This window comes from Heteronotia binoei, chromosome 2 (assembly GCF_032191835.1).
Source record: "Heteronotia binoei isolate CCM8104 ecotype False Entrance Well chromosome 2, APGP_CSIRO_Hbin_v1, whole genome shotgun sequence".
NCBI classification, from domain to species: domain Eukaryota; kingdom Metazoa; phylum Chordata; class Lepidosauria; order Squamata; family Gekkonidae; genus Heteronotia; species Heteronotia binoei.
Genome location: NC_083224.1, coordinates 195,989,014 through 196,059,740, shown reverse-complemented (window position 1 = coordinate 196,059,740; position 70,727 = coordinate 195,989,014). Strand labels below are relative to the sequence as shown.

Here is a 70,727-nt window from a genome sequence, read left to right as displayed (position 1 = left end):
TTTTTCTTACTCCTCTGCACATAGTTGTGCAGAGCTTAGCCCTGACTCCAGAAGTGCTGCCAGGAGCAAAGATCTGTTGAGGTCTTCTGCTTCCTCTGGAACCCACTGGCAGCTCAGGTTCTGCAAAGTTCATCCTAATTAATTACGTACTTACAAAAACCGGGTTCGGGGAGGGAAATGTCTGCTGGGCACTCCATTATTTCCCATGGAGACTGATTCCCATAGGGTATAATGGAGAATTGATCCACAGGTATCTGGGGGGAGGCTATTTTTTGAGGTAGAGGCACCATTTTTTCAGCATGGCATCTGGTTCCACTCCTCCAAACACCCTCCAGGTTTCAAAAGGATTGGACGAAGGGATCCAATTCTATGAGCCCCAAAAGAAGGTGTCTCTATCCATTATTTCCAATAGAGAGAAGGCATTTAAAAGGTGTGCAGTCCCATTAAATGTGGTGGCCAGAACTCCCTTTCGAGTTCAATTATGCTTGTCATAACCTTGCTCCTGGCTCCACCCTCATTGTCTCCTGGCTCCACCCCCAAAGTCCCCAGATATTTCTTGAATTGGACCTGGCAACTCTACTGAAAGATCATATGTACGTGTGTGTGTGTCTGCTTAAAGGAAGCAACTTCTTCTTCAGCCCTACGCCACCTGCCTGAGTAGATATAAATTACCTGCCTACCATCTTCTTCTCAATTTGACCGAGAGAACACCAGTTTTCTGGGTTACACCTCTGAGGATGCCAGTCACAGTTGTTGGCGAGATGTCAGGTCTCGCAATGCCAAGACCACAGCCACATAACCCGGAAAATCTACAACAGCCAATGGACTCCGGCCACGAAAGCCTTCGACAACATCATTTGTTTAAAATCTCTCGGCATATAGAACAACTAAACTTCAGCTTTGCAAACCTGAGCTGTTATACGATTCTGGTCAGCACTGCGTGACTGGGAACCCAGTTCTGCCTGGAGAGAGTCCCTTCCCAATTCCAGCGGTATTACAAATCAATTAGGGATGCCAACCTCCAGGTGAGGCCTGGAGATCCCCTGGAATGACAGCTGATCTTCAGACTACAAAGACCAATTCCCCTGGAGAAAATGCCAGCTTTGGAGGGGGGACTCTACAGCACTGTACCCCACTGAGGTTCCTTGTCCTCCCCAGGTTCCATCCCTAAACGTCCTGGAGTTTCCCAGCCTGGATCCGGCAACCCAACCAGTGGCCAGGGGAGCGCGGACAGCCCTATTAGTAGTGCACACAGAATCATAGAGTTGGAAGGGACCTCTAGGATCATCTAGTCCAGCCGCCTGCGCAATGCAGGAAACTCACAAACACTTCCCCCTAAATTCACAGGATCTTCATTGCTGTCCGATGGCCATCTAGCCTCAGTTTAAAAACCTCCAAGGAAGTAGAGCCCACAACCTCCCAAGGAGGAAGCCTGTTCCACTGAGGAACCGCTCTAATGGTCAGGAAGTTCTTCCTAATGTTGAGCCGGAAAGTCTTTTGATTTAATTTCAACCCCTTGGTTCTGGTCCTGCCTTCTGGGGCCGCAGAAAACAATTCCACACCATCCTCTCTAGGACAGCCCTTCAAGTACCTGAAGATGGTGATCCTATCAGCCGCTTCCTCTCCAGGCTAAACATCCCCAGCTCCTTCAACCTTTCTTCCTAGGACTTGGTCTCCAGACCCTCCCCATCTTCGTCATGCTCAGAGCCATACAGCAGGTCTCTCTGTCTGTTTTCAAAACTCAGTAAAAGACAGGAGAGTTCCATGATTTCCAGGCCTCACTTTGGGCAGGAGCTCACAGAAACAGAGCTCCAAAACCCCGTGACGCAGAGTGGTAAAGCTGCAGTACTGCAGTCAGAGCCCTCTGCTCACGACCTGAGTTCGATCTCGGCGGAAGCTGGTTCAAGTCGCCGGCTCCAGGTTGACTCAGCCTTCCATCCTTCCGAGGTCGGTAAAAGGAGTCCCCAACTTGCTGGGGGGAAAGTGTAGCTCTTCCGGCTGGCCTATGACTAGCTGGTACAAGAAATCCAGGTGTTAGAGGTTGCTGTCCCTAATGTTTTAAATGGTTTAAATGTCTTATAATTTTAAATATTTTATAATTTTAAATATATTAATTAATTTTAACTGTTCTGTGTTTAAATGCTATTATGTGTAATTCTATGCTGTGAGCCGCCCTGAGCCACTTGTTGGGAAGGGCGGGATATAAATTAATAAATAATAATAATAATAATAGATGACCAGGGAAGGCAACGGCAAACCACCCCGTAAAAAGTCTGCCGTGAAAACGTTGTGAAAGCAACGTCACCCCAGAGTCGGAAACGACTGGTGCTTGCACAGGGGGACTACCTTTACCTTTACTAACGTTTCCCGCCCCCCCCCACAAAAAATAGGAAAATAACCCAAACCTATCAAGCAGACAGATGGAAATCTTCCTCATGACACTGGCCACAGAGGAGAAAGTAATTTTTAAAAGTATGACGGGAGTAAGGTTTTATTAGGACCATTATAATCAAAGAAGCATTTGAAGGTAGATGCAGAGTTGATATATGTTGGGTTGAGCTACCTCTCGAGTTCCAGGTGTTGGTGCTTACCTTTAAGGCCCTTTATGGCCAGCAGCCTGCATATCTTTGGGACCGCCTCTCCCCATATGAACACCCACCCACCCCGGGCTCTGAGGTCTGCTTCTCAACATCTCCTCATAGTCCCTGGTCTTAAGGACGCCCGTCTGGCTTCAATGAGGGACAGGGCCTTTTTGGTCCGGGCCCCTACCTAGTGGAATGAGCTCCCGCTGGAGATCCGGGCCCTGCGGGACTTATCCAGGTTTCGCAGGGCCTTTAAGACAGAGCTCTTCCACCAGACTTTAAATTAATCCAGCAGGCGTCCTTTGAAAGTCATTGCTTCCCCCAGCATTTCGCCAGTACGGTGTTATGCTATGCTGTTAGCCGTCAGCCGCATGTCCGTAAGGTTGTTTCTGTGCTGTTTTGTAACGTCTGTTTTTTATGGTATTGTTTTAACTCTGTTGTTTGATTATTGTGAGCCGCCCTGAGCCCGCTTGCGGGATAGGGCGGGGTATAAATTTAAAAATTAAATTAAATTAAAATATAATTTAGTACACGTTCTGGGGATTTCAGGGGTGTGTGGCATTTTCTATGAAATGACCCCTGATGATTTCTAGTCGCAACCATTGTGACTTTGCCCGGTGCTTTTTGCGGATGCCGTTGTGGTTTGCAAGGGGGTGAATCGCTGTCTGGACCTCTCAGATCCTTTGGCCCAGGTTTGTGGCAGGTGATGGCAGTCAAGAAGACCACTCTGCATATGGTCAGAGGCACCCGCTTTTTTCTTACTCCTCTGCACATAGTTGTGCAGAGCTTAGCCCTGACTCCAGAAGTGCTGCCAGAAGCAAAGATCTGTTGAGGTCTTCTGCTTCCTCTGGAACCCACTGGTTCTGCAAAGTTCATCCTAATTAATTACTAATTAACCGCAAAGGGCTGAGAGTTTGGAAGCGGATGTGCTTTGATCAAACTCAGTTTGATCAAACTCAGCTTGCTTTATCTAGCGGCACAATAAGCATGGGGGAAACGGGCTCTAGCTTTACTAACCCATAGGCCTGAGCTATCTCACAGCTCTGGTTTTGCAAAGCTCACCTTAACGTGGAAAGGAGCTGATGTCAGGAAGGCACTTGACTTCAACTGAGCCCTGGGTGGGGAGGGGGCGGTCTTTGTTTGGCAGCCAGGTCTCTTGGAAAGGAGTCAATCCCATCGTCCTGAGCAGGGGTCATTTCGTAGAAAAAAGGAGCCAGAGTGAAGCTCATTGGCACAACCCTTTTGCACAACTCTCTTTCCGCAGTTCCGCAGGGCCTATAAAACCTAGTTATTTAAACTTGCCTTTAGAGGCTGAAGGGAGGTAGCTATTACCCCACAGTACTGATAATCCCCCTGGACCACCATAAGTGAAGTAAGATCATTCAGAGCAATTAGAAAAGCCTATCTTTGTCTTAAATGATTGCAAACTGTATTGGTTGATTTTATTGTGCAATTAGAAACACACACCTTCGTCGTGAATGATTGTAAACTGTATTGGTTGATTTTATTGTGTTAAAGCTGCAGTACTGCAGTCCTAAGCTCTGCTCACGACCTGAGTTCGATCCCCGGCGGAAGCTGGGTTTTCAGGTAGCCGGCTCCAGGTTGACTCAGCCTTCCATCCTTCCGAGGTCAGTAAAAGGAGTCCCCAGCTTGCTGGGAGGAAAGTGTAGAGGACTGGGGAAGGCAATGGCAAAACACCATGTAAAAAAGTCTGCCGTGAAAAAGTTGTGAAAGCAACGTCACCCCAGAGTCGGAAACGACTGGTGCTTGCACAAGGGACCTTTCCTGTTTTTAATGTTTTATGTGGTTAATTTGCTGTTGTTAGCCACCCTGAGCCCGCCAGGGGAGGGCGGAATATAAATTTGATTTAAAAAATAAAATAAAATAAACTCATTTACACATGCCACCCACCCCTGACATCAGTGGAAGGTGTACTAGATCGTGAGATCAGCATCGACCTTAGAATGCTTCTTGAATTAGAATTGTCATAACAAGACTGCAGAGTGTTAAAGCTGCACTACTGCAGTCCTAAGCTGTGCTCACGACCTGAGTTCGATCCCCAGCGGAAGCTGGGTTTTCAGGTAGCCGGCTCGAGGCTGACTCAGCCTTCCATCTTTCCAAAGTCGGGAAAAGGAGTCCCCAGCTTGCTGGGGGGAAAGCGTAGATGACCGGGGAAGGCAATGGCAAACCACACCGTAAAAAGTCTGCCGTGAAAACGTTGTGAAAGCAACGTCACCCCAGAGTCAGAAACGACTGGTGCTTGCACGGGGGACCTTTCCTTTCCTTAGAGGCTGAAGGGAGATAGCTGTTACCCCACAGCACTGATAATCCCACTGAACCACCATAAGTGAAGTAAGATCCTTCAGAGCAATTAGAAACGCATATCTTGGTCTTAAATGATTGCAAACTGTATTGGTTGATTTTGATTGTGCAGTCTGTTTTTAATGTATTATATGGTTAATTTGCTGTTGTTAGCTGCCCGGAGCCCGCCAGGGGAAGGCGGGGTATAAATTTGATTTTAAAATAAATAAAATAAAATAAAATAAACTCATTTGCACATGCCACCCACCCCTGACATCAGCGGAAGGTGTACTAAATCAAATCAGATCAGATCAGCATCGACCTTAGAATGCTTTTGGAATTAGAATTGTCATAATAAGATCTTCCTCCCATCATACTTTTAAAATTATTTTCTCCTACACGGCCACAGTGGCATGATGAAGATTTGAATATATGAACATATGAAGCTGCCTTATACTGAATCAGACCCTTGGTCCATCAAAGTCAGTATTGTCTTCTCAGACTGGCAGCGGCTCTCCAGGGTCTCCAGCTGAGGTTTTCCACACCCATTTGCTTGGACCCTTTTTAGTTGGAGATGCTGGGGATTGAACCTGGGACCTTCTGCCTACCAAGCAGATGCTCTACCACTGAGCCACCGTCCCTCCCCCTAAAGAGAAACAATTTGAACATACGAAGCTGCCCTATACGGAATCAAACCCCCCTGGGTCCATCAAAGTCAGTATTGTCTTCTCAGACTGGCAGCAGCTCTCCAGGGTCTCAAGCTGAGGTTTTTCACACCTATTTGCCTGGACCCTTTTTTGGAGATGCCGGGGATTGAACCTGGGACCTTCTGCTTCCCAAGCAGATGCTCTACCACTGAGCCACCATCCCTCCCCAAACAGATTTCCTTCTGTTTGCTTGATACATCTTGGTTATTTTCCCATTTTTTTGTGCGGGGAAATATTAGAACAGGGGTTTCAAACTCATTTGTCATGAGGGCCGGATCTTACATAAATGACACCTTGTTGGGTTGGGCCATGTTGGGCCGGGCCATGTGTGTACCTATTTAAGATTAGGTAGCAGAGATATAAACTTTATAAAGGATGCAGACAAACACAATTAGTTTTGTTTTTGTTTTTTAAAAATTAAAACATGCTTAAAACATTAGCACTTGTTGGTCTTAAAGGTGCTGTCTTTGTATCTCTCCCATGGGATCCAGGGAATTGGGCAAAGGCAGCTCTGGCTCTTTGCTTGCTTCCCACAAGGGGAACAAGAGAGGGAGGAGCCTCAGCCAATGGAAGGAAGAGAGGCTTTGCTCATTAGCACTGCTGTGGGATTGAGAGAGCCTGGCAAAGCAAGCTCTCCCCCCCCCACTTCCTCCCCAAGGGAGGTGCCTCAGCCAATGAAGAAAATAGAGGCTTTGCTCTGTAGCTCCTGTGCGATTGAGCATGCCTGGCGAAGCAAGCTGTGATGCAGAAGGAAGCAAGAGAGAGGGAGAAGGAAGCAGACGACAGCCAGTTGCTCGGGGGCCTGATTCAGACCCCAGACTACATGTTTGACACCCTGCTCTAGACCCCTGAGCAGACCTGGGTGCAGCGTCTGTTTATAGGCTAGCAAAACCAGATGAGGCTCATCTTTGAAAGCCCTTGACAACAGGCAACGTAGGGGAACCAGCGAACACATGCAGGCCCGGCACTAGGGTTTTCTGTGCCCCAGGTCAAAATCTGCTCTTCTACCCCTCACATCACCGATGACATCATGTCATGCGCCCCCCCCCCCGACTTTGCCGAGATCTCCCGAGCCTTGGGAGGCCTCGGTGAAGTCTGGAAGGTACCGGGCATGGGAGACGGGGCCTAATTGGCCTAGTCCCATGTGCTGGCCCTGCACGCAAGCAGAGGGCTCGCAGCTTTGCCAGGGGAAGTCACCCTGTCGTCCTACCAGTCAAACAAAGTCAGCCGAGATTTGAACCCCAAACCAAAGTCCGGCCACAGTCTGTGACACCTCCACAGCTACTGAGCCGCTTCAGCAGATGTGAAAACTTCCTGAGCTTATGGCAGGTCAATTTTGGGCAGCATAAGAACATCAGAGAAGCCATGTTGAATCAGGCTAATGGCCCACGCAGTCCAACGCTCTGTCACACAGTGGCCAAAACCCAGGTGCCATCAAGAGGTCCATCAGTGGGGCCAGGACACTAGAAGCCCTCCCACTGTGCCCCCCCCAAGCACCAAGAATACAGAGCATCACTGCCCCAGACATAAGAACATAAGAGAAGCCATGTTGGACCAGGCCAATGGCCCATCCAGTCCAACACTCTGTGTCACATAAGAACATAAGAGAAGCCATGTTGGACCAGGCCAATGGCCCATCCAGTCCAACACTCTGTGTCACATAAGAACATAAGAGAAGCCATGTTGGACCAGGCCAGTGGCCCATCCAGTCCAACACTCTGTGTCACATAAGAACATCAGAGAAGCCATGTTGAATCAGGCCAATGGCCCACCCAGTCCAAAGCTCTGTCACACAGTAGCCAAAACCCAGGTGCCATCAGGAGGTCCATCAGTGGGGCCAGGACACTAGAAGCCCTCCCACTGTACCCCCCCCAAGCACCAAGAATACAGAGCATCACTTGCCCCAGACATAAGAACATAAGAGAAGCCATGTTGGATCAGGCCAATGGCCCATCCAGTCCAACACTCTGTCATACAGTGGCCAAAAAACCTCAAGTACCATCAGGAGGTCCATCAGTGGGGCCAGGACACTAGAAGCCCTCCCACTGTTGCCCTTCTCCCAAGCACCAAGAATGCAGAGCACCACTTGCCCCAGACAGAGAGTTCCAACAATATGCTGTGGCTAAGAGGCACTGATGGACCTCTGCCTTGTATGGTATCTAAAGGGCAACCACACACAAAATAAAGAGCGAGGGCTTTTTGAGAGTAGGAATGTGGTTCCGGCTGGCTTAGCATTGGAGGTTGTGGCCTAATATGCTAATGAGTTCCTGCTGTTTTTTTCCCTACAAAAAAAAGCCCTGTGAAGAATTATGGGTGAATGGAACGTGATAGCGAAACGTACGCCTGTGAACGTACACGAGTCTCTTCTCTCTTCTCTTTCTTCCTGAACTTTCATAAACATCCCCTTCAGCTCTTGTCTGCTGGGATATCGAGTGGCCAGCCACGCACCAAACCCACCCAGAGACGAGGCGAGAGACTCGAACCTACATCCAAGCCCGGCTGTGCCCCACGGCCACTGGGCCACACGCATCGATGCCAAAGCATTCTTGCATTTTCTAGAGCAAAGGCAATTAAAACCACCGACCCAACACAATCGAACCAGGGCAGCTGGGGGGTGGGGGGGTGGCGTGGTCACGAAACGTCCACAAACATTCAGCTGGCAGAAGAGGAAGGGTCAGGCAGGGAACGGCGGTACATACAATCACTGCAGCCGCTGGAAAGAAAAAATGCTGGCTGAAATTAAATCCTTCTCGCTGGCGTGCCCCAACAGTTCGGTCGGGGTGCCCTCCCGGGAAGGCTTTCTCTGGCGCCAGCAATTCCTAGCGGAGGTTGCTGGAGAAAACACCGTCCTTGTGCCCTCTTGGCAGCAGTGGGGTAGGGGGGAGGGCTGGCAACCAAGTACCCAGCCCGATGGTAGCATTCCACCCCTTTGCTTTTCTCTAAGGCAGGGGTGTCAAACATGCAGCCCCGGGGCCGAATCAGGCCCCCGGAGGGCTCCTATCAGGCCCCCGAGCAACTGGCTGTCGTCTGCTTCCTTCTGCATCACAGCTTGCTTTGCCAGGCTTGCTCAATCGCACAGGAGCTACAGAGCAAGACCTCTATTTTCTCCACTAGCTGAGGCTCCTCCCTTGGGGAGGAGGGGGGAAGGAATAGCTTGCTTTGCCAGGCTTGTTCAATCGACAGGAGCTGCAGAGCAAGACCACTGTTTTCTCCACTGGCTGAGGCTCCTCCCTTGGGGAGGAGGGGGGAAGGAATAGCTTGCTTTGCCAGGCTTGCTCAATCGCACAGGAGCTACAGAGCAAGAGCTCTATTTTCTCCACTGGCTGAGGCTCCTCCCTTGGGGAGGAAGGGGGGCAGGCAGAGATTGTTTTTCCAGGCTCTCTCAATCACACAGCAGAGCTACTGAGCCAAGCCTTTCTATTGGCCGAAGCTCCTCCCTTTCCTGGTCCCCTGGGGAAGGAAGGAAAGAGCCAGAGCTCCCTTTGCCCAGTTATCTGGATCGCACAGGAGAGATACAAGGAAAGCAGCTTTAAGACCAACGAGCGCTAACGTTTTAAGGATGCTTTAAGGCTTTAAAAAAATCTTTGTGTTTGTCCATGTCCTTCATAAAGTTTGTAACTCTGCTACCTAATCCTAAGTAGGTACACACATGGCCCGGCCAAACGCGACATGGCCCAGCCCGGCCCGACAAGGTCTCATTTATGTCAGATTTGGCCCTCATGACAAAGGGGTTTCACACTCCACACAAGGCTTCAACCCAGACTTTGTCGGCCTGTCCGCCCGGTTGGAACGGCTCTGCTGCAACACTGAAATGGCAGCGACCGTGAAGACCGACCTGGCAGAAATCTAGTCCCCCCCCCACCACCACCTATTTTGCACAGCAACGGAAAGGCAACGATGGGACATAAGCAGGGTCGGCCGTACCACTGGACAAGCTAGGCAATCGCCTAGGGCGCCGGCCTTTTGGGGGTGCAGAATCGGGCGCTTCCCCCCACGTGACTCGGGGACGTTTTCCGTGCAGGAGTGGGGGCAGAAGTTAGCCTTGTCTAGGGTGCCAGCCAGCTAGGGCCAGCCCCGGGGACGAAAACACAGTACAGCTACCTGGGAGATGCCCCCCACCTCTTCGGCGGGCCGCTCCTCCTCCTCCACTTCTCCTAGCTCCACTTCTCCTAGCTGCTCCTTGTTATCCTCCACTTATCCTAGCTCCACTTACCCTAGGAGGCTCTAAGTCTTGAATGGCCTCGGCCAGCCAATTTTGTTTTCGACGCAACAACCCCGACAACAACAACATCCCCCTCCTTTGGGGGGGGGCAAACGTTGCAAGTTAACGACAGCTCAGGGTCGGATGTAGGGGGAGGAGACAGAGGGGGGTGCTCGGGGTATGGAGTCCATTCTATTCTATGGGCCCATAAGGTAGAATGGGCCCACAAAGGGGCGCCATTTTTAAATGTTGCCCCCCCTCCCCCTCAAAAAAACAAGTCGATCCGGTCCTGCAACAGCTCCACCCAGGCCACCTCTGGAGGGGTCCCGGGGGAGGCGCCACGGTGCTGAAAGAGGACCCCCTGCCCCGTCGAGAAGCCCACGATCCCCCCCTCCCTCCCCACTGCCCCCTAGCGCAGAGCCAGGCGCCTCTGGGGCGGCGAGATCGAATCCCCTCTTTGCCTAAAGAGGGGCTGAGTCACTGCAAAAGGGACCCGAGCGAGGAGGGATGCGGGGGGCCGGGGGGGGGGAGAGAGAGACCAGCGCCAGCCAGCAGCCCCCCCAGCCCCCTCTAAGCTGGCGACAACGACGCCAACAGGTCCCAAGCGGCACCCCCCCCCCCCAGTCCCCTAACTCCTGGCACTGCGCCTTGGCTGGAGGGTGGAGGGGGAGCAGAGCCCGCTGGCCCTTGGGGATCCAGCAGCCGTGCCCACAACAAGGCTCCGGGAGTCCTTTGCACAGATGCGCCAGGAGGAGCAGGAGGGGTGGGGGTGGGGGAAGAGGGGTGGGGGGGGAGCAAGACTCACTCCATTTTCCAGGCTCCGCGAGGCCGGCTGGGGCTCCCCCGCTCTTGCGTCTGGCTGGCTCGCAAAGCGCCAGGGAAGGAGGAGCCGGCTCGGCTGCCTTAGGGATCGCCCTCCCGCGTCGGCTCAAGAGCAGGGCTTTGCAGCGGGGGAAGGGGGCGGCGGGGGCCGCCTCAGCCGCCCCTCCGTGCTCGGACTCGCCTCCTCCTCCTCCTCCTCCGGGCTGGGATGAATTGTGCCCCAGCAGCAGCCAGCAGAGGTAGGCGACGGCTGGGTTGTTCGGGGCTGGCGGGCGCGACTCGGTGTTGTTTGCCTGGCTTTTCCCAGCGCCGCAGCAGCGCCTCCTGCCGGCCGCCGGCCGCTAGCGCCAGCCCGGGCTCGCCCAACCCGGCGGCTGCAAGCGCAGCATCTGCGGCAGCTCAGCGCAGCGGCTGGACCGATCGGCCTTCCGCCTGGGCGCACCTGCGCTTGGGAAGACGGCGCGACGCTGGCACGGCTGTCACAGGCAGTCCCGGGGCGGCTTACAACATTGCAAAAACCAAAACCTTACAGCAGCGCAGAATGACAGAGTTGGAAGGGACCTCCGGGGTTATCTAGTCCAGGGGGTCCCCAACTCCCGGTTCGTGGACCGGGATTGGACCATGGTCTGTTTGCAACACAGCCGTGAGTGTGGCCAACGGTAGCTCTCCAGATGTTTTTTTTTTGCCTACAACTCCCATCATCCCCGGCCATTGGCCATGCTGGCTGGGGCTGATGGGAGTTGTAGGCAAAGAAAAAACATCTGGAGAGCTACCGTTGGCCACCCCTGGCACTATAATGAATATTCTTTCATTTCACTACATTTTACAATGCAGTAGCCCCGTGGCGCCGAGTGGGAAAGCTGCAGTGCTGCAGTCGGAGCCCTCTGCTCACGACCTGATGTTCGATCCCGGCGGAAGCTGGTTCAAGTCACTGGCTCCAGGTTGACTCCGCCTTCCATCCTTCCGAGGTCAGTCAAAGGAGTCCTCAGCTTGCTGGGGGGGGGGAGTGTAGAGGACTGGGGAAGGCAATGGCAAACCACCCCGTAAAAAGTCTGCCGAGAAAACGTTGTGAAAGCAACATCACCCCAGAGTCGGAAACGACTGGTGCTTGCACAGGGGACTACCTTTACCATTTTAGTAGTAGCAGTAGTAGTAGTAGTAGTAGTAGTAGTAGTAGTAGGAAGAAGAAGAGGAAGAAGAAGAAGAAGAAGAAGAAGAAGAAGAAGAAGAAGAAGAAGAAGAAGAAGAAGAAGGACGATGACAACGACGAGGAGGAGATTGGATTTATATCCTGCCCTCCATTCCGAATCTCAGAGCGGCCTACAATCTCCTTTCCCTTCCTCCCCCACAACAGACACCCTGTGAGCTGGGTGGGGCTGAGAGAGCTCTCCCAGAAGCTGCCCTTTCAAGGACAGAGTCTCAGAGCGGCCTACAATCTCCTTTCCCTTCCTCCCCCACAACAGACACCCTGTGAGGTGGGTGGGGCTGAGAGGGCTCTCCCAGAAGCTGCCCTTTCAAGGACAGAGTCTCAGAGCGCTCTACAATCTCCTTTCCCTTCCTCCCCCACAACAGACACCCTGTGAGGTGGGTGGGGCTGAGAGGGCTCTCCCAGAAGCTGCCCTTTCAAGGACAGAGTCTCAGAGCGGCCTACAATCTCCTTTCCCTTCCTCCCCCACAACAGACACCCTGTGAGCTGGGTGGGGCTGAGAGAGCTCTCCCAGAAGCTGCCCTTTCAAGGACAGAGTCTCAGAGCGGCCTACAATCTCCTTTCCCTTCCTCCCCCACAACAGACACCCTGTGAGGTGGGTGGGGCTGGAGAGAGCTCTCCCAGAAGCTGCCCTTTCAAGGACAGAGTCTCAGAGCGGCCTACAATCTCTTTTCCCTTCCTCCCCCACAACAGACACCCTGTGAGGTGGGTGGGGCTGAGAGGGCTCTCCCAGAAGCTGCCCTTTCAAGGACAGAGTCTCAGAGCAGCCTACAATCTCTTTTCCCTTCCTCCCCCACAACAGACACCCTGTGAGGTGGGTGGGGCTGAGAGGGCTCTCCCAGAAGCTGCCCTTTCAAGGACAGAGTCTCAGAGTGGCCTACAATCTCCTTTCCCTTCCTCCCCCACAACAGACACCCTGTGAGCTGGGTGGGGCTGAGAGAGCTCTCCCAGAAGCTGCCCTTTCAAGGACAACTCCTGCCATGCCAGCAGCTGCAAGTGGAGGAGTGGGGAATCAAACCTGGTTCTCCCAGATAAAAGACCGCACACTTAACCACACATTTAACCACCATGCCAAAATAAAGTGCACAATTGTATCATCCTGAAACCATGCCCCCCGCCCCCGCATCCGTGGGAAAATTGTTTACCACAAAACCGGTCCCTAGTACCAAAAAGGCTGGGGACCGCTGATCTAGTTCAACCCCCTGTACAATGCAGGAAACTCACAAATACCTCTCCCTAAATTCCACAGGATCCTCATCCTTGTACAATGAATATTAGTTCATTTCATTATATATTACAACGTTCCCTCTAAGCTGCAAAGCCTTGAAAGCAAAAAATTCTATTTTGTGAGCTACTGCCATTCAAGTTGTGAGCTGCTACTGCATAAATTATGCGCTGGGTTAAGTTTTCCTGAGCTAAGACAAAAATGTGTGAGCTGGAGGCAAAAAATCTGTGAGCCAGCTCACGCTAACTCCGCTTAGAGGGCTGTCAGACGGCCATCTAGCCTCTGTTTGAAAACCTCCAAGGAAGGAGAGCCCACCACCTCCCGAGGAGGAAGCCCGCTCCACTGAGGAACCGCTCTGACGGTCAGGAAGTTCTTCCTCATGTTGAGCCGGAAACTCTTCTGATTGAATTTCAACCCCTTCGTTCTGGTCCGACCTTCCGGGGCCACAGAAAACAATTCCACACGACCCCTCTATAGGACAGCCCTTCAAGGCCTTGGTGATCCTATCACCTCTCAGCTGCCTCATCAAAATAAACAAACCACCTCAAAATGAAGCGATATCGCAATTACAGAAATCTCAGATTAAATCAAAAGACCGTAATCCACATCATGGCAACAGATCATAAACCCACATACAGGCTGGAGGCATTCAGCATCACCCTAGGTCAGAGGGCGTCAAACATGCAGTTCGGGGGCCAAAACAGGCCCTCCTGGAGGGCTCCTATCAGCCCCTGAGTGACTGGCTTTTGTCTGCTTCCTTCTGCGTCACAGCTTGCGTTGCAGCTTGTAACCCAGAAGCATTTATATTTGTCATTGCTGTATCTTTAATGGGAGCGAGGATGTGATGACTCAGAGGCTTTATTGCTGGTCTTTCTTCAGTACATCTGTAATGGCAAGCTTCTTACAGGTCAGGGGTGTCAAACATGCAGTTCGGGGGCTGAATCAGGCCCCCAGAGGGCTCCTATCAGCGCCCCCCCTCCCCGAGCAACTGGCTGTCATCCGCTTCCTTCTCCCCCTCTCTTGCTTCCTTCTGCATAATAGCTTTGCAAAGCTTGCTCAATTGCACGGGAGTGACAGAGCAAAACCTCTATTTTCTCCGTTGGCTGAGGCTCCTCCCTTGGGGAGGAATGGGGGAGGAATAGCTTGCATTGCCGGTGTTTCTCAACTGCACAGTGGAGCTACTGAGCCAAGCCTCTCTTCCTTCTATTGGCTGAGGCTCCCCACACACACACACACACACCAGTCCCCTTGGGAGGGAGGGAAAGAGCCAGAGCTTCCTTTGCCCAGTTTCGTGGATCCCCTGGGAGAAATGCAAAGAAAGCACCTTTAAGACCAACGAGTGCGGACGTTTTAAGTTTTTATAAAACTTGTATCTCTGCTACCTAATCTTAATTAGGTACACAGATGGTCCAACCTGACATGGCCTAGCCCTGCAAGGTCTCATTTATGCCAGTTTCAGTCCTCATAACAAATGAATTCGACACCCCTGTATAACAGAATAACATTTTTACTTGCTTTCATTATATCACTTCTGATATATCACTGCCTTATATTCATTATACCTGTAAGTGCTAGTATGTTATTGATAAACCAGAAACATTAACAGCAGTACTCAGTATATCTTTAATATCAAGCAATTTTCGGGATAAACAGTAGCATTTGTAGAAGTAGTAGAAGAAGAAGACTGCAGATTTATACCCCGCCCTTCTCTCTGAATCAGAGACTCAGAGTGGCTCACAATCTCCTATATCTTCTCTCCCCGCAACAGAAACCCTGGGAACAATGTTCCCTCTAAGCTGCAGAGTCTTATGAGCAAAAATTCTACTTCGTGAGCTGCTGGCATTGAGGTTGTGAGCTACTGGCACTGAAGTTGTGAGCTACTGGCACTGAAGTTGTGAGCTACTGGCACTGAAGTTGTGAGCTATTGCATAAATTAGTGTGCTCTGGGGTCACCCTTCCTGAGCTAAGACAAAAATCTGCGAGCTGGAGGCTAAAAATCTGTGAGCTAGCTCACGCTAACTCAGCTTAGAGGGAAGAAAGCCTGTGAGCTGGGTGGGGCTGAGAGGGCTCTCACAGCAGCTGCCCTTTCAAGGACAGAGTCTCAGAGCGGCTCACAATCTCCTTTCCCTTCCTCCCCCACAACAGACACTCTGTGAGGCAGGTGGGGCTGACAGAGCTCTCACAGCAGCTGCCCTTTCAAGGACAGAGTCTCAGAGAGGCCTACAATCTCCTTTGTAATGTAATGTAAAATTTTATTTGTATCCCGCCCTCCCCCGCCGAAGCAGGCTCAGGGCGGCTAACAACAGGAAAGGGCGGCTTTCCCTTCCTCCCCCACAACAGATACCCTGTGAGGTGCGTGGGGCTAAGAGGGCTCTCACAGCAGCTGCCCTTTCAAGGACAGAGTCTGAGAGCGGCCTACAATCTCCTTTATCCCCCTCCCCCACAACAAACACCCTGTGAGGTGGGTGGGGCTGGAGAGGGCCCTCACAGCAGCTGCCCTTTCAAGGACAACCTCTGCCAGAGCTATGGCTGACCCAAGGCCATGCCAGCAGGTGCAAGTGGAGGAGTGGGGAATCAAAACCAGTTCTCCCAGATAAGAGTCCGCACACTTAACCACTACACCAAACTGGCTCTCTGGCTCTTTTTAAGTGACAAACAACGAAATGTGCAATTGTTAGCATTTTAAAAATAAACTTTAAACATTGCTGAGTGAGAAATGACTTGTTTGCATTTTTGAATTGAAGAAATTAGATTTATTTTTAAGAATGAGCATAATGTGTATGGTATGAGCATAATTGGTAGCCCCCAAAAATATTGGCAGCCCACAAAAATATAGGACCCCACCATTTAAAAATACTGTTGATGGGCCTCACTAAATGAAAAATCCTGGCCACGGATTTTTTACAAGGCTTGCTCAATCACACAGGAGCTAAAGAGCGAAACGTCTCTTGTCTCCATTGGCTGAGGCTCCTCCCTCTAGGAAGGAAGGAAAGAGCCAGAGCTTCCTTTGCCTGGAAGGGGGAGAGGAATAGCTTGCTTTGACAGGCTCTCTCAATCACACAGCAGAGCTACTGAGCCAAGCCTCTCTTCTATTGGCTGAGGCTCCCTCATCCCCTGGGGAAGGAAGGAAAGAGCCAGAGCTTCCTTTGCCCGGTTCCCTGGATCCCATGGGAGAAAGCATCTTTAAGATCGATGAGTGCTAACGTTTTAAGCGTGTTTTAAGTTTTTAAAAAATGCATATTTGTGTTTGTGTCCTTAATAAAGTTTATATCTCTGCTACCTAATCTTAAATAGGAACACACATGGCCTGGCCGGACACAGCCCAACCCAGCCCGACAAGGTCTCCTTTATGTCAGATCCGGCCCTCATAACAAATGAGTTTGACAGCCCTGTGATAGACTAAGGCCTGCTTTGGGAGGTGGGAGAAGAGGTGGACTGCTGCACAGCCGGATTGACAGTTAGGCCTAGTAGGCACTGGTCTATGGATCTCCACACCTTTAGGGGTCCCAGGCTAGGGTTGCCAATCTCCAGGTGGCGGCAGGGGATCCCCCGGTTTTGAGGCCCTCCCCACGCTTCAGGGTCATCAGAAAGCAGGGAAGGGGGAGGGAAATGTCTGCTGGGAACTCTATTATTCCCTATGGAGAGTTATTCCCATAGAAAATAATGGAGAATTCATCTGCAGGTATCTGGGGCTCTTGGGGGTGGGCTGTTATTTGACGTAGAGGCACCAGACTTTCAGCATAGCATGCAGTGCCTCTCCCCAAAATACCCCCCAAGTTTCAGAAAGTTTGGACCAGGGGGTCCAATTCTGTGAGCCCCAAAAGAAGGTGCCGTCCCTTTAAATGTGATGGCCAGAACTCCCTTTGGAGTTCAATTATGCTTGTCACACCCTTGCTCCTGGCTCCACCCCCAATGTCTCCTGGCTCCACCCCCAAAGTCCCCAGATAATTCTTGAATTGGACTTGGCAACCCTACCCCAGGCCGGCTCTCCCCACCCCCCACCTCCGGTTTCCCCCCTGCTTGCAGCCCCCCCAGCCTGCACGCTCAGCCAGCTACTGAGCCGCTCTTTGCCCGACTTGCCTGGTGCGGCTGCTGCTGGCGTCATCGCCAAGTTTGCCTCTCTCTGCCTCTCCCCCGCAGCTTTGTCAGAGGGGCTTTTGAGAAGGTGACTGCAGGCTGCAGCGGGGGTCATGGGCGGTGGGGTGGGCCCCCCCCAAGATTTCAACTGTTTAGGGCCAATCCCCAGGGGTTCTCCTGCTTTCCCAGGCTCCTTCCTGCTCCCAGTCAGCTGGCCGGCGAGGGGAAGCCCCGCCCCCACAACCACCAGGTGCCTTTCCACTTCCAAAGGCTTCAGACTCCGCTTGGAAAGGCCTCCTCTTGGGATGGGGTGTCTGTGTCTTTAAGGCTGAATGGAGCCGGGGTGAGCAGGCAGAACAACATGGCTGCTCCCAGTGCCTGGGAAAGCAGCTCAGACTCTCCGTTGGTTGCACAATCTTTTCAGATTTATCTTTTCTTTTCTTTTTTGCAACCTGCAGGTGTCAGACGTTGGAACTTCAAATAAGAACGAATCATTTTGTTTCAAAATTAATCCATTTATTTGAGAACAAGCAGTCTGGTGTAGAAGCAAATTGAGTTTGATACATTCCAAGGCCAAGCCTGGTGTTTTTGTATAGTACATGAAAGCACAACAATAAAACCATTCTCACACTCTAAGAGACAGTTGACGATTCCCATACTCCCTTATCTCTTTCTCAGGGAAGGAACCCCGCTGGTTACCTTGGGGCATGCCATCTTCAAAGGCCCCAGATGTTTCTTGTACCAAGTGAGAAATTCCTCCCTTGCGGTTAGCAACTGTCCTTGTTTGAAATGCAGATCTTTATTCCCAGGGTTAGTAACAATGCGAAGAATATAACAGCCTACAAAATGGGGTTAGTCATGTCAAGCAAGCATATCTACCTACAGTATGATTAAGGCAAGTTACAATGTCTGACATACTGCCCCCCCTAAGCTCTTGCTCGGGGTTTGTCCGGGTGCAGTAGGTAAAACTTCTTCAGTAGTTGGGGGGCCCGTAGGTCTGTTGACTTGACCCACTCATTGCAACTATTAGGGAAGTACTTCCAGCGAACTAGATAGTACAAGACCCCCCTTTGGACCCTGGAGTCCAGGATCTCCTGCGCCTCATGGTGGCTCTGGAGGGCGGGGGTGCCAAGATGTGGCTCCAGGATCCTTGCGGAGAAGACTGCAATGAAAAACAGGGTGGATCTTACTAAACATCTTTGGTAACTCCAACTTCACATTAACAATGCGAAGAATATAACAGCCTACAAAATGGGGTTAGTCATGTCAAGCAAGCATATCTACCTACAGTATGATTAAGGCAAGTTACAATGTCTGACAGCAGTCACCTTCTTAAAAGCCCATTTTACTAAACTGAGGAGTAGAGGCAGAGAGAGGCAAAGAAAAGATGCCAACTGACGGCTTGGAGAATGCTTTTAAAATTAAAGCTGCTTTCTTTCCACCTCTATCTCCCGTATCTTACTCCCTTCCTCTCCTTCCCTCCTCTGCTGCCTTCCTTCCCTCCCTCCCTCCCAGGGCCAGCCCGAGACTATCTGGCTTCCTAGGCAATGTTAACTTCTTGCACCCTCCCCTGCACTGATAATGTCACTGAGTCACATACTCCCCCAATTCAGCACCCCCCAGAACGCCAGCACCCTAGGTAGTTGCCTAGTTTGCCTAATGGCAGGGACAGCCCCCTTCCGTCCTCCCTCCCTCCCCATCTTCCTTCCTTCCTTCCTTCCTTCCTTCCTTCCTTCCTTCCTTCCTTCCTTCCTCCCTCCCTCCCTCCTTCCCTCCCTCCCTCCCTTCCTTCCTCCCTCCCTCCCATCCTTCCTTCCTTCCTTCTTTCCTCCCTCCCTCCCATCCTTCCTTCCTCCCTCCCATCCTCCCTCCCTCCCATCCTTCCTTCCTTCCTCCCTCCCATCCTCCCTCCCTCCCATCCTTCCTTCCTTCCTTCCTCCCTCTCATCCTCCCTCCCATCCTCCCTCCCTCCCATCCTTCCTTCCTTCTTTCCTCCCTTCCTTCCTTCCTTCCTCCCTTCCTTCCTCCCTTCCTTCCTCCCATCCTCCCTCCCATCCTCCCTCCCTCCCATCCTCCCTCCCTCCCTCCCTCCCTTCCTCCCTTCCTTCCTTCCTTCCTTCCTTCCTTCCTTCCTTCCTTCCTTCCTTCCTTCCTTCCTTCCTTCCTTCCTTCCTTCCTTCCTCCCTCCCTCCCTTCCTTCCTGATCATCATGATCTGACATTAATGTCTTGTGGTTCTCAGACATCTAACATTTATTCTATGTGGCTCTTGCATTAATCAAATTTGGCCACTCCTGGCCTAGAATCTGTGCTGCACTTGCTCTTTTCTCCAGGGGAACTGATCTCTGCAGTCTGGAGGTCAGTCACGAGTTTGTGAGAACTCTGGGCTGGATTCGCCAACCTGGGGCTGGCAAACCTGCTGACAGAAACACATCTGCAGCCACCAACTCCAACTGATTAGCAGGCAGAAGTCTGGACCTTCCCAGTCTTTGTTTTATATAGTATTTGCAGCCGGAATCTGTTTGGTGCTTCTAGAGTTGCCAGCCTCCAGGGGGCAATAAACACAACCAGTTATAGTGATCGAATAACTAAATATAATACAAAAACTGAAGTTCATTCCATAAGGAGACTAAAAAGTACAATGCCCAATGTAATATGATTCCAATGAAGGAGTCCCGGCGTATAGGAAGTTGACTTGATTACTCCTCCTTCGAGATGTTTTTGAGTTTGTAATTATTCCGGAGACTTTTTGTCCCATTTATCCGTTGGAAATTCTTTGGCAGTTGTTAATGCGGTAGAGATGCAGTATTATTCAGAGCGTTAGCCTTTTGTGCAAATATGCGATTAATGGAGCACCCGATGCTGGGAGAGAAATCTGTTTGGTTGTATTTATTGCATCTTATACATGACCTCTCTCTCTCTCTCTGCTTACATTCTAAATAAAAATGGGTTGGTCTGAAAGGTGCAACTTGACTCCTGCTTTGTTTCTCTCTCTCTTACATTCGTTAACATCCAGGGGGCAGCAGCGGAACGCCTTTCAGGGGTGGCCAAACTTGTTTTGACGTAAGAGCCACATAGATAAAACATCAGACGTTTGAGACATGAAGGAAGGAAGGAAAATAGATTTTTTGGGGGGGGAGAGGTGGAAAGAAAGCAACTTTGACTTTAAATGCTGTTGTGTAGGAGGACCTAAGTGAAGACTTATACGGGTGTTCTTCGTCTGGCTCGTTGGAGCCTGAAAGACTGAGCTTGGGAACTCGGGAACAAGGGGCAGCAGGATCCAAATCCCAACAACCCTGCTCCAATCACAGGCCCCCTGCTGGTTTGAATGGTCCAATGATGTGCCTGTGGGGGAACCCAGAGATGTGTATAGTTGCCCCATGCGGTATCTAAAAGAACTGTTTATCACTTCAGCCTTGCCTCTTCAATTCAAAGAAGAAGAAGAAGAAGATGATATTGGATTTATATCCCGCCCTCCACTCCGAAGAGTCTCAGAGCGGCTCACATTCTCCTTTCCCTTCCTCCCCCACAACAGACACCCTGTGAGGTAGATGAAGATATTGGATTTATATCCCGCCCTCCACTCCGAAGAATCTCAGAGCGGCTCACAATTTCCTTTCCCTTCCTCCCCCACAACAGACACCCTGTGAGGTAGATGAAGATATTGGATTTATATCCCGCCCTCCACTCCGAAGAGTCTCAGAGCGGCTCACAATCTCCTTTCCCTCCCCCCCCCACCCACAACAGACACCCTGTGAGGTAGATGAAGATATTGGATTTATATCCCGCCCTCCACTCCGAAGAGTCTCAGAGCGGCTCACAATCTCCTTTCCCTTCCTCCCCCACAACAGACACCCTGTGAGATAGATGAAGATATTGGATTTATATCCCGCCCTCCACTCCGAAGAGTCTCAGAGCGGCTCACAATCTCCTTTCCCTTCCTCCCCCACAACAGACACCCTGTGAGATAGATGAAGATATTGGATTTATATCCCGCCCTCCACTCCGAAGAGTCTCAGAGCAGCTCACAATCTCCTTTCCCTTCCTCCCCCACAACAGACACCCTGTGAGGTGGGTGGGTCTCTCACAGCAGCTGCCCTTTCAAGGACAACCTCTGCCAGAGCTCTGGCTGACCCAAGGCCATGCTAGCAGGTGCAAGTGGAGGAGTGGGGAATCAAACCCGGTTCTCCCAGATAAGAGTCCGCACACTTAACCACTACACCAAACTGGCTCTACAGTTTGAACAGGGGTGTCTAACTCCTTTGTTATGAGGGCTGGATCTGACATAAATGAGACCTTGTCGGGCCAGATCTTGTCAGGTTGGGCTGGGCCATGTGTGTACCTATTTAAGATTAGGTAACAGAGATATAAATTTTATAAAGCACAGAGACAGAATTAAATATATATTTTAAAGAAAACTTAAAACTTTAGCACTTGTTCGTCTTAAAGGTGCTTTCTTTGTATTTCTTCCATGAGATCCAGGAAGCTGGGCAAAGGAAGCTCCGGCTCTTTCCTTCCTTCCCCAGGGGATGGAGGGGAGGAGCCTCAGCCAATAGAAGGAAGAGAGGCTTGGCTCAGTTCTGCTGTGCGGTTGAGGGAGCCTGGCAAAACAAGCTCTGCCTCCCCAAGGGAGGAGCCTCAGCCAATGGAAAAAAAAGAGGTTTTGCTCTGTCGCTCCTATGCAATTGAGCAAACCTGTCAAGTCTGCTCTTAACTCTGGTCAGGCCTGCACTCAATCTTTGGTTCAGGAGAAAAGCATCCTAGGTAAAGCCATACTGTATTCCAATGCTGCTAGCTTGAACTCTCCTCACCCCCCTCCTTTCCTTTGTTATGTAGCCTTGCTTTGAAATGGGAATATGTGAAAGAGTTTATCGGGCCTTCTCAGGCTGGGCATCGGGGGAGGTTGGAGCCAAGAGACGCTCAAGGCCAAAGCAGGCCTGAGAAAGAAATTGTAACATCAAAGTTGAATGTGCCCTGCATAGTACCCCTCCCTCAAGAATCCCTTTGAAGTATACCTTATATGATTGCATTCTACTGTATGATCTTTAGTCTTCCAATTTCGCTGTAGTCGAGAACCATGATATCAATAAACTAGCTACTTTGTTATCAACAAGGACTCGTTATTTAATCTGCCGATTTGACAAAACCTTGCAAAGCAAACTGTTACGCAAAAGGAAGTAAGATACAGGGAGAAGGAAGCAGATGACAGCCAGTTGCTCGGGGGCCTGATAGGAGCCTTCCGGGGGCCTGATTCGGCCCCTGAACTGCAAGTTTGACACCTCTTGCATAGAACCCACTATATTATAAATGCATTCTCCAAGCCATCAGCTGATTGAAAGCGACAAACGCCTTCTCCAAGCCAGCCAGCAGGCCAGTGAGGGCTTCAAGAGTCACAGTTTGGCCACCTCTGCCTTTGACTGTCAGATGTGTGGAGCTTTCAGCAGATCGGGGTATCGCCAGCCAGCCCTGCTGGTGGGTGTGCCTCCAGCATCTCAGGTTGTCCGACTCTCAACTATGCTGTTATAACTTAGACCTGTGTCCTCAAGTGGAATTCTGTTCTTCTTCGGCTGGAAAGCAAGATGTCTACCTGGGAATAGAAAAGCGTGGTTGGATAACATATTTGAACTTTACCTGTTGGACTTTTGGGTTAGAGGTTCTGTTATATGATCGAGTTGTGCGGTGTATTGCATTGTTTATGTATTCCCAGGGGTCGTTTTGTAGAAAAATAAGATGGTGGAGCTCATTAGCTTAACTCATTAGCATATGCCACCCCTCCACCAGCCAAAAGCAACCCGATGCAAGAAAGGAGAGCCCCGGGCGAGCGAGGCCTGCTTGGGCTGGCTAGAAATCCAGCCACCCCAAGCAGGCCTTACTCACCTGGAGAGCCACCCCAGTCAAAAGGCCAGCAAGCCACCCGCCACCCAAAATCACATCAGAAGTGGAGAAAGGGTGGCGCGGGCTTCTCTAGGGGTTCATGAGGGCTGCTGGGGGCGTGGCAAAGCCCCTGGTGGCTGGCTGGCTGCCCACTCTCCTAATCTAGGAATTGTTATGCAGCTGCACCTCCGATTCAATGGACAAGGTAGATGGAACGTTCCCTCTAAGCTGTGAAGTCTTGCGAGCAAAAATCTACTTTGTGAGCTACTGGCATGAAAGTTGTGAGCTACTGCATGAATTAGTTTGCTCTGGGGCCATTTTTCCTGAGCTGAGACAGAAATGTGTGAGCTGGAGAGCCAGTTTGGTGTAGAGGTTAAGTGTGCGGACTCTTATCTGGGAGAACCAGGTTTGATTCCCCACTCCTCCACTTGCACCTGCTGGAATGGTCTTGGGTCAGCCATAACTCTGGCAGAGGTTGTCCTTGAAAGGGCAGCTGCTGTGAAAGCCCTCTCCAGCCGCACCCACCTCACATGGTGTCTGTTGTGGGGCAGGACGGCAAAGGAGATTGTAGCCCACACTGAGCCACTGTCCTTGAAAGGGCAGCTTCTGGGAGAGCTCTCTCAGCCTCACCTGCCTTACAGAGTGTCTGCGGTGTGGGAGGAAGGGAAAAGAGATTGTAGGCCGCTCTGAGACTCTGTCCTTGAAAGAGCAGCTTCCGGGAGAGCTCTCTCAGCCCCACTCGCCTCACAGGGTATCTGTTGTGGGGGAGGAAGGGAAAGGAGATTGTAAGCTGCTCTGAGCCTCTGTCCTTGAAAGGGCAGCTTCTGGGAGAGCTCTCTCAGCCCCACCTGCCCTCACAGGGTGTCTGTTGTGGGGGAGGAAGGGAAAAGAGATTGTAGGCCGCTCTGAGCCTCTGTCCTTGAAAGGGCAGCTTCTGGGAGAGCCCTCTCAGCCCCACCTGCCTCACAGGGTGTCTGTTGTGGGGGAGGAAGGGAAAGGAGATTGTGAGCCGCTCTGAGACTCTTCGGAATGGAGGGTGGGATATAAATCCAATATCTTCTTCAATATCTTAAAAATTGTGAGTTAGCTTTAGGGTTGCCAAGTTCAACCCCAGAAATATCTGGGGACTTTGGGGTGGAGCCAGGAGACACTGGGGTGGAGCTAGGGGGGAGGGGGGGAAATGGCGCCGGGGGAGCGTGGCCAGCCGGCCTGTCTCAGAGCGGGCGACCCCGCTGCGCAGCTGCCGCCTCTTCTCCGCTCGCCGTGGCTGCTCCTCCGAGATGGGCTCAGCCTGAGCCCATCTCGGAGGAGCAGCCACGGTGAGCGGAGAAGAGGCGGCAGCGGCGCGGCGGCCTCGCCCGCTCCGCCTCTGGGGTGGAATCGGAGGGGGGGGGTGGAGGCGGGCCGGGGGCGTGGCAAGCCGTGAGTCCGGGTCCTAGAAGGGCCCGGATTCGTGGCTCGCCGTGCTCCTGGCCTGCTTCCGCCCTCCCCTGGTTTTTGCCTGCGCTGCTGCCGCCTCTTGGCTGCTCCTCCGAGATGGGCTCAGCCTGGGCCCATCTCGAAGGAGCAGCTGCGGTGGGCGGGGAGGGGGCGGCGGTGCGGCGGCCTCGCCTGCTCTGGGATGGGGTGGCTCACCATGCTCCCCGCGCCGTTTCCCCCCTCCCCCCGCTTCCGTTTTTTTGGGGAGCGGGGGAAGAGGGTGGAAATCCTGGGGTCCCCCGCCAGGGCGGGGAGGGTTGGGAAGCCTAGTTAGCTCACACTAACTCAGCTTAGAGGGAACACTGGTGGGGAGGAAGAGGGGGGCCATCAGAAAGGTTCAGCAGCTGCGGTCCTGTAAGCCCCTGCTGAATCCTGCTGAATTTTCTTAGCAGTAGTATGTGCGAAAAGGATCTAGGGGTCTTAGCGGATCATACGCTGAACATGAGTCAACAGTGTGATGCGGTGGCTAAAAAGGCAAATGCAGTTTTGGGCTATATCAACAGGAGTCTAGTGTTCAGATCACGTGACACGTATCGCTTTACTCTACTCTGATAAGACTTCATCTGGAGTCTTCTGTTCAGTTTTTGGGCACCACATTTTAAGAAGGATATAGACAAGCTGGAAGGGGTCCAGAGGAGGGCAACGAAGATGGTGAGGGGTCTGGGAACCAAGTCCTATGAGGAAAGGCTGAAGGAGCTGGGGATGTTTAGCCTGGAGAGGAGGCGGCTGAGAGGTGATAGGATCACCATCTTCAAGTCCTTGAAGGGCTGTCCTATAGAGGATGGTGTGGAATTGTTTTCTGTGGCCCTGGAAGGTAGGACCAGAACCAGTGGGTTGACATTAAATGAAAAGAGTTTCCGGCTCAACATTAGGAAGAACTTCCTGACTGTTAGAGCGATTCCTCAGTGGAACAGGCTTCCTCGGGAGGTGGTGGGCTCTCCTTCCTTGGAGGTTTTTAAACAGAGGCTAGATGGCCATCTGACAGCAATGAAGATCCTCCAGGGGAAAGTGTTTGTGGGTTTCCTGCATTGTGCGGGGGGGTTAGACTGGATGACCCTGGAGGTCCCTTCCAACTCTATGATTCTATGAATTCAAGGCCTGTGTATTTAGTGAACTAAAATGGATGGGAATGGGTGACTGGAGAAGCCCCTGATGCTGGGAAAGACAGAAGGCAAAAAAAGGAGACGGCAAAAGATGAGATGGCTGGAAAGTGTTACTGATGGAACGAACACGAATTTGAGCAGACTTCGGAGGATGGTGGAAGACAGGAGGGGCTGGCGTGACTTTGTCCATGGGGTTGCAAAGAGTCGGACTCGACTGTGCGACTGAACAACAACAAGTATTTCTGTGTGTTCCTGCTAAAAAAAAAAGCCCTGATTTTAACACTGGGGATTTCCATTCCAGAAACAGAGCTAGACAAAGGGGGAGTTTTACTTTCGTTTCTTCATATGATTGCCTTTTAACAGGGATGATGTCAAAAGGTTTCCTCTAGCCAGTCCCACAGCACTCCAGCACTCTCAATAACCACAGGATTTCCTGGAAATGCCCATAGGGGGGCGGGGAAGACTGGGACTCTGCAAACATAACTCTGGACTCTGGACTCTGGAGGGAGAGAGGACAGTCGCAGGGTCTCCTCACAGTCTCTGCAGGTCTCTCTCTCTCCGTGGCTGGATTTGGTCTGATGGGGAACGACGCAGAGTATCAGCCTTGCCCCATGTCCCCCAAGAATCTAGTGGGGGAAATAAGGAAGAAGCGGAACTTGGGTTTTGTTGTAGCCATCTCCGTCCTGTCCATCCTCTTCCTCACTTTCATGGTGTTATACCTGGTGCAAGAGCCTTCGGACCCAGCCAAGCGGCTGCAGGAATGCCAAACAAAAGTCCAGAACCAGTCTTTTGAAGCGCAGGCCCAAATCGCATCCCTCAGACAGCGCGTGGAAGAGACTCAGGAGGCAGCAAAGAAGGAGTCCGGAGTCTGGAACCACAAGCTGGAGGCCCTGAACACAACGCTGGCAGAGACGCAGAACCAGCTGGTACAGTCTTTGGATTCTCTCATAGGGTTGCCAGGTTGGGACGTCGGGGTAAGGTGGCCAGCTGGGATGGCCAGGGGGATGGAGGACTTGCAGGGTTGCCAGCTCCAGGTTGGGAAATTCCTGGAGATTTGGGGGTTGGAATCCAGGGAGGGCAAGGACCTCAATGGGCATAATGACACGGAGTTCAGAGAGAGCCAGTTTGGTGCAGTGGTTAAGTGCGAGGGAGAACCGGGTTTGATTCCCCACTCCTCCACTTGCACCTGCTAGCATGGCCTTGGGTCAGCCATAGCTCTCTCAGGAGTTGTCCTTGAAAGGGCGGCTTCTGGGAGAGCCCTCTCAGCCCCACCCACCTCACAAGGTGTCTGTTGTGGGGGAGGAAGATAAAGGAGATTGTAAGCTGCTCTGAGACTCTGTCCTTGAAAGGGCAGCTGCTATAAAAGCACTCTCAGCCCCACCTGCCTCACAAGGTGTCTGTTGTGTGTGTGGGGGGGAAGGTAGAGGAGATTGTGACCGCTCTGAGATTCAGAGTATAAGGCGGGATATAAATCCAAATCTTCTCTTCTTCATTTATTGTAATTAGCCAGAGCTTTTTTTTAGCAGGAACTCCTTTGCATATTAGGCCACACACCCCCTGATGTAGCCAATCCTCCTGGAGTTTACAGTACGCCCTGTGAGAAGAGCCCTGTAAGGAATTCTAGCAGGAGCTCCTTTGCCTATTAGGCCACACACCCCTGATGTAGCCAGTCCCCCTGGAGCTTACAGCAGGCCCTGTGAGAAGAGCCCTGTAAGGAATTCTAGCAGGACCTCCTTTGCATATTAGGCCACACACCCCTGATGTAGCCAGTCCTCCTAGAGCTGACAGTAGGCCCTGTACGAAGAGGCCTGTAAGGAATTCTAGCAGGACCTCCTTTGCCTATTAGGCCACACACCCCGATGTAGCCAATCCTCCTGGAGTTTACAGTAGGCTCTGTACGAAGAGCCCTGTATGCTCTTGGAGGATTGGCTATATCAGGGAGGTGTGGCCTAATATGCCAATAGGTTCCTGCTACAAAAAAAAACCCTGGCTTATTAGCCTTCCGTAGGGCCTGTAAAATGGAGCTCTTCTGCCAGGCTTTTAGCTGAGGCTGTGGGCGTCTGTTCTTGATCTGGTTGGCCTAGGGTTGTCAAGTCCAATTCAAGAAATATCTGGGGGCTTTGGGGGTGGAGCCAGGAGACTTTGGGGGTGGAGCCAGGAGACATGAGGGGTGGAGCCAAGATCAAGGCTGTGACAAGCATAATTGAACTCCAAAGGGAGTTCTGGCCATCACATTTAAAGGGACGGCACACCTTTTAAATGCCTTCCTTCCATAGGAAATAATGAAGGATAGGGGCACCTTCTTTTGGGGTTCATAGAATTGGACCCCCTGGTCCAATCTTTTTGAAACTTGGGGGGTATTTGGGGGAGAGGCACTGGATGCTATACTGATAATTTGGTGCCTCTACCTCAAACAACAGCCCCTCCAGAGCCCCAGATACCCGTGGATCAATTCTCCATTATTTTCCATGGGAATAAGTCTCCATAGGGAATAATAGAGTTCCCAGCAGACATTTCCCTCCCCTCCCCCCGTTTTCTGACGACCCTGAAGCGGGGGGAGGGTCTCCAAACCAGGGGATCCCCTGCCCCCACCTGGGGATTGGCAACCCTAGGTAGGCCTCCCCGGCCAGCACTGTCATCTGTGCTGGGAACTGGAATAAAAACTGCCATCCCTATGAGATATCATGATGTGAGATGGCTAGGCTGGGCAATATGTGATGTCAGGGTCATCTGAGTGCTGTCGAGTTGTCTGTTTTATAATGTTTTTATTGTAATAACATAAGAACATAAGAGAAGCCATGTTGGATCAGGCCAATGGCCCATCCAGTCCAACACTCTGTATGACACAGTGGCCAAAATATATTTAGATATATTTATTTATTTATTTATTTGAGATTTATATCCCGCCCTTCCCACGAATGGCTCAGGGCAGCTTCCAACATACAAATACACTGTGGCTAATAGCCACTGATGGACCTCTGCTCCATATTTTTATCCAATCCCCTCTTGAAGCTGGCTATGCTTGTAGCCGCCGCCACCTCCTGTGGCAGTGAATTCCACGCATTAATCACCCTTTGGGTGAAGAAGGACTTCCTTTTATCCGTTCTAAACCGACTGCTCAGCAATTTCATTGAATGCCCAGGAGTTCTTGTATTGTGAGAAAGGGAGAAAAGGACTTCTTTCTCTGCTTTCTCCATCCCGTGCATAATCTTGTAAACCTCTCTCATGTCACCCGGCAGTGGACGTTTCTCCAAGCTAAAGAGCCCCCAAGAGTTTTAACCTTTCTTCATGGGGAAAGTGTATTTTATTGTTTTATTATATTATATATAATATTATATTATATTATTATATCAGCCCCACGGGGAATGGGCGGAATAGAAATTTAGATAGATAGATAGATAGATAGATAGATAGATAGATAGATAGATAGATAGATAGATAGATAGATAGATAGATAGATAGATAGATAGATAGATAGCCCTGTGATTAGCCATTGGCTGTTACAAATCTACAAAAATCTCAAGAAAAAGGAAAGTAAATTAGAAGTTAAAACATACAAAGTATCATGTAAGGTATAACAAGGGTATAACAATGGATTCAATACAATGGCAATAACAATAAAGATGTAGACATAAATCTAAAAGTTATCCCTTCACGCCTTGGCACGTGTTTTCTTTGCTTCAAAGGCAAAGACTGAAACTTTCTGGGAGTTATAAGCATCAATATCAGATAAAAGAAATACTTATTTTTTCCACCACTGAATAAGCACTTAGGCCTGACAGAATTCCATCTAAAAATTTAGCCCTTGGACTGGAATAGAACGTGAAGTAAATAGTGAGGTAAATCCTCAATTGCATGATGACAGCATACGCCTAAACGTTGGGCCACTGGAGTCTGGTTAAAACGACCTTCCATGACTGCTGTCGGCATTGACTGGAATCGCAAGGAGGTAAAGTTCGCTCTAAGAACATGATTAGAAATGTTAACTACCGTATTTTTTTGGTCCATAAGGCGCTCCGGACCATAGGACGCACCTTCCTCCTGGGGGGCGATCCGCTGCCTCCGCCTCCGATCCGGCACTTCCCCCACGCCTGCCTGCCTGGCTCCAGCTCTGCTTCCAGCAAGCGCTGGGATCGCTCCACACTGCCCCCACCGCAAACCCAGCACTTCGCGAGCGATGGCTGCAGAGGGGGCAGCGTGCTTCCTCCGTGCCTGTCTGCCTGGCTCCAGCTCTGATGCTTACAGCAAGCGCCAGGATCGCTCCCTCCGCCCTCCGATCCCAGTGTTTGCTTTAAGCATCAGAGCTGGAGCCAGGCAGACAGGCACGGAGGAAGCACGCTGCCCCCTCCGCAGCCGGAGCTCGCGAAGTGCTGGGTTTGCGGCGGGGGCAGCGTGGAGCGATCCCAGCACTTGCTGGAAGCAGAGCTGGAGCCAGGCAGGCAGGCGCGGGGGAAGCGCCGGGATCGGAGGCGGAGGCAGCGGATTCCCCCCCCCCCCCGAGGAAGGTACGTCCTATCGTCCCTTCGCTCCATAAGACGCACACACTTTCCCCCACACTTTTTTGGGGGGAAAAGTGAGTCTTATGGTCCAAAAAATACGAGTATGGAGATCTTGTGTGTTCCAGTTTAATCAATTTGTACCATGGTGCTGGTTTTGATTTTAATATTAAGGGACGATCGGGCATCCGAGTCAAATATCCATTTTCTAAGATGGGATTTGTCAGTTGTGGGACCCAAGAGGTCGTCAGGGATAAGGTATCTTGAGCGCACGCTATTAATAAACTCAAGGCGCTGAGGATCTTTAGCTAACAGAAGATTGAGAGACTGATGACTAAGGGAATTAGATCTTGAGTTTTCAACCCTTTCCCAATGTCTAATGATTATGAAGCGTGCCCGAGCCATAAGAGAAGGGATACCAGTTTCAGATCTCATCAAAGCAGCAAGAAACGCCTTGGGAAGTAGGAGGCTGAAGCGGGTTCCTTATTCGCAGTTCCTTATTCATCCCTTATTCGTGAATTCAACCGAAAACACTGAATTTATTACTTATTACATTACATTTCTATCCCGTCCTCTCCGCAAGCGGACTCAGGGCGGCTCACAACATTCATTTCACAAGTTAAAACCAATAAAATATATTTGCAATTTTACATTTAAAAAAAAAACATTTCATGGTGCTGTATCGCCACAGTATGCAATACAAGCGAGTTCTTCTTTCCAGACGGTGATCACCTAGGACTCTATATGATGTCAGGTGGCAGCTCTCTCCCGGTTAGATATCAAAGGCCTGTCGAAACAATTCGGTCTTGCAGGCCCTGCGGAAAGTGGAGGGATCCCGCAGGGCCCTCATGGCCTCCGGGAGACCATTCCACAGTTCTGGTGCTGCCACCAAGAAGGCCCTAGCTTGCGTCAAATGCAACCTAGCCTCCTTTGGTCCAGGGATGGACAATAGTTTTTTTGTCCCTGAAGAGAGTTTGAAAGCTCTGAACCCCAAAAATAAGGTCTGGACCCCCATCTATCATACAGATGGAAGCTTAAAAACTGCAAGCTAGCTCACGTTAACTCATTTTAAAGGGAACACTGCTCACAGGGTGTCTGTTGTTAGGGAGGGAGGGAGGGAGGGAGGGAAAGGAGATTGTAGGCCGCTCTGAGACTCTGTCCTTGAAAGGGCAGCTTCTGGGAGAGCTCTCTCAGCCCCACCCACCTCACAGGGTGTCTGTTGTGGGGAAGGAAGGGAAAGGAGATTGTAGGCCGCTCTGAGACTCTGTCCTTAAAAGGGCAGCTTCTGGGAGAGCTCTCTCAGCCCCACCCACCTCACAGGGTGTCTGTTGTGCGGGAGGAAGGGAAAGGAGATTGTAGGCCGCTCTGAGACTCTGTCCTTGAAAGGGCAGCTTCTGGGAGAGCTCTCTCAAGCCCCACCCACCTCACAGGGTGTCTGTTGTGGGGGAGGAAGGGAAAGGAGATTGTAGGCCGCTCTGAGACTCTGTCCTTGAAAGGGCAGCTTCTGGCAGAGCTCTCTCAGCCCCACCCACCTCACAGGGTGTCTGTTGCGGAGAAGGAAGGGAAAGGAGATCGTAGGCCGCTCTGAGACTCTGTCCTTGAAAGGGCAGGTTCTGGGAGAGCTCTCTCAGCCCCACCCACCTCACAGGGTGTCTGTTGTGGGGAAGGAAGGGAAAGGAGATCGTAGGCCGCTCTGAGACTCTGTCCTTGAAAGGGCAGGTTCTGGGAGAGCTCTCTCAGCCCCACCCACCTCACAGGGTGTCTGTTGTGGGGAAGGAAGGGAAAGGAGATCGTAGGCCGCTCTGAGACTCTGTCCTTGAAAGGGCAGCTTCTGGGAGAGCTCTCTCAGCCCCACCCACCTCACAGGGTGTCTGTTGTGGGGAAGGAAGGGAAAGGAGATTGTAGGCCGCTCTGAGACTCTGTCCTTGAAAGGGCAGCTTCTGGGAGAGCTCTCAGCCCCACCCACCTCACAGGGTGTCCTGTTGTGGGGGAGGAAGGGAAAGGAGATTGTAGGCCGCTCTGAGACTCTGTCCTTGAAAGGGCAGCTTCTGGCAGAGCTCTCTCAGCCCCACCCACCTCACAGGGTGTCTGTTGCGGGGAAGGAAGGGAAAGGAGATCGTAGGCCGCTCTGAGACTCTGTCCTTGAAAGGGCAGGTTCTGGGAGAGCTCTCTCAGCCCCACCCACCTCACAGGGTGTCTGTTGTGGGGAAGGAAGGGAAAGGAGATCGTAGGCCGCTCTGAGACTCTGTCCTTGAAAGGGCAGGTTCTGAGAGAGCTCTCTCAGCCCCACCCACCTCACAGGGTGTCTGTTGTGGGGAAGGAAGGGAAAGGAGATCGTAGGCCGCTCTGAGACTCTGTCCTTGAAAGGGCAGCTTCTGGGAGAGCTCTCTCAGCCCCACCCACCTCACAGGGTGTCTGTTGTGGGGAAGGAAGGGAAAGGAGATCATAGGCCACTCTGAGACTCTGAGATTCAGGTTCTCTCTGTTGTTGTTTTTGTTAAATTATTTTTATGTATGTTACGTGTCTCCAAGTTGCAATCAATTTGTGGCAACCCCAGCAAGGACTTTTCAAGGCAAGCGTGAAGCGGAGGTGGTTCGCCATCGTCTCCCATCCACGTAGTATCTCTGCTGAACTTTCCAGACCTGACAAGACCAGGTTCAAGAACTGAGTTGAGAGGCTTGACTTAGCTTCAAAATCGAAACCACATTCCAGACCTGAGCCAATGCCCTGGGTCACCTTGCAATGCAATGAAGATCCCGTCTCTCCTGGGACGCGGGGCAATTGAGGCTAGCAGGAGGATGGGAGAAGGGGCCTTACAGGACCTTGGTATATAGATCCCAGTAGGCAGCCGTGTTGGTCTGAAGCAATAGAACAGGGGTGGCCATCAGTAGCTCTCCAGATGTTTTTTTGCCTACAACTTCCATCAGCCCCAGCCATTGGCCATGCTGGCTGGGGTTGATGGGAGTTGTAGGCAAAAGAGCCAGTTTGGTGTAGTGGTTAAGTGTGCGGATTCTTATCTGGGAGAACCGGGTTTGATTCCCCACTCCTCCAGTTGCACCTGCTAGCATGGCCTTGGGTCAGCCATAGCTCTGGCAGAGGTTGTCCTTGAAAGGGCAGCTGCTGGGAGAGCCCTCTCAGCCTCACCCACCTCACAGGATGTCTGTTGTGGGGGAGGAAGGGAAAAGAGATTGTGAGCCGCTCTGAGACTCTGTCCTTGAAGGGGCAGCTTCTGGGAGAGCCCTCTCAGCCTCACCCACCTCACAGGGTGTCTGTTGTGGGGGAGGAAGGGAAAGGAGATTGTGAGCCGCTCTGAGACTCTTCGGAGTGGAGGGCGGGATATAAATCCAATATCTTCTTCTTCTTCTTCTTCTTCAAAAAACATCTGGAGAACTACCCTTGGCCACCCCTGCAATAGAACAAAGCAAAGGATAAATGGACACAAATCTGACGTCAGGAATTACAGAACTGAGAAACCTGTGGGGGAACACTTTAACCTTCCTGAGCATTCAATGGGTGACCTCAAAATAGCTGTTTTACTGCAAAGGAACGTCAAGAACAGAATGGAGAGGGAAATTGCTGAATTACAAATTATCACAAAACTTGGAACAAACACCTCCCCAGGACTGAACAGAGATACTGGGTTTTTTTTTTAATCTCAATTACATAAGCTAAACCAACTCTCACTGAGTATAGCTGTGCATCCACAGTGTTCCAATGTATTTCTCTTTCAGAACATTGGGAGTTTTTGTTTTTTGTCTTTTTGTATTGACATACTCAAATGGGGGATATATTGGCTGTTCGTCTTATTGCATATACCAACCCATCTTATGGCAAACTATATGGCTGTTATAATCTTTTGAGAAACCATGCCCTCTATTTAAAGTAACGAAGCCAGAATGTTACCTAGATTTATGGCTCTTCGCACCCACAACAGCAGTCTGCTTTCTATCACCCTCCAGCGTTGTTTCAGCCCTGCTTTGTCCTACAGTAACAAACACAGATCCCTATTTGTGATTCTTTTAATCTGCTAAAAACAGTCCCACGATTCCACGCTGCCCACTTATAGTAAGAATTGCTGCTTCCATTCCCATTTTGTCTGATGAAGTCTGCTTAAGAGCATACGAAAACTTACATTCTAAACAAAACTTCGTCGGTCTTAAAGGTGCATTCGTCTACTGCCAGTTTGGTGTAGAGCCAGTTTGGTGTAGTGGTTAAGTGTGTGGACTCTTATCTGGGAGAACCGGGTTTGATTCCCCACTCCTCCACTTGCACCTGCTGGAATGGCCTTGGGTCAGCCAGAGCTCTGGCAGAGGTTGTCCTTGAAAAGGCAGCTGCTGTGAGAGTCCTCTCAGCCCCACCCACCTCACAGGGTGTCTGTTGTGGGGGGAGAAGATATAGGAGATTGTAAGCCGCTCTGAGTCTCTAATCCAGAGAGAAGAGCGGGGTGTAAATCTGCAATTCTTCTTCTTCTTCTTCTTCTTCTTCTTCTTCTTCTTCTTCTTCTTCTTCTTCTTCTTCTTCTTCTTCTTCTTCTTCTTCTTCTTTCTTCTTCTTCCTTCTCCTTCTCTCCTTCTCTCTTCTTCTTCTTCTTCTTCTTTGTTCTAGGACCTTGGTATGGTTATCCATCTGCTCTTCTGGCACATTCCAATAAGGGAGGGCATGATTTAAGGCTAAGGTCTGGCGAGACCATTGCCAAATGGATTGGAATCGAAGGAGGCAAACTGGATGGAAGAGCAGTTTATTACCCCTTCCAAGGTGTCTTTCCCTGGTGGGTAAACAGTATCTGGTTTCACCAGGTCCTCCCCATACTGAGATTCACCAGTGGAAGGAAGCCAACCCGTGTAGTGTTGTTTTTTGTATCCAATAACGTTTGTTTGAATAATATAGCAATAGCAATAGCACGCCTTTATTGGCATAACCAAAAGAGATATACAGAGGACTTGTCAACCAAACAACAATCAAATATGTCTGTTCAAAACATAACAGGCTAGAATAATATTAAGAATCACAATAAAGCCTGCTTAGAATAATTTTCGATAATTTCAGCCAAGAATTTGGCAACAGCTCTTGCGATATCGTTTATGTTGTCATTTAGTAGGAAACAGCAATCAATCCTATTTTCTTGATTATAGGAATAATATATGCTGGATGTATGCTTGAATCATCCAGGGTATAAGAACCTTGCTCACTAAGTATTGGCTGGAGAACTTGGGATGTCCGGATGACTTGGAGTCTTATGGGCCCAATATCTCTCTACTAGTAAAAAAAAAAAAAAAAAAAGGGTAAAGGTAGTCCCCTGCGCAAGCACCAGTCGTTTCCGACTCTGGGGTGACGTTGCTTTCACAACGTTTTCACAGCAGACTTTTTACGGTGTGGTTTGCCATTGCCTTCCCCGGTCATCTACACTTTCCCCCCAGCAAGCTGGGGACTCATTTGACCGAACTCGGAAGGATGGAAGGCTGAGCCAACCTGGAGCCGGCGACCTGAACCCAGCTTCACCGGGATCGAACTCAGGTCGTGATCAGAGGGCTCCGACTGCAGCTTTCCCACTCTGCGCCAAGGGGCTGCTGGTCTCCCTATCAGTACTGATGTATTAATAAAAGCCTTTTTCAGTTATTTTCTCTACTCGCAGGACTCTCCCATGTGTTTCTTAATTAGGTTGGAAACACAACGATCCACAGGCTTCTGTGGAGCAAAGCCTATGCGTTTTATTTCAGGGGAGCTGAGGTTTTTTGGGAAGGGGGAATGTGTCTTCTTTTCAACAAGCTATCTTGAGAACCATAGCTGGTTGTCAGGGCTGGGCACAGATTTTCTTTTTCAATCAAGGCATACAAATAAACAAACCCAGAAAGGATAACAAGTGCTGCGATTTCATCTTTGTTCAGCAGGCTTTCCGCTCCTTTCCTAACCACTTCCCGTTGCGAAGTTGGCTGCAGAACTGGATTCCTTTCTATTCAGCTTGGGGGGTGGGGAGGGGAATCTTTCTTTGTTATTCCTTTGGGCCTTGACCTATGGGCTGGGTTTTGCCTTACCGGATGAAGCCTGATCATGTTGCTGACAAATGTAAGGCAAAAGTGTGTTAAAGCAGAGGTGGCCAAACTGTGGCTCACACATATCGTGTGGCTCTCAAATCCCCCACTACCCTGTTGGCCAGCTTGGAGAAGACATTTGTTTTTTTAAAAATCACTTTGCCAAGCCAAGCCAGCCAGCAGCTTGGAGAATGCATTTAAAGTTGCTTTCTTTCCATCTCTCCCTCCCCATCCATAATCTCTCTCTCTCTCTATCCATCTATTGCGGCCTCGTGGCACAGAGTGGTAAAGCAGCAGTACTGCAGTACTGTGATCTGAACTCTGCTCACGACCTGAGTTCTATCCCAGCGAAAGCTGGTTCAGGTAGCTGGTAGGGATGTGCAAAAAAAACAACAAAACGGAATTACACGGATTCGGAAGTATACAGGGAAAAAAAATCCGGAATCCCCGTATACTCCTGAATACCGTATTCGGAATAGCCGCATATACGGTAATGCGCGGCTATTTCCGAATATACGGCCCTATTATACCCTATGGGCCATTGAAATCAATGGCAAATAGGGTATATTTGAAGCCGCCTGGAGGGGAGGGGGTTTGAGGGAGAGCCCCAAATTTGCAGGGGACCTGCAGGAGACTCTCCCCTCCAACCCCCCCAAGTCCCAAAAGATTGGGCCAGGGGATCCCATTCCAGGGGCACCCAAAGAGGGTGCCCCTATTCCATCATTATACCCTATGGGCCATTGAAATCAATGGCAACATAGGGCATAATTAGAGGCTACTGGGGGGCAGGGGGTTTGAGGGAGAGCCCCCAAATTTTCAGGGGACCTGCAGGGGACTCTCCCCTCCAACCCCCCCCCAAGTCCCAAAAAGATTGGGCCAGGGGGTCCCTGTCTTTGGGCTCCCCAAAAGGCCCATTGCTAACAATGATGGGGAAAGCCCAATTAGCCACTTCCTCACTGTAATTGTCGTGGGAAAAGTGGCTCTGGGGAGCAGGGGGTTTTGAGGAGAGCCCCCCAAACTGCTGTGCAGCTTCAGGGGCACTGTCCCACACAAAACCCACAAGGCCAAAAAAAATTGGACCAGGGGGTCCAATTCCTGGGGCACCCAAAGCCAAACCTAACCACATCAGAGAATCTCTATAGGACCCAAATGCACTACATCCCTCTATCTACTCTATGAACCCTGCAGGCCTGGAAGCAATATAAACCCAGTTGCCAACGTCACTGCCACACAAAACACAATCTGCTCAAGGTCTGCTCTGCAGACCTGGCTGCAGCAAACCCAGATGCCAGCTCTCCAGCCCTGCCCCAAAACAACACAGGGAGAGCTGGCCAACCACAACAAACCTGCTGGTTCTGGGTCTCTCACCCAGGTGCCAGCCTCCCTGCCACAGAACACACAATCTACAGATGCCAGCTCTCCAGCCCTGCCCTAAACAACACGGGGAGAGCTGGCCAATCACAACCAACCTGCTGGTTCTGGGTCTCTCACCCAGGTGCCAGCTTCCCTGCCACAGAACACACAATCTACTCTATAAAAACAAGAAAGTGACCCAGCCCACACACACCCTCGCCAACCCCCACACCAACCAGAGGTAATTTTAAAAAACAAAACAAAACCAGCAGAATCACAAAAGGCCAAGCAAAGCAACTCAAGTTTTTAAAAAGTGGCCTTTCACCGATAAGAAAACTCAGGCCAAATCAGTCAACAACAACACCCCCCCCCTAAAACCAGAACTAGGAAAAGGGGGACAAAAGTGGCCTTTTAAACAATGAAAATTAGGCCAAACAGCACCACCACACCCCAATAACGTGAAGAGAAAAGTAACACAGCAGCAACACAACACAGCAACAACAAATCAAACACTGAAACAGTAAAAAACTCAACTTTTAACAATACAGGAACTTCCCCCCCCCAAAAAAATAACCCTTCACCCTAACCCCAAGAAATCCAAGCCATCCAAATCAGGAGAAGTAAAAGGACACTGCACTTTTAAAAGTCCTCTCACTAAATTAAGATATGGGCAAATTAGCAAAAAAAACCCACCCTAGGCCCGCACCCCCAGCAGAACCTAACCCCAACCCCAAATAGGCTACCCTGCCCACCCAGTACTACTCACCCACCCAAATCTGGACAAGTAAAGGGACTGTAGTCCTTTTACCAACAAAAACTAAAACAAGAACCCAAAACTGTCTACCTTGTCTTCTCTGAGTCCAGGGAAGTAAGGCTGAGTGAGAGAGCAGCAGGCAGCAGCAGCTGAAGCCAAGGGCCAGCAGCCACCAGCAGCAGCACAATCTCTCTCACACACACACCAAGCCACACACCAACACAGCAATGGAGGAGTCCAGCAGGAAGACTCCTTAAAAAGGTTCTCTGGCCCTACAGAGAGCAATTTCAAAAAAATAGCACTGCTCTCTGATTGGCCAGACAACAGTGCTTACTTGGATACCCAAGTAAGCAAAAGATCAAAATAACAACAATGTAGCTGATGGCTGGGCCATCAGCTACACAACAGCCCTGCAAAGCATGCATTTGCAATGCATTTTGCAAATGCATGCTTTGGATTGGCTGCTGGGGCTCCTCTTCCCCCTCCCCACCTCCCTGATCCCAGGAGGCTATGGGAGAGGTGGGAAGAGGCCACTAAAGGCGGGAAAGTAGGCAAGCAGCTCCTTTGAGGCTGCAGAAGCTACTTTCGCGCCTTTTGCTTTGACAGCTTTGACAGCCGTATACTTCTGAATAGCTATTCGGAAGCATACGGCGAGCCGTATTCGGCTGCCGCATAATAGGCGGCAATGGGTGAATAAACAATTTTATTAGTAACATATGGTAGTAGAACTATAACTACAACTTATAAAAAGCTTAATATATATTAAGAAAAAGACCATCATTCTACCCCACATCTTACTTTCTCCCACCCCTCCCCCAATTACTTGACCCCCGCCAGTGTTATTTTCTTTAAAAAAACAGATATTAAAGGTACCCTTAACTATCAAGAAAAAAAACGAAACAAAAAAGAAACATAGGGAAGAAGAACCCCCTTCAAGAGTTATATTGTTATCTTAAAATCTTAATCCTCAAAAATTGTCCAATGTCCTTTTATTTTCCACTCTTTCTCTACATATCTTCTGAATTTCTTCCACTCTTGGTTAAAAAGTTCTAAATCACAGTTTCTTAATTTTCTTGTTAATTTGTCCATTTCACTCCATGACATAACTTTCATAATCCAGTCCCATTTTTCTGGTATTTTTTCTTGCTTCCACAACTGCGCATACAATGTCCTAGCAGCTGAGAGCAAGTACCATATTAATGTTCTATCTTCTTTTGGAAATTTTTCCATTTGTAATCCCAGCAGAAAAGTCTCTGCCTCTTTATTGAATTCATATCCCAGGATCTTAGATATCTCTTGTTGAATCATTTGCCAAAACATTTTAGCTCTTTCACAAGTCCACCACATATGGTAGAAAGAACCTTCATGCTTTTTACATTTCCAGCACCTATCTGGCATCTTATTGTTCATCTTTGCTAATTTTTTTGGAGTCATATACCATCTATACATCATCTTAAAACAGTTCTCTTTAATACTATGACATGTTGCGAGTTTCATGGAATTTTTCCACAGATATTCCCAAGATTCCATCTTTATTTCTTTATTTACATTAATTGCCCATTTTATCATTTGAGATTTCACTACTTCATCTTCTGTAGCCCATTGTAAAAGTAATTTGTACACTTTTGAAATTAATTTCAATAGGCGGCAATGGGAATCGGCTACAGCTCATTCCGTATACAGCCGAATCAGTGTTCATTCGGCTGTATATTTGGTTCGGCCGAACCGAATGCACATCCCTAGTAGCTGGCCCAAGGTTGACTCAGCCTTCCATCCTTCCAAGGTCAGTAAAATGAGTACCCAGCTTGCTGGGGGGAAAGCGTAGACGACTGGGGAAGGCAATGGCAAACCACCCTGTAAAAAGTCTGCTGTGAAAACGTTGTGAAAGCGACGTCACCCCAGAGTCGGAAACGACTGGTGCTTACACAGGGGACCTTTCCTGTATCTATCTATCTATCTATCTATCTATCTATCTATCTATCTATCTATCTGTCTGTCTGTCTGTCTGTCTGTCTGTCTGTCTGTCTGTCTGTCTGTCTGTCTGTCTGTCTGTCTGTCTGTCTGTCTGTCTGTCTGTCTGTCTGTCATCTTCCTTCCTTCCTTCCTTCCTTCCTTCCTTCCTTCCTTCCTTCCTTCCTTCCTTCCTTCCTTCCTTCCTTCCTTCCCTGTCTTGCGGCTCTCAAACATCTGACATTCAGGTCTTGTCGCTCACAAACATCTAATGTTTATTCTCCATGGCTCTGATGTTAAGCAAGTTTGGCCACCCCTGTGTTAAAGCATAGAGAGGAATAAAACGAACCGCCAGCTGTCGCGCAGTGCATTCCTAAACAGCTACACTTTACAAAGCCTGTTGACTTCAGTGGACTGAAAGGGGTGCTGTTCTGTTTAGGATGGCAACAGCAGTGTATCTTGTAGAAGGGGTCCCCAGCATTTTCGAGCTGGTGGGCAGTGCCAGAGTTCTGACACAGCATGGTGGGTTCAACCTGGGATTGGCAATCCCCAGTTGGGGGCAGGGGATCCCCTGGTTTGGAGGCCCTTCCCCCGCATCAGGGTCATCAGAAAGCAGGGGGAGGGGAGAGAAATGTCTGCTGGGCACTTCATTATTCCCTATGGAGATCAATTCCCATAGGGTATAATGGAGAATTGATCCACAGTATCTGGGGCTCTGGGGGGTATCTTTTTGAGGTAGAGGCACAAAATTTGTGGCATTGCATTTGGTGTCTCTCCTCAAAACACCCCCCAAGTTTCAAAAAGATTGGATCAGGGGGTTCAATTCTATGAGCCCCAAAAGAAGGTGCCCCTATCCCTCATTATTTTCAAATGGAGGGAAGGCATTTAAAAGGAGTGTGGTCCCTTTAAATGTGATACCCAGAACTCCCTTTGGAGTTCAATCATGGTTGTCATACCCTTGCTCCTGGTTCCACCCCCAAAGTCCCCTGGCTCCACCCCAAAATCTCCAGGTTCCACCCCCAAAGCCTCCTAATATTTCTCGAATTGGAGCTGGCAAGCCTAGTACAGACACGAAATGGCTGTCCAAAATGGCTGCTGCAGAAGGCGGAGCCAGCCACAAACTGTCCTTCAGTCACACAGCGAGGATCCTTGTACTGTGGTGATAGCTGTCGCCAAAACAACATTTAAAGAAACATCTGCACAACCAGCCAAGTCACCAATAGCCAATCTTGCTAGGCGAGAGGCCCACTTAGCCCCACCCATTTTTAAAAAATACTTGATGGTCACCAGGAAAGGTGCCGGCCTGGCAGGTACCATGGCACTCATGGGGACCACCATATTGGGGACCTCAATCAACCTACCCATCATGTGTTCCCAGGGGTGGAATTCTAGCAGGCGCTCCTTTGCATATTAGGCCACACCCCTTGATGTAGCCAATCCTCCAAGAGCTTACAAAAAAGAACCTTGAAAGCTCTTGGAGGATTGGCTACATCAAGAGGGTGTGGCTGAAGCAGAGAAATAACGAGGTCCGCACTCTTACTGTGTTGAAAACGAGTTTACTTTGGCACCAAAGCAGAACTTAGCCGGCCGTAAGCCTCCGAACTGACTAAGTTAAAATTATTTTCATTCAGACCGTTTTTATTCACACCCAAAACAAGCAGGCAGGCCCCCAAGCTTATCTAACTCAGCATTCTCCACCCTCCTTGCTCTCCTTCTACCTTCTGTCTCCATGCCTTATCAGCTCTTGCAGTCTCTTTGCTATCTACTTTACAACCTTGAACCTGCACTCACTGAAGGCTGTCTGCTGCTAGCAACATTGCATCAGACACCCTCTTTTGAAGGCAAAAACATATTTTAATTTGTTATTATAGGGGTATTCATTAATTATTCAGGGGTCCCCCTTCATGGCCTAATATGCAAAGGAACTCCTGCTAGAATTCCACCCCTGTGTGTTCCTATGCCGGGGGGGGGGGGCTGGGGTTTAAGGAGGCAACAATACACTTAGTATTGCCAAGTCTGACCCAAGAAATATCTGTGGACTTTGGGGGTGGAGCCAGGAGACTTGGGGGTGGAGCCAGGGCAAGGGTGTGACAAGCACTATTGAACTCCAAAGGGAGTTCCGGCCATTGCATTTAAAGGGACCATGCTCCTTTTAAATGCCTTCCTTCCATAGGAAATAATGGAGGATAGGGGCACCTTCTTTGGAGGCTCATAGAATTGGACCCCGTGGTCCAATCTTTTTGAAACCTGGGGAATGTTTTGAGGAGAGGCACCGGATGTTATGCTGAAATTCCTGTGCCTCTGCCTCAAGAAACAGCCCCTTTGGAGCCCCTGGTACCCACAGATCAATTCTCCATAATACCCTATGGGAATCCATCTCCATAGGGTATAATGGAGTGCCCAGCAGACATTTCCCTCCCCCCCCACCGCCGCTTTCTGATAACCCTGTAGTGGGGGGAGGGCCTCTAAACTAGGGGATCTCCTGCCCCCACGTGGGGATTGAGCAACCAAAAAAGAGTCACACGGGGTGTAAAACTGGAGAACAAGCGTAGTCACCGTGTACCATTGACTCCTGCAATAGAATTAGTCCTTAGCAAACCAATACAAAAAAATATAGAAATACAGTCCAAAATTTTTTGTCCAAAAATATTATATTATTTATTAAGTGGTAAGTCACAACCTCAAGGGTATGAAAATTTTTCAAAATCACAGATTAGCTCTCAAAAGTGGGAAAAAACTGACAGGCAAAACCGGTCTATTTCCCCCTGTTTCGCTGTAAGCTTTCTCTAAGCCGTTATTTATTCCCTTTTCACATCAACTTCCACTCTCACAAAGCATATCATTGCAGTGCTTTCAAGAATCCATTTCCCTTTCGGTAGCGCATCTGTGATTCTGAAAAATTTTCATACCCTTGAGGTTGTGACTTGTGGAGAGCCAGTTTGGTGTAATGGTTAAGTGTGCGGACTCTTATCTGGGAGAACCGGGTTTGATTCCCCATTCCTCCACTTGCACCTGCTAGCATAGCTTTGGGTCAGCCATAGCTCTGGCAGAGGTTGTCCTTGAAAGGGCAGCTTCTTGGAGAGCTCTCTCAGCCCCACCCACCTCACAGGGTGTCTGTTGTGGGGAGGAAGGGAAAGGAGATTGTAGGTCACTCTGAGTCTCTGTCCTTGAAAGGGCAGCTTCTGGAGAGCTCTCTCAGCCCCACCCGCCTCACAGGGTGTCTGTTGTGGGGGAGGAAGGGAAAGGAGATTGTGAGCCGCTCTGAGACTTTGTCCTTGAAAGGGCAGCTTCTTGGAGAGCTCTCTCAGCCCACCCGCCTCACAGGGTGTCTGTTGTGGGGGAGGAAGGGAAAGGAGATTGTGAGCTGCTCTGAGACTTTGTCCTTGAAAGGGCAGCTTCTTGGAGAGCTCTCTCAGCCCCACCCACCTCACAGGGTGTCTGTTGTGGGGGAGGAAGGGAAAGGAGATTGTGAGCCGCTCTGAGACTCTTCGGAGTGGAGGGTGGGATATAAATCCAATATCTTCTTCTTCTTACCACTTAATAAATAATATAATATTTTGGGACAAAAAAATTTGGACTATATTTCTATATTATTATTTTTATCAGTCTGTTAAGGACTTATTCTATCACAGGAGTCTGGTACACGGTGCCTACGCTCGTTCTCCAGTTCCAAGTGGGAAATGGCAACCCAGAATGCACTGCACCAGGGGTGGCTAAACTGTGGGTCGGGAGCCACATGCGGCTGTTTTTTACATGATGTGTCGCTCCCAGAGGTCAAGGAGGAACGTAACGCAGGCTCGCTCTCAAGCAAGCATGCTTAGCATTGTTGGGACTTCAGTCAGCCTCTAAGCGCTGACCCACAGGTAGGCGACTATTTCTGCTGTGTGTGAATTGGGGAAGGAGGGGAAATAGGCAAGCTTGCAAGCTCTTCTCCTCCACCACAGAGGTCGCCTAGAGACCTAGGGTGGAGAAAGAGAATGCAAAAGCTGAGGGAGCCACTGGAAGAAGGGGAAGAAGAAGAAGAAGAAGAAGAAGAAGAAGAAGAAGAAGAAGAAGAAGAAGAAGAAGAAGAAGAAGAAGAAGAAGAAGAAGAAGAAGAAGAAGAAGAAGAAGAAGAAGAAGAAGAAGAAGAAGAAGGATGGATGGATGGATGGATGGATGGATGGATGGATGGATGGATGGATGGATGGAATTAAAGAGGACAGGGCAGGGTTCCCCCTTAGTTTCATAGCTCTTGTAGGAGCTGTATTGACTAACCTCGGTGCCAACGCAAAGAGAGATGCATAATGATGCAAACGGTGGTCAGTGATTTATATGGTAGCTGTGTGTTTCCTTCTCCCAATGGTGCAAAAGCAAAACAAAACCCTAACCTTTCCCTAGGCTGGTTTTATGGGGACTGTTATTCCCAGCTTTTGTTTTTTAAAAGGTCTTCTAGCATGGTGTTGTTGAATAGTGCATACATATGTATGTTATCTTTCTGTGCACAGGGAGCATTAACAGTTTTAATAAAGGCACGTGTGTAATATTTGTTCATGTCCCGCAGCTTTCAAGCATATGACGTTTCTTCCGTGTGGCTTTTACGTGAAGCAAGTTTGGCCACCGCTGCGCTGCACCATTTCTAAACTGGCATTTCTCTTCTTTGTCTTCTGAGCCATTGTTTCATTTGGAGTGAACAGATTAGTTAGCAGTGAAAACTTTGTATGATGAACGGGTTAAAAGTGGCAGGTCAGTAAGAAGTATTCTAACGGTTTCGTTTTCTCCTTCTTCGGACAGAGTGCCTTGCAAGACAACTTCACATCCTCGGAGGCCAGAGTGCGCTCTCAGAAAGGTGAGGGGGCTTCTAAAAAATTCTCCCCTGATTTATGATTCTAACTTCCCTGCTGTGATTTCTGGAGAGGATGTGACTCATTATAACTCCTGCGTTGGTTCTGGGTTTTATTTTCATATTTTGCTGAGGTTGCTGACTCTGAGTTGGGAAATTCCTGAAGTTTTTGTGGGTGGACCCTGGGGACAGTAGGGTTTGGGCAGAAGAGGAACCAGGGGGTGGGATTCTAGCAAGAGCTCCTTTGCTTATTAGGCCACACACCCCTGATGTAGCCAATCCTCCAACAGCTTTTAAAAAAGAGCCTTGTGAGCTCTCGAAGGATTGGCTACATCAGGGGCGTGTGGTCTAATAGGCAAAGGAGCTCCTGCTAGAATTCCACCCCTGGGAGGAATAGGCTTCCCAACCCCCCCGCCCTGGTGGGGGACCCCGTATTTGCAGCCTCCTCCCCGCTCTCCAAAAATCCAGAAGCGGGGGGCGGGGAGAGAACATGCCGTAGGCATCATGTAGTTGTAGAGCTCCTGCAGGTTTAGAAACTGATCTGTTTGTAAAATGTATGCCTTTAAGGTTGCGCAGGAAAGAGGAAACAGGAAGGGCTTCATGGGAAAGGGTCAGTAATAGTTTCCGTGGAGAACGGCCCCTCCCCTTCTTTTGCTTTCGTTTTCACAGCAAGCAGAGTTCTGCAGGAAAAAGATCTAGTAAGTATTTGTGTGTGTGAGAGAGGGAGGGGGCAGGGGATTCCCTGGTTTGGAGGCCTCCCCCCCCTTTAGAAAGCATGGCGCGGGGAGGGAAATGTCTACTGGGCACTCTATTATTCCCTATGGAGAACGATTCCCATAAGGAATAATAGGGAATTGATCCGTGGGTATTGGGGGCTCTGGGGGGCTATTTTTTGAGGTAGAGGCACCAAATTTTTAGTATAGCATCTAGTGCCGCTCCCCAAAATACCCCCCAAGTTTCAAAACGATTGGACCAGAGGGTCCAATTGTATGAGCCCCAAAAGATGGTGCCCCTATCCTTAATTATTTCCTATGGAAGAAAGGCATTTAAAAAGGTGTGCCGTCCCTTTCAATGTGATGGCCAGAACTCCCTTGGAGTTCAATTATGCTTGTCACACCCTTGTTCCTAGGTCCACCCCAATGTCTCCTGGCTCCACCCCCAAAGTCTCCTGGCTCCGCCTCCAAAGTCCCCAGATTTTTCTTTTAATTGGCCTTGGCAACCCTAGGGAGAGTTCACCCACCAGGGCAGCCATTTTTTCCAGAGGAACTGATCTCCGTAGTCTGGAGATCTCTTGTAATTCCACGGGCTCTCCCCAGGAGGTCTCCCCTGGAGGCCGGCAGCCCTAGCTCAAAATAGGGTTGCCAGATCCAATTCAAGAAATATCTGGGGACTTTGGGGTGGAGCCAGCAGACTTACTTTCAGGGTGGAGCCAGGAGACTTTGGGGGTGGAGCCAGGAGACTTTGGGGGTGGAGCCGGGAGCAAGGCTGTGACCCGCATAACTGAACTCCAAAGGGAGTTCTGGCCATCACATTTAAAGGGACTGCACACCTTTTAAATGCCTTTCTTTCGTATGAAGGATAGGGGCACCTTCTTTGGGGCTCATAGAATTGGATCCCCCTAGTCCAATCTTTTTTTAAACTTGGAGGGTCTTTTGAGGAGGCGCACCAAATGCTATGATGTAGTGGTTAAGTGTGTGAACTCTTACCTGGGAGAACCAGGTTTGATTCCCCAATTTTCCACTTGCAGCTGCTGGAATGGTCTTGGGTCAGCCAGCGCTCTGACAGAAGTTGTCCTTGAAAGAGCAGCTGCTGTGAGAGTCCTCTCAGCCCCACCCGCCTCACAGGGTGTCTGTTGTGGGGGAGGAAGGGAAAGGAGATTGTAGGCTGCTCTGAGACTCTGTCCTTGAAAGGGCAGCTTCTGTGAGAGCCCTCTCAGCCCCACCCACCTCACAGGGTGTCTGTTGTGAGGGAGGAAGGGAAAGGAGATTGTAGGCTACTCTGAGACTCTGTCCTTGAAAGGGCAGCTTCTGGGAGAGCCCTCTCAGCCCCACCCACCTCACAGGGTGTCTGTTGTGGGGGAGGAAGGGAAAGGAGATTGTCGGCCGCTCTGAGCCTCTGTCCTTGAAAGGGCAGCTGCTAGGAGAGCTTTCTCAGCCCCACCCACCTCACAGGGTGTCTGTTGTGGGGGGAGAAGATATAGGAGATTGTAAGCCACTCTGAGTCTCTGATTCGGGGAGAAGGGCGGGGTATAAATCTGCAGTCTTCTTCTTGAAAAAAACAGCTCCCTCCTCCCCGAGCTCCAGATACTCACTGATCAATTCTCCATTATACCCTGTGGGAATTCGTCTCCATGGGGAATAATGTACTCCACCCTGAGCCCCCATGGGGGAATGGGCTGAATATAAAACAACAACAGCAGTAATAATAATGGCGTGCCCAGCAGACATTTCCCCCCCCCCTGCTTTCAGATGACCCTGAAGTGGGGGGAGGGCCTCCAAACCGGGGGATCCCCTGCCCCCACCCTGGGATTGGCAACCCTACATTTTAGTCACTAAAGAGAAATCTCCAGGCGTTGCTTCCAAAGAAGTACAGTTTATTAATACCGGATAACCTCTGACCTTCACTAAAACCGGACAGGCAAACAAGCCTGGTGCCTGCCCAGACACAAAGTACGAAAACTACAAAAGTCCCCACAGGAATATAAACCGAAGCTTCCCTCCCACCAAAGCGAGAATTCCCTGGCTGAAAGATAGGTTTGCTGAGAACAACTCAAGAAATATCTGGGGATTTTGGGGGTGGAGCCAGGAGACCTTGGGGGCGGAGCCAGGAGCAAGGGTGTGACAAGCATAATTGAACTCCAAAGGGAGGGAGTTTAAAGGGACCGCATTTAAAGGGACCGCACATCTTTTAAATGCCTTCCCTCCGCTGGAAATAATGAAGGCTAGGGGGTACCTTTTGGGGGACTCATAGAATTGGACTCCCTGGTCCAATCCTTTTGAAACTTGGAGGGTGTTTTGAGGAGAGCCACTGGATGATATGCTGAAGCGTTGGTGCCTCTATTTCAAAAAAACAGCCCTTCCAGAGCCAGGGGATCTCCCTGCCCCCACCTGGGGATTGCCAGCCCTGCTGAAAGACACAATCCCAGGAGCAAGTAACCCTCTCTGAGAATTTACACCGTCAGCCCCGAAGTCCCGAAACCTCCACCCTTTCGTGCAAAAAAAGATAAATGGGTTCGACAGCAAATCACATTGGTAAATTATGTCCCTCTTTGTTTCCTTAGATAAGGAGCTACATTTCCTGCGCAGGGGAGGTTCTTTTGTAATCCCACATCTCCATCCTCTTCGATATACAAACATTTGGTAGCATAAATTACAGCAAAGTTTGACACTTCAGAGACAAGTCCTGTTTCTTTGTTTATCAGGTCTGGAATTGAACAAAGCAGCAGTCAAGGGGACACTTTTAAGACCAACCAAGTTTTATTCAGAAAGTAAGCTTTTGTGTGCTCTGTTAAGCACACTTCATCAGATGAGGGGATATTCTGAGGAAGTGCGCTTAGAGAGCACACGAGCGCTTACGTTCTGAATAAAACTTGGTTGAATAAATACTCTTTAAAATTGCGTACTTGGACTGCTAAAGAAAGCTGTTAATTAAGGATCCGCCAATGCGGCCCTAAAGACCTATACCGCTGTGTATAAACTGGCAGAACTAGCGTCAAACACCATCAGCACTGTCAGACCAAGTTATTTAACTGTATTGACTGGTTTTTAATGTTGTTAAATTTAATGTTTTTATATTGTTAAACTTAAAGGTTTTATCTATTATTGTATGTTTTTATGAAATGTTGTTAGCCGCCCTGAGCCTGCCGAGGTGGGGAGGGCGGGATACAAATAAAATTTTTATTATTATTATTATTATTATTATTATTATTATTATTATTATTATTATTATTATTCAAGGTGAACCTTGACTCCTGCTTTGTTCAACTGCTTCAGACCAACACGGCTGCCCGCTTGGACAGGTCTGGATTGTGATCGCATTCTCCGGTTCGGAGTAATGATGGGACATTTGGCCTCCTCTGGCCATATCTTTAGGATCATTTAGTTACAAGGATCAAAGAGGCCTACCCCTTGTAATGTGTAAATCACATCCTCTCCCCTTCTGGCAAGTTCCCAAGGGAAAGGAATTTGCAAGCACTATTAAGGGGTAGGATTGCCAATCCCTAGGTGGGGGCAGGGGATTCCCCCCCCCCCCGCTTGGAGGCCCTCCCCCCCCTCCGCCCGCTTCAGGGTCATCAGAAAGCGGGGAGGTGGGAAGCAAATGTCTGCTGGGAACTGTTATTCCCTATGGAGACTTATTCCCATAGGAAATAATGGAGAATTCATCCGCAGGTATCTGGGGCTCTGGGGGGGGGGCTGTTTTTTGAGATAAAAGCACCAGATTTTCAGCATAGCATCCAGTGCCTCTCCCCAAAATACCTCCCAAGTTTCAAAAAGATTGGACCAGGGGGTTCAATTCTATGAGCCCCAAAAGAAGGTGCCCCTATCCAGTGGAGGGCAGGCATCTAAAAGGTGTGCGGTCCCTTTAAATGTGATGGCCAGAACTCCCTTTGAAGTTCAATGATGCTTGTCACAACCTTGCTCATGGCTCCACCCTCAACGTCTCCTGGCTCCACCCCCAAAGTCCCCTGGCTCCACCCCCAAAGTCCCCAGATATTTCTTGGACTTGGCAACCCCAGTAAGGAGAGAATCGGATCCATTTTACTTAGGGGAGTTTAGTCAGGGCCCACTTCCACTGTTACATTTGTAGAACAAAGTAGGAGTCCAGGCGCACCTTTAAGACCAACAAAGTTTTATTCAGAATGTCCGCTTTTGTGTGCTCTAAGCACACTTCATCAGACGAGGAATCGGATACAGTGAGCAGAGCTACATAGAGCTGGTAGGCAGTGGTTTAGAATGCAAAATGGTACATATTTAAAATCCAATCACAGAATAGTAAGATTAACAAACTGAGCAAACCTTTGATCTGGGTGGCATAAGTGTGAGAAACCAGTAAAACAGGAACAAGTCAAATGTGAGAATGTCTGTTAATCACTCTATTGTTTATAAGCCTGGGCCAAAATGAGGGCATTTCTTTCTCAGATGTTTTTCCCATCCAAATAATTTACCTTTTAACATGTAAGGTACATACAGTCTGCCATTAGAAGAAAAAAAACATTAAAATATAGTGGAAGATGGGCTTAGTATATGTAATGAGATAAACAGCCGATATCCCTTTTTTTGAGTATGTCAATACAGCTAAAAGAGAAAACTGTTACATTTGTGTTAGGGTTGCCAATTCCCAGGTGGAGGCAGGGGATCCCCCGGTTTGAAGGGTCACCAGAAAGCAGGGTGGGGGGAGGGAAATGTCTGCTGGGCACTCCATTATGCCCTATGGAGACTGATTCCAATAGGGTATAATAGAGAATTGATCTATGGGAACCTGGGGCTCTGTGGGGGGCTTTTTTTTGTGGTAGAGCCACCAAATTTGTAGCATAGCATCCAGTGCCTCTCCACAAAAGACCCTCCAGGTTTCAAAAAGATTGGACCAGGAGGTCCAATTCGGTGAGCCCCCCAAAGAAGGTGCCCCTAGCCTTCATTATTTCCAGTGGAGGGAAGGCATTTAAAAGGTGTGCGGTCCCTTAAATTTGATGGTCAGAACTCCCTTTGGAGTTCAGTTGTGCTTGTCGCTCACACCCTTGCTCCTGGCTCCACCCCCAATGTCTCCTGGCTCCACCCACAAAGTCCCCAGATATCTCTTGATTTGGACCTGGCAACCCTAATTTGTGTCACAGTTTTAAACGGAATATAATGCAATTTCCTGTCCCAAATTAAAATTCCCATGCCAGATGCCCCCCCCCCCCCCCGAGCAGCCATTTTCTCCAGGGGAACTAATCTCTGTAGTCCAGAAATAATCTTGCTGATCCCCAGTCCCCACCCTCCTAGCCCTGCCTTGGGGTGGGGCTGCCCCAGATCTCTGCCTTTCAGGAGTGAGCGATCCAAATTGCATCTCTCTTGACCTGGAGAAAATTGAGAATATTTCTGTTCTGGAAAGATTACTTTCTGAAACAATAGATGAGGATAGTACCTGGCTGCTGTGGCTTTTGCTTCTTCTTCCTCCTCCTCATTCTTCTTCTTCCTGCTCCTCCTCCTCTTCTTCTCCCTCCTCTTCCTCTTCCTCCACCTCCTCCTCTTCTTCTTCCTCCACCTCCTCCTCCTACTACTACTGTTCTTCCACCTCTTCCTCTTCCTTCTCTTCTTCCTCCTCTTCGTCCACCTCCTCCTCTTTTTCTTCATCCTCCTCCTCTTCTTCCACCTCCTTCTTCTTCCACCTCCTCCTCCTCTTCTGCCTCTTTCTCCTCTTCTTCCTCCTCTTTCTTCTTCTTCCTCCTCCTCATTTTCTTCTTCTTCCTGCTCCTCTTCTTCTTCCTCCTCCTCCTCTTCTGCCTCCTCCTCTTCTTCTGCCTTCTCCTCCTCTTCTTCCTCCTTCTCCTCCTCTTCCTCTTTTTCCTCTCCCTCTTCCTGCTCCTCCTCCTCCTTCCACCTCCTCCTCCTCTTCCTCCTTCTCCTCCTTCTCTTCCTCTTCTTCTTCCTCCTCTCCTTCTTCTTCTTCCTGCTCCTCCTCCTCTTCCACCTCTCCCTTCTTCTTCCACTGCCTCCTCCTCCTCTTCTGCCTCTTTCTCCTCTTCTTCCTCCTCTTTCTTCTTCCTCCTCCTCCTCCTCCTCATTTTCTTCTTCTTCCTGCTCCTCTTCTTCTTCCTCCTCCTCCTCTTCTGCCTTCTCCTCCTCCTCTTCCTCCTTCTCCTCCTCTTTTTCCTCTCCCTCTTCCTGCTCCTCCTCCTCCTTCCACCTCCTCTTCCTCCTCCTCCTCCTCCTCTTCCTCTTCTTCTTCCTCCTCTCCTTCTTCTTCTTCCTGCTCCTCCTCCTCTTCCACCTCTCCCTTCTTCTTCCACTGCCTCCTCCTCCTCTTCTGCCTCTTCCTCCTCCTCTCTCTCTCCCCTTCAAATAATAGCTGATTTATGAGAACCCCCACTGGGTTTTCAGGACAAGAGACCTTCAGGGGTGGTTGGCCATTGCCTTCCTCTGCATCCCAACCCAGGATTTCCTTGGTCATCTCCCATCCAAATGCTTACCACCTAGCTTCTGAGATCTGAAGAGATCAGGCTATCTTAGACTATCCAATTCAAGACATCTCTTATTATTATGTTCTTAATATGCCCTCTTGTTTGACTTTTCACAGTATTTAACTACTGTGTTTAATCTTTTGTAGGTTTTTGTGGCTAAAATTAATTAACTAAACGAGCAGTAAATAATCAGAGAGCTTCTCAGGGTCCAGTCTCCCGGCAAACATAAATTTTAGCAATTCCCCTCCACTGGATTTCCCCAAGCATCTTCCCACACATGTTCAAACTACCCAAGGGACTAGAAACTTGTTTTTAAAAAGACAGCTGATATTTAGCTGAACCCTGCACTGTGTCCTATAGTATTTCTGTAGTATTCTTCCCTAGTTGGTGTAGTGGAGAACAGGGTTTGATTCCCCACTCCTCCTTCACATGCAGCAGCTGGGTGACCTTGGGTCAGTCACAGTTCTCTCACGATTCTCTCAGCCACAACTACCTCGCAGGGTGTCTGTTGTTGGGAGAGGAAGGGAAGGAGATTGTAAGCCGTTCTGAATGGGCAGGGCATCAATCCAATCTTCTCCTCCTCCTCCTCCTCCTCTTCTTCTTCCTTCTCCTCTTCTTCTTCTTCCTTCTCCACCTCTTCTTCCTCCTTCTCCTCCTCTTCTTCTTCTTCCTCCTCTTCTTCTTCCTTCTCCTCCTCCTCTTCTTCTTCCTCCTCTTCTTCTTCCTCCTCCTCCTCTTCTTCCTCCTCCTCCTCTTCTTTCTCCTCCTCCTCCTTCTTCCTCCTCCTTCTCTTCTCCTCCTCCTTCTCTTCTTCTGCCTTCTCCTCCTCTTCTTCCTCCTCCTCCTCTTCTTCTTCCTTCTCTTTTTCTTCCTCCTCCTCTTCTTCTTTCTCCTCCTCCTCCTTCTTCCTCCACCTTCTCTTCTTCTGCCTCCTCCTCCTCCTCTTCTTCCTCCTCCTCCTCTTCTTCTTCCTTCTCTTTTTCTTCCTTCTCCTCTTCTTCTTCCTTCTCCACCTCTTCTTCCTCCTTCTCCTTCTCTTCTTCCTCCTCCTCTTCTTCTTTCTTCTCTTTTTCTTCCTCCTTCTCTTCCTCCTCCTCATCTTCCTCCTCTTCTTCCTTCTCCTCCTCCTCTTCCTCCTCCTCTTCTCCTTCCTTCTCCTCCTCCTCTTCTTCTTCTTCCTCCTCTTCCAAACCAGCCTGGATATAGGATTTAAAAATGGCACACACTTTGCCACATAAATGCAAAGTCATAGAACTGGCAAAGTTTCATAGACATGCAAAATCTCAGCAGAAGGTTTGGGGAGGAAGGTTTGCTGTATTTGAAGCAGAAAGAGCGTGAAATGGAGCAGAGGAAGAAAACTTGTGCAACTGTACGCATGAGCTACTTGTTGGAAAACCTGACCACAGCCTGATCTTTTTCTTTCCCCCCCTATTTAAAGAGGAAATTAAAAACCTTCAGCAGCAGCTCACCGAGAAGTCCGAGCAGCTGGCAGATGAACAGCACAAGATTCAAGAAGAACGGTAAGGAGGACAGCAGAGCAGAACTGAGCATGCTCCGCTTACTTCACATAAGAACCCAAGAGTTTCCTGGCTGGATCAGATCCTGGCTGTGGACAGGCAGAGGCTGAAGCCAGCATGGCACAACAGTTCGACTAGGATCCGGGACACCCAGGGGGTTCAAAGCCACAGTCAGTCTAGGAATCTCACTGGGCGGCCTTGGGCCACTCAGTCACTCTCAGTCTAGTCTACCTCACCATGATGTTGTGATCAGGGCTTTTTTTCTGCAGGAAAAGCCCAGCAGGAACTCATTTGCATATTAGGCAACACCCCCTGACACCACCATTGTTTCACACAGAGGGTTTTTTTGGTAGAAAAAGCCCAGCAGGAACGCCTTTGCCTATTAGGCCACACCCCCTGACACCAACCCAGCCAGAACTGCATTCCTGTGCGTTCCTGCTCAAAAAAAGCCCTGGTTGAGATGATAAAAGGGTAATCCTTTCGCTCCCGATGGGGGAGAAGAGCAGTGAATACATCAAAATAAGGACCACAAAGGCATCTTGTCCCTCCTCATCTTCTCTGACCCTAGGATCTGGCGTTTTCTCAGGGGTCATTTTGTAGAAAAATAGGTGGTGGAGCTCATTAGCATAACCTATTAGCATATGCTGCTCCCTCCCCACTAGCCAAAAGCAACCCGACGCAAGAAAGGCGAGCCCCAGGCGAGTAAGGCCTGCTTGGTCTGGCTAGAGACCAAGCAGGCCTCGCTTACCTGGGGCTCTCCAGGGCCAAACCCCGCCCTCCCCAGTCAAAAGGCCAGCAAGCCACCCGCTGCCCAAAATCACATCAGAAGTGGAGAAAGGGTGGCGTGGGCGTCCCCAGGGGTTCATGAGGGCTGCTGGGTGCGTGGCAAAGCCCCTGGTGGCTGGCTGGCTGCCCGCTCTCCTAATCCAGGGATTGTTATGCAGCTGCACTTCCTATTCAATGGACAAGGTAGGTGGGGAGGAAGGAAGAGGGGGAACCCTCAGAAAGGTTCAGGAGCTGCGCTCCTGTGAGCTCCTGCTGAATCCGAGGCCTGCATTTGTTCATGGAGCATTCCACAGAGCCTGCAAGACAGAGGTGTTCTGTAGGCATTTGGTTTAGGGCAGCCAGGGTCTCATCCTTCTGGCTGTCCCCTGACCTGCCCCCCTTCCCCTGGTGCCACAGTGCCGCGAATGAACTCTTTAACACCATCTTTTGGCATCTTTTTGTATTGCTTTAAACCCGTTTCAAATACATTTGTTGTGAATTTACCACGTCGGCCCCGCAGCGCAGAGTGGTAAAGCAGCGGTACTGCGGTCTGAACTCTCTGCTCACGACCTGAGTTCAGTTCCGGCGGAAGCTGGGTTCAGGTCGCCGGCCCGAGGTTGACTCAGCCTTCCATCCTTCTGAGGTCGGTCAAATGAGGCCCCAGCTTGCTGGGGGGAAAGCGTAGAGGACTGGGGAAGGCGATGGCAAACCACCCCGCAAAAAGTCTGCCGTGAAAACGTCGTGAAAGCAACGTCACGCCAGAGTTGGAAACGACTGATGCTTGCACAGGGGACTACCTTGACCTTTTAAATTGCTAAATTATAAGAGCCCCGTGGTGCAGAGTGGTAAAGCTGCAGTACTGCAGTCCTAAGCTTTGCTCACGACCTGAGTTCGATCCCAGTGAAAGCTGGTTCAGGTAGCTGGCTCGAGGTTGACTCAGCCGTCCATCCTTCCGAGGTCGGTCAAATGAGTCCCCAGCTTGCTGGGGGGAAAGCGTAGAGGACTGGGGAAGGCGATGGCAAACCACCTCGCAAAAAATCTGCCGTGAAAACGTCGTGAAAGCAACGTCACCCCAGAGTCGGAAACGACTGGTGCTTGCACGGGGGACCTTTCCTGCCCTGACTCCTGCACCGGAGGGGAAAGCTGGTCTAAAATCTAATGAAATCAACACAATTAATGAATGCTCTTACGTTAAGCAAGTTTGGCCACCCCTGATCTAGACTACAAGGTCCATCCCTTCCCCTCATCTGGTTCCCAGGAGCAGCTGGGCTTGGGAAAGCACACACTCCAGGTCAGTGGTATAGCTCAGGGGCGGTCAAACTTCTTAACGTTAAGAGCCACATAGAATAAACGTCAGAAGTCTGAGAGCTGCAAGACATGAATCTCAAGATGTTTGAGGGAGGGAGGGAGGGAAATAGATGGGGGAGGGGGGAAGGTGGAAAGAAAGCAAATTTAACTTTAAACGCATCCTCAAAGCCACTGGCTGCCTTGTCTTGGAGAAGGGACAAATGCCTTCTCCAAGCCGGGTGACAGGGCGGTGGGAGCCAGTTTGGTGTAGTGGTTAAGTGTGCAGACTCTTATCTGGAAGAACCGGGTTTGATTCCCCACTCCTCCACTTCCACCTGCTGGAATGGCCTTGGGTCAGCCATAGCCCTGGCAGAGGTTGTCCTTGAAAGGGCAGCTGCTGTGAGAGCCCTCTCCAGCCCCACCCACCTCACAGGGTGTCTGTTGTGGGGGAGGAAGGTAAAGGAGATTGTGAGCCGCTCTGAGACTCTTCGGAGTGGAGGGCGGGATATAAATCCAATATCATCTTCTTCTTCTTCTCAAGAGCCACACAGTATGTGTGAAAGAGCCACATGTGGCTCCTGAGCCACAGTCTGGACGCCCCTGGTATAGCCCCTCCCTCAGGGGTGGGATTCTAGCAGGAGCTCCTTTGCATATTAGGCCACACAGCTCCTGATGTAGCCGATCCTCTCAGAGCTTACAAAAAAGAGCCTTGTGAGCTCTTGGAGGATTGGCTACATCAGGGGCAGGTGGCCTAATATGCAAAAGAGCTCCTGCTAGAATCCCACCCCTGCGTTCCCTAGAAATTATGGGGTTGCCAGCCTCCAGGTAGAACCTGGAGATCACCTGAAATGGAGAGACCAGCTTCCCCTGGAGAAAATGGCTGTTTTGGAGGGTGGGCATTATACCCGAGAAGGTCCCTCCTCTCCCCCAACCCCTCCTTCCCCAGAGTCCACTCCCCAATATCTCCAGGAATTTCCCAATCTGGAGTTATGACCCCTTCCCTCTTTCCGCCTGGACCTGGAGGTTGCTGGGGAGGGGGTTGAGCTGGATTGAAATCGTCTGCTCAGTCGCATCACAGAGCTGCTAGTAAAAGGAAGCCCTTCTTCACCCAAAGGATGATTCACACGTGGAATTCACTGCCATAGGAGGGGGTGGCGGCTGCAAGCATAGCCGGCTTCAAGAGGGATTGGATAAACATCTGGAGCAGAGGTCCATCATTGGCTATTAGCCACAAGGTCTAGATGGAACTCTCTGTCTGGGGCAGTGATGCTCTGTATTTTTGGTGCTTTGGAGGGACAAAAGTGTGAGGGCTTCTGGTGTCCTGGCCCAATTGATGGACCTCCTGATGGCACCTGGGTTTTTTTGGCCACTGCGTGACACAGGGTGTTGGACTGGAGGGGCCATTGGCCTGATCCAACAGGGCTTCTCTTACGTTCTTGTGTTCTGCTTCTCTCGTTTTCCCCAGAAAGCGCTACCAAGCCGAAATCCAGCAGCTGAAGCAGCAGCAGGAGCAGAAGCAGCGGGACGGTGGCAGCAGGGACTTCGCTGGCCCCGGCGTCGCTCTCCTCACCATCCTTATTGCAGGATTGCTGAGCGTGTAGCTCCCTGGAAGTCTGCTGTCACCTGGAGGCCAGCCAGCGATTTCCCTTGCACTGCAGTGGTGGGGGGGGGGGGTCAGGGGCTCTGCCTACCTCTCTGCATAACCCCGCCTCCTCATTGGCGCTCTTTTTGTAGACACACAACTCTTTCTTCTACTGGACAAAGCAGTCTTCTTGACTCCGATGGCCTCTGCAGGGTCTCCCATCACCTGCGCTCTTCTGGAAAGAGCCAGTTTGGTGTAATGGTTAAGTGCTCCGACTCTTATCTGGGAGTAGTACAAGTAGCAGTCACGTTGCACCTTTTAAGACCAATGGAATGATGTTAAAAAGTAAATTAGGTGGACAAGAACTAGGAAATACATGTCCTTTTGTTTAACCCAGAGTTTCAGCAACGGCAACTAACAGGCAACATTTATTACCTCTTATTGCTATCCAGACCAAAATGGTCTTCCAATTTATTACACTATTTTGCCATTTGATTCACTGCCACAGGAGATGGTGGCGGCTGCAAGCATAGCCACCTTCAAGAGGGGGTTAGATAAAAACATGGAGCAGAGGTCCATCAGTGGCTATTAGCCACAGTGTGTGTGTGTATTTTGGCCACTGTGTGACACAGAGTGTTGGACTGGATGGGCCGCTGGCCTGATACAACATGGCTTCTTCTTATGTCTGGGGCAGTGATGCTCTGTATTCTTGGTGCTTGGGGGAGAGGGACAGTGGGAGGGCTTCTAGTGTCCTGGCCCCACTGATGGACCTCCTGATGGCACCTGGGTTTTTTGGCCACTGTGTGACACAGAGTGTTGCCAAGTCTGTGTTAACTCTGGTCAAGCCTGGCCTCAATCTTTGGTTCAGGAAAGAAGCATCCTGGGTAAAGCCATACTGTACGCCAATGCTGCTAGCTTGAACTCTCCTCACCCCCCTCCTTTTCTTTGTTATGTAGTTTTGCTTTGAAATGGGAATATGTGAAAGAGATTGTAGCGCCTTCTCAGGCCGGGCATCGGGGGAGGTTGGCGACGCTCAAGGCCAAAGCCGGCCTGAGAACGAAATTGTAACATCAATGTGTGAATGTGCCCTGCATAGTACCCCTCCCTCAAGAATCCTTTTGAAGTGTACCTTATATGATTGCATTTTACTGTATGATCTTTAGTCTTTCAATCTCCTCGTAGTCGAGAACTATGATATCAATAAACTAGTTACTTTGTATCAACAAAGCCTCGTTATTGAATCTGCCGACTTGACAAGTGTTGGACTGGAGGGGCCATTGGCCTGATACAACATGGCTTCTCTTATGTTCTTATGTTGTATCAGTTCGCACTCTTAACCCACCAACTGCATGTATTTCAGCCCACTGTACCCCGTCCCCTCGTCTGAAGAAGTCTACATGCATACGAAAGCTGACATTCTGAATAAAACTTTGTTGGTCTTAAAGGTGAAACTTGATGCTTACTTTGTTCTACTGCTTCAGACCAACAGGGCTGCCCTCTTGGATCTTATATGGGAGAACCGGGTTTGATTCCCCACTCCTCCACTTACAACCGCTGGAATGGTCTTGGGTCAGCCATAACTCTTAAGAACATAAGAACATAAGAGAAGCCATGTTGGATCAGGCCAACGGCCCATCGAGTCCAACACTCTGTGTCACATAAGAACATAAGAGAAGCCATGTTGGATCAGGCCAGAGGCCCATCCAGTCCAACACACTGTGTCACATAAGAACATAAGAGAAGCCCTGTTGGATCAGGCCAGTGGCTCATCCAGTCCAACAGTCTGTGTCACATGAGAACATAACAGAAGTCATGTTGGATCAGGCCAATGGCCCCTCCAGTCCAACACTCTGTGTCACATAAGACATAAGAGAAGCCATGTTGGATCAGGCCAGTGGCCCATCCAGTCCAACACTCTGTGTCACATAAGAACATAAGAGAAGCCATGTTAGATCAGGCCAATGGCCCATTCAGTCCAACACTCTGTGTCACATAAGAACATAAGAGAAGCCATGTTGGATCAGGCAGTGGCCCATCCAGTCAACACTCTGTGTCACATAAGAACATAAGAGAAGCCATGTTGGATCAGGCCAATGGCCCCTCCAGTCCAACACTCTGTGTCACATAAGAACATAAGAGAAGCCCTGTTGGATCAGGCCAGTGGCCCCTCCAGTCCAACACTCTGTGTCACAGAAGAACATAAGAGAAGCCCTGTTGGATCAGGCCACTGGCCCCTCCAGTCCAACACTCTGTGTCACAGAAGAACATAAGAGAAGCCCTGTTGGATCAGGCCAGTGGCCCTTCCAGTCCAACACTCTGTGTCACAGAAGAACATAAGAGAAGCCCTGTTGGATCAGGCCAGTGGCCCCTCCAGTCCAACACTCTGTGTCACAGAAGAACATAAGAGAAGCCATGTCGGATCAGGCCAGTGGCCCCTCCAGTCCAACACTCTGTGTCACATAAGAACATAAGAGAAGCCATGTCGGATCAGGCCAATGGCCCATCCAGTCCAACACTCTGTGTCACATAACAACATAAGAGAAGCCATGTTGATCTGGCCAGTGGCCCATCCAGTCCAACACTCTGTGTCACATAAGAACATCAGAGAAGCCATGTTGGATCTGGCCAGTGGCCCATCCAGTCCAACACTCTGTGTCACATAAGAACATCAGAGAAGCCATGTTGGATCTGGCCAGTGGCCCATCCAGTCCAACACTCTGTGTCACATAAGAACATCAGAGAAGCCATGTTGGATCTGGCCAGTGGCCCATCCAGTCCAACACTCTGTGTCACATAAGAACATCAGAGAAGCCATGTTGGATCTGGCCAGTGGCCCATCCAGTCCCAACACTCTGTGTCACATAAGAACATCAGAGAAGCCCTGTTGGATCTGGCCAGTGGCCCATCCAGTCCAACACTCTGTGTCACATAAGAACATAAGAGAAGCCCTGTTGGATCTGGCCAGTGGCCCATCCAGTCCAACACTCTGTGTCACATAAGAACATCAGAGAAGCCATGTTGGATCTGGCTAGTGGCCCATCCAGTCCAACACTCTGTGTCACATAAGAACATAAGAGAAGCCCTGTTGGATCAGGCCAACGGCCCATCCAGTCAAACACTCTGTGTCACATAAGAACATAAGAGAAGCCCTGTTGGAACAGGCCAGTGGCCCCTCCAGTCCAACACTCTGTGTCACATAAGAACATAAGAGAAGCCCTGTTGGATCAGGCCAATGGCCCCTCCAGTCCAACACTCTGTGTCACATAAGAACATAAGAGAAGCCATGTTGGATCAGGCCAGTGGCCCCTCCAGTCCAACACTCTGTGTCACATAAGAACATCAGAGAAGCCATGTTGGATCTGGCCAGTGGCCCATCCAGTCCAACACTCTGTGTCACATAAGAACATCAGAGAAGCCATGTTGGATCTGGCCAGTGGCCCATCCAGTCCAACACTCTGTGTCACATAAGAACATCAGAGAAGCCATGTTGGATCTGGCCAGTGGCCCATCCAGTCCAACACTCTGTGTCACATAAGAACATCAGAGAAGCCATGTTGGATCTGGCCAGTGGCCCATCCAGTCCAACACTCTGTGTCACATAAGAACATCAGAGAAGCCATGTTGGATCTGGCCAGTGGCCCATCCAGTCCAACACTCTGTGTCACATAAGAACATAAGAGAAGCCCTGTTGGATCAGGCCAACGGCCCATCCAGTCAAACACTCTGTGTCACATAAGAACATAAGAGAAGCCCTGTTGGAACAGGCCAGTGGCCCCTCCAGTCCAACACTCTGTGTCACATAAGAACATAAGAGAAGCCCTGTTGGATCAGGCCAATGGCCCCTCCAGTCCAACACTCTGTGTCACATAAGAACATAAGAGAAGCCATGTTGGATCAGGCCAGTGGCCCCTCCAGTCCAACACTCTGTGTCACATAAGAACATAAGAGAAGCCCTGTTGGAACAGGCCAATGGCCCCTCCATTCCAACACTCTGTGTCACATAAGAACATAAGAGAAGCCCTGTTGGATCAGGCAAACGGCCCATCCAGTCAAACACTCTGTATCACACAGTGGCCAATAATTTATATATATACACACATACATATATATACATACATATATAATAGCCACTGATGGACCTCTGCTCCATATTTTTATCTAACCCCCTCTTGAAGCTGGCTATGCCTGTAGCCACCACCACCTCCTGTGGCAGTGAATTCCACATGTTAATCACCCTTTGGGTGAAGAAGGACTTCCTTTTATCCATTCTAAACCGACTGCTCAGCAATTTCATTGAATGCCCACGAGTTCTTGTATTGTGAGAAAGGGAGAAAAGTACTTCTCTCTCTACCTTCTCCATCCCATGCATAATCTTGTAAACCTCTATCATGTCACCCCTCAGTCGACGTTTCTCCAAGCTAAAGAGCCCCAAGCGTTTTAACCTTTCTTCATAGGGAAAGTGTTCCAAGCCGGTAATCCTTCTAGTTGCCCTTTTCTGCACTTTTTCCTTTTCTGCACTCTTGCAAGAGTTGTCCTTGAAAGGGCAGCTACTGGGAGAGCTCGCACAGCCCCACCCGCCTCACAGGGTGTCTGTTGTGGGGGGAAAAGATATAGGAGATTGTAAGCCGCTCTGAGACTCTGATTCAGAGAGAAGAGCGGGGTATAAATATTCAGTCTTCTTCCTTCTGACAGAGTTTGAATGCGTGGGGAGTTCCCCTGTATGAGCAAGCTGTAGAGTGCACTCCAGAAACTGTGATAAATAGACAAAACTCCAACAGCCAGTAAACAGTTGTATTTTGGGTTAAGACGTTAGAGGCAGTCACAGACACTCCAATGGTTCATACACATAAAGACAGTCCTTCCAATATACAGTACCAAGCCAATATCCAAGTAGAGAAGTCAGAAATCCAGTCCATACATTACATCTATAGCCATGCAATCCTCCAGAGTAACAGTATTCAGTCAAGATGTTCCTCCTCCCTCACGCACGTCCTTCTGCTCCTTCTTATCACCCACAAATGCTGAGAGCAAGGCTTTCACTATTATAGTGCAGCCATCCCATCCTTACACTGATTGTTCCATTAGCTGCACCTGTTACTCTCGTGACTTCAATCTCCCCTGTATAGCCTAGTTGCATAACAATGACTCAGCAGCTATAGTTCCCTTAAAGCAACTTAACACTGACACCTCCTCTGTCAGTTGGAGATGCTGAGCATTGAATCTTAGTCTTCCTAGAGGGAAAACGGGCTATGGTAGCGCCAATCCAGATTTCAGTGACCTTGGATGAAGATCAATTCAGAATCATGAAGGCTTCTGCAGGAAGCAATACCCGTTGCTTGGTGCCACTCCTGTCTTATGCCCCTTAAAGGAGTTGCACATCTGGGGAAAAGGTCAAAATTGCTGTTCACATTTGTGAGGATTTTTGCTTGCTTGTTTAGACCTTTGTTTAGCTCTTACATTCAGGGGTCCTTTTGTAGGAAAAGAGGTGCTGGAGCTCCTTAGCGCACCTCATTTGCGTATGCCACCCACCCTGACATCACCGGAAGGTGTACGAAATTATATCCGCTCAGCATCTGCCTTCAAAGGCTTCTGGAATTATAAATTGTCATCATCAAACCTGACTCCCATCGTGCTTTTTAAATTGCTTTCTCCTCTGTGGCCACAGTGGCACGAGGAAGATTTCCATCCGTCTACTTGATAGGTTTTGGGTATTTCCCCATTTTTTTGTGTTATTAGAAAGTTTGTCAAATCTTAGAAGTCAGCAAAATTCTCACAGGGGGGTTGAACAAGGGATCGCAGAAGCAAGTTTTTTTTGGGGGGGGGGGTAAGAAAGAGCACAATAAAATTTAGAGGTTCTGGAGCTCTGCTCCTGTGAGCACCTGCCCAAAATGAGGCTCGGGTGCTCTAATTTGCTGCCATTCATGTCAAACATGGTGAAATTCCATTGTTAATTCATTGTTTTAGGGTCCTGCCTAAACCTGGTCTGTGAAGTGTCATGGGGGACCCAACCTTGCTAGCCTGTTATTATTTCCCTTCCCCCTGTCTTGATTTATGGCTTATAATAGCAGTAGTAAGAACTGAAACAAGTAATCAGCACCTTCTCATACATTCCTCTAAGGGAGGATAGGACATCTGGAGAAAGCAAGGACAGAGTCCTGATAACACTATGGGAACGTAGACATTTATGATAGTTTATGTGTGAATGCTACCCCGCAACCCCCTCCCTTGGAATCCTTTTGAAGTAAGCCTTAAAAGTATTGTATCAATGTATTAGTTTCATTACTCTCAAGAACTTGCTATACCAAAGTATCGGTCTATCAATAAACGTAGTCTTTGTATCAACTTCGACTCGTCATTGAACCCGCATACTTGACAATTCATTGATCTTATCTGGTCACTTTGGTACAATCTCAGCTTTACTGATGCATCTAGCGAGGCCCTTCCAGACAGCTGCCCCCCATCTTCCTGTATGTAGGGCTTGAGGAAATTCTGTATCGCTGTTATCTGAGGAAGTGTGCTTGCACACGAGAGCTCATCCCTTGAATAAAACTTTCTTGGTCTTAAAGGTGCCCCTGGACTCTAACTTTGTTCTCCTGCATCAAACCAAGATGGCTACTCACCTGAATCTATCTTCAGGGGCAGAAAGGATAAGAGAGGTGCAGATCAGGATGGAGAGTGTTGAAGAATGAAGAAGCTGAGGTGGTAGAAGGGAGGGTTTCTGTTTGCTAACACTGAAAAATGGGGCAGTCAATAAATATCCTGACCATAAGAACATAAGAGAAGCCCTGTTGGATCAGACCAATGGCCCATCCAGTCCAACGCTCTGTGTCACATAAGAACATAAGAGAAGCTCTGTTGGATCAGGCCAATGGCCCATCCAGTCCAACGCTCTGTCACACAGTGGCCAAAAGAACCCAGGTGCCATCAGAAGGTCCATCAGTGGGGTCAAGACACTAGAAGCCCTCCCACTGCTGCCTCTTCCAAGCACCAAGAATACAGAGCATCACTGCCCCAGACATAAGAACATGAGAGAAACCATGTTGGATCAGGCCATGTTGGATCAGGCCAAGGGCCCATCCAGTCCAACACTCTGTGTCACACAGAGGCCAAAAATGCCAGGTGCCATCAGGAGGTCGACCACTGGGGCTAAAAGCTCTTCCACTGTGCCCCCCCCCCCCACAAGCACCAGAATACAGAGCATCACTTGCCCCAGACATAAGAACATGTTGGATCAGGCCAATGGCCCATCCAATCCAACACTCTGGGTCACACAGTGGCAAAAAATCCAACCCCCCCCCCCAGTGTCACATAAGAACATAAGAGAAGCCCTGTTGGATCAGGCCAATGGCCCATCCAGTCCAACGCTCTGTCACACAGTGGCCAAAAGAACCCAGGTGCCATCAGGAGGTCCATCAGTGGGGTCAGGACACTAGAAGCCCTCCCACTGTTGCCCCTCCCAAGCACCAAGAATACAGAGCATCACTGCCCCAGACAGAGAGTTCCAACAATACTCTGTGGCTAAGAGCCACTGGTGAACCTCTGCTCCAGATGTTGATCCAATCTCCTCTTGAAGCTGGCTATGCCTGTAGCTGCCACCACCTCCTATGGCAACTACAGTGCTGGTATTGACCTTTAAAGCCCTATATGCACAAGGAGACTTCCAGGGTTGGAAAATGCTGAGCTGAACTGCTTCTCAGAAGGGGAGCAGGCTGGAACTTCTGTTCGGGGTAGTGGAAGGCAATCTAATGCCTACTGCCTACTTTTCTCAGTCAGAGATCAGTCTAAGATATGCACAGGAAACTTTGAGGAGATTTACCTTGGCTAAAAGGGAGTCCCGGAGGGAGGCTCCTTTGAGGGGTCTCCGGAGACGAGTTGCATTTTCATCATCTGCAGAAGTTTCCAGAGTCATTTATTTATCATAAGCGCAACAGGATCCTAATCTTCTTTGATACGGCTAAACATCTAAAGCTATACAAGACCGGTGTTGATCTGGATAGCTACAGAAAAGGTACAGATTGCTATCTTTCATTCCGAGACTAATTAAAGTTAAACAAAATAAAATCAGAAGGTGGGAAATTGAAATCTAGAAAGCTTGGAAGAAGAAGGGGCGAAATTTGGACTTTGTAAATTTAAAGGACAGTGCTAAAAAGTGGAAAGGAATTTATTGTTTTGTCTACTTGAGGTTTTGGAAAAAAAGCCCCATCGTCATAGATTTGCAGCTCCCACAGCCAACACAGGAAATACGTCAAGTATTGTGAGATCCCTCTACCAGCGAAAACAGGATTTGGTGGCAAGCAAAGCAGGAAGTATCGGATGGAAAAGGGAAATCATTGAAGCAGCCAGCCTACTCTAGGACTATAGTATCATAGAAAAACATCGGCAGCCATTGCTAGGAAGCTAAAATTTAATAAAATTTTTAAAGTGTTCGGGACGTTAAAAATTGGTGGAGCTGACAGAGGTGACGATTATAAGGTAAATACTATTGGACATTACTGTTAATAACCATTTTGGAAGCCTCTAGAAGAAAAAGGAAAAAAAATTTAAAGTGAGGCAGAAAGTTGCGACCTCCATTTTGGAAAAAATAAAAACTTTAAAAATTAATATCTGAGCCCAGGAGGCTCTGAGGACAGCAAAATTAGGCTTATTGAAAAGAGCAAGCCTCACTCTTTTAAATCTGATAGTTGAAATTTAATTTGGTGAGGTCAAACTTTTCGGTGTTTTTACATGTCAGACCAGAAGCAAACCCGTGCAAGGACTCCTTCACTGGAGAAAATGCAGAACTAATTAGATGCAATGGAAGCCAGGATAATGAAAGCGATGAAGGAGATGATAACTGCTTCCAAAAAAGAAATTAGAAAAGATATTGAAGAGCTAAAAAAGGATAAAGAGGATCTCAGAAATGAGACTGTGGTGACATCAAAAAAAGTGCAAGAGGTGGAAGGGAGAGTGAAAGTACATGATTCCACCTTGTTAAAAATACAAGAAAAAGTGGCAATTCATGACTGCAAATTGATGGAGACCCAGATATGTCTGAGTGGAGTACCTGAGGATGAAGAAACTGATTTGAAAGAATATATCATAAAAAAAATTGCAGAATTTTGGGAGGAAGATCCTGAAGGGACTAGAAACATGTATGACTATATGTATAGAGTGAACTCACTATATGCCAAAAAAAAAAATCTACCAAGAGATGTAGTTATAAGATATATGACAAAAGAAATGGTGGGAAAAATCATGAATAAAAACTTTGAAAAGACATTGATAGTGGGAGGCAGCAGAGTAAGAATTATGAAGGAGTTGCCAAGACAAATGATAAATGACAGAAGAGCATAAAAGAAATTGACAGAAAAATTACGGGACAATGAAATGAGGTATAGATGGATAATACCTGAAGGTTTGAGCTTTGAGCTACAAGGAAAAAGGATTACAATTACAAGCATGCAGGAACTGCATGGACTTTATGAAGAACATAAAGAATTTGCACCATGATGGATTACAAATTATTATCTTGGAATGTAAATGGACTAAATTCACCACAAAAAAGAAAGGCAACGTTTCATTGGATTAAAAAGCAAAATTGTAATATAGTTTGTTTACAAGAAGTACATATCAAACAAAAGGATTACAAATTTTTATGGAATAAGCAATTGGGACTAGAATTTCATTCATTGGCTGAACAGAAGAAAAGGGGAGTGATTTTTTTATATTAAACAAGAATTGGACCTGAAATTAGTGTTTAAAGATAAAAATGGAAGATTTGTAGCGGTAGAAATAATATTAAATGCAAAAAACCCGTCGTTATTGGGACTGTATGCACCAAATGGAGCAAAGGATGCTTTTTTAAAAGACATTATACAACAATTTGATGAAGTGACATATGATCAAATTTTGATAATGGGGGACTTTAATGGAACAATTAAGAACACACTGGATAGGTCTGGGGAAAAAAATAATAAGGAAGGAAAATTGCCAGTGTTTTTTTGAATTGGTCAAACAAGAAAACTTGGAGGATATATGGAGGAAATTTAATTCTGAAGTGCGAGACTATACCTTTTTTCAGCAAGACATAAAACTTTTTCCAGAATTGACATGTTGTGGGGTACTAAAGATTTAGGCCTTATAACAAAGAAAATAGAGATTTTACCTAAAATAGGGACTGATCATAACCCAATAATGTGGATTACAAAATTGTCCAAAAAGTCGAAAAGATGGCAATTGAATAAAGATTTACTACAGAATAAAGAAATAGTGACATCTTTAGAAAATGAAACTAAAGCTTTCTTCCAAATAAACGATAAAGAAGATATAGAATTTCAGACAGTGTGGGATGCTTATAAAGCAGTAATGAGAGGAATATTGATTACATTGAATAATAAAGACAAGAGGGAAAAGAAAAACAGATGCTGGACATTCAAAATGAAATAAAGAAAAAAGAAGGGGAACTGAGAAAAAGGCCAGGGAAAAAGAAAATTATGAGGGAGATTACAATATTACAAACACAAATGAGACATTTGTTAAATAAAGAACTGGAATGGAATCTGAAAAGATTGCAGCAGAAATTTTTCGAGGGAGCAAATAAACCTGGAAAATATTTGGCCTGGCAACTGAAAAAAAAGAAAGAAAGTAAAATTATTAATAAAATTGTGGTGGATGGAAGAGAGGTGGTAGATCAAGAAGGAATAAAAAGAGAATTCTTTAAGTATTATGCCAAATTATTTAAGGGTGTTAAAATAAAGAAAGAAAAGATGTAGGAGTATTTACAAAAGATTAAAATAGCACCCTTAACAGAAAATATGGGAAAAGATTTGAATGATCCAATTGAAAAAATAGAAATTAAAGCAGCAATTAATGCAATGAAAAATGGAAAAGCACCTGGGCCAGATGGATATACAACTAAATTTTTTAAAACCTTCAAAGAGGAGTTAACACTGACACTTCAGAAATTGATGAACATGTTAAGAATAAAAGGGAAAATACCAAATACGTGGATTTCAAAGGAAGATAGAGATGTCACAAACGTAAAAAATTATAGACCAATCTCACCATTAAATAATGACTATAAAATATATACAAGAATCTTGGCAAAATGGCTTAAACAACATTTGACAAATTTTATAAAGGAAGATCAAGCGGGGTTTCTCCCCAAAAGGCAAATAAGAGACAATATTAGAACTGTTGTAAATATTGTAGAATATTATGAAAGACATCCAGAAAAGGAAGTAGCATTATTCTTTGCGGATGCAGAGAAAGCATTTGATAATTTAAATTGGGACTTTATGTTTGCAGTAATGGAGAAAATGGAATTTGGGGAAAACTTTATAAGGATGATAAAAGCAATATATACTGAACAACGTGCAAGGCTATGTATAAATGCAGCTCTTACAGAAGACATGATAATTAGCAAAGGTACAAGACAAGGCTGTCCGCTTTCCCCACTGTTCTTTATAATGACTCTTGAAATCTTACTGATGCAAATCCAAGAAGATAAAGAAATAGAAGGATTAAAAGTAAAAGGATTTATTTACACATTAGAGCATTTGCAGATATAATGTTTATAAATGAAAATCCCATACAAGTCACACCTTTGTTGTTAGCTAAAATACAAGAAAATGGGGAATTGGTGGGACTTTGTATTAATAAAGAAAAATCAAAACTTCTATGTAAAAATATGCAAGAAAATAAACAAAAGGAATTGCAGAGGCTAACGGGTTGTGAAGTTACCTCTAAGGTAAAATATTTGGGTGTGGAGATAACAGTGAAGAATATTGATTCATTCAAAAATAATTATGAGAAGCTATGGTGTAAAATGGATGAAGATATGTTAAAATGGAATAAACGTAATTTGTCATTGCTGGGCAGAATAACTGCAACTAAAATTAATATTCTACCAAGAATAATGTATTTGTTTCAAACTATCCCAATTGTGAAAGACAGTAAACTATTTAATAGATGGCAAAGAAAAATTTCAGAGTTTGTGTGGGCTGGGAAGAAACCAAGGATTAAAATGAAAATTTTAACAGATGCAAAAGAGAGAGGCGGATTCCAATTACCAGATTTAAAATTATATCACAAAGCAGTTTGTTTAGTGTGGATAAAAGAATGGATGATGCTGTTAAACAAAAAACTCTTAGCATTGGAAGGTCACGGAAATAAATTTGGCTGGCACGCTTATATGTATTATGGGGAAAAAAAGATGGATGTTTTTTTCTCTCACCATTATATAAGAAATAATTTGCTAAGTACATGGATGAAATATAAGAAATATGGAGATGAGAGAAAACCGTTATGGATAGTGCCAGCAGAAGTAATAAAAATAACTTCTGAGATGGGTGAAGAAAAGTGGTTGTCATATAATCAACTGTTAAAAATACAAAGTGGCAAAATAGAATTGAAAACTGCTGAAGAGCTGAATAATAAATATGATTGGTTCCAAATGCAACAAATAAAGAGCTTGGTGGATAATGATATTAAAACAGAAGGAATAAAAAAAGAGCAAACAGAAATGGAAAAAGTTCTGCTTGGAGACAATGAAAAATTAATTTCAAAACTATAGAAATTACTTTTAAAATGGTCTACGGAAGATGAAGTAGTGAAATCTCAAATGACCAAGTGGGCAATTAATGTAAAGAAAGAAATACAGATGGAAACTTGGGAATATCTGTGGAAGAACTCTATGAAGCCTTTGACGTGTCATAGTTTTAAAGAGAACTGTTTTAAAATGATGTATAGATGGTATATAGTAAAAGGGAACACAGGCTGTGGCAAAACAAATGCAAGACTGTGATCAGGCAGGCAAAAAGGGACTATGAGGAGCATATTGCAAAAAACATAAAGACCAACAATAAAAATTTCTTCAAATATATTAGAAGTAGGAAATCAGCCAGGGAGGCAGTGGGGCCCTTGGATGACCATGGGGTAAAAGGATTACTGAAGGAAGATAGGGAAATGGCTGAGAAGCTGAATGAATTTTTTACCTCCGTCTTCACTGTGGAAGATGAGAACTTTTTGCCCGCCCCAGAACCACTAATTTTGGAAGGGGTGTTGAAAGATTTGAGTCAGATTGAGGTGACAAAAGAGGAGGTCCTACAACTGATAGACAAATTAAAAACGAATAAGTCACCGGGTCCGGATGGCATACATCCAAGAGTTCTGAAAGAACTCAAAGTTGAACTTGTGGATCTTCTAACAAAAATCTGTAATCTTTCATTGAAATCTGCCTCCGTTCCTGAGAACTGGAAGGTAGCAAATGTCACCCCCATCTTTAAAAAGGGTTCCAGAGGTTTAACTTCAGCTGACTGAAGGCTGCCAACCTGAAACTTCCTCCAGGGGATACCGCCTCTCCTGGGTGTAGATTTAAAGTGAAGACGGAGATTGCAGCGTACAAGATGATGATCCATATGACATTCTGCACTGGGCATTACTCGGGTGTGTAAGAC

At 48.5% G+C, this 70,727-nt stretch overlaps 2 protein-coding genes across 2 annotated transcripts in view; one reads left to right on the top strand and one right to left on the bottom strand.

The window, feature by feature from the left end:
- Positions 1-9,881, bottom strand: part of PALM (paralemmin) — a 53,309-nt gene extending 43,428 nt beyond the window's left edge. The window contains exon 1 of the mRNA XM_060233132.1: positions 9,804-9,881. Coding sequence (XP_060089115.1) covers positions 9,804-9,881 — 78 coding nt within the window. The remainder of the gene's footprint in view (positions 1-9,803) is intronic.
- A 16,214-nt stretch (positions 9,882-26,095) lies between these two features.
- Positions 26,096-58,518, top strand: LOC132567150 (epidermal growth factor receptor substrate 15 homolog). Its single transcript, XM_060232797.1, has 4 exons — positions 26,096-26,503; positions 44,933-44,987; positions 53,579-53,660; positions 57,175-58,518. The coding sequence occupies exons 1-4, from the start codon at positions 26,156-26,158 to the stop codon at positions 57,308-57,310; spliced, it is 621 nt and encodes a 206-aa protein (XP_060088780.1). The 5' UTR covers positions 26,096-26,155; the 3' UTR covers positions 57,311-58,518.
- The last annotated feature ends 12,209 nt before the right edge of the window (positions 58,519-70,727 follow it).

Coding starts and splice junctions, on each gene's coding strand:
- LOC132567150 (XM_060232797.1), top strand. CDS start 26,156: ATGGGGAACGACGCAGAGTATCAGCCTTGCCCCATGTCCCCCAAGAAT. Junction 44,988..53,578: donor CAGAGTGCGCTCTCAGAAAG/GTGAGGGGGCTT, acceptor CCCTATTTAAAG/AGGAAATTAAAAACCTTCAG. Junction 53,661..57,174: donor CACAAGATTCAAGAAGAACG/GTAAGGAGGACA, acceptor CGTTTTCCCCAG/AAAGCGCTACCAAGCCGAAA.